Source organism: Saccoglossus kowalevskii, chromosome 5, assembly GCF_978046115.1.
Source record: "Saccoglossus kowalevskii chromosome 5, keSacKowa6.1, whole genome shotgun sequence".
Lineage (NCBI taxonomy): Eukaryota > Metazoa > Hemichordata > Enteropneusta > Harrimaniidae > Saccoglossus > Saccoglossus kowalevskii.
Window position 1 is genome coordinate 22,983,420 of NC_140645.1, and position 72,089 is coordinate 23,055,508.

The window sequence follows — 72,089 nt, forward strand, 5'->3', positions numbered from 1 at the left end:
TTTCTTTGGCTTGAATAACATTCACTGGCTTCGTACATACAGGTATACTGGTTTACCTGTTTCTAGTTGAAATATAGCCAATCTTATTAACCAAGACAGTTGGACATTTGCCACATGTCACAACACTCATTTCCAAGTGCCATAGCTTGAAACAAGTAGTCAAATCTGATATTGGCTGGAGCTTTAGTTTATATGGACATGGTAAATGGCAAACTAGATGGTCAGAAAGTAATAAAAATAATCACAGCTTTACTCCACCCACCCCACTATGAAGTAAAAGGCTGTTTATAAGGCCATGTATGATGGTTTCATTTTTCTTATGGAAAACAATTTTAATTATAAACTTCTATGCTCCTGTACCCTCCTGGGGGTTCATCACACTAAACAACAGAACAACAGGTGTCACTATTACTAAGATAAATGTACTTTTTTTTCATTAAAATTACTGATATATATATATATATATATATATATATATATATATATATATATATATATATATATCATTCATGTTCAAGACCGAGCCACTGTATTCTATTACCGGCTGTGGTATTAGAAAAGTTTACGTAATAATCCCAATGCTGAAAGGTCTACCGTTCCAGGCGTACAATGCAAGGCAGGCGACATAATACAGACACATTATTATATTCTAATATTGAACGCACATGACAATAATGCGTCAGTTTATGTGAAAAAGAATCATAGTGTATATTTCTTTTATTTGCAGATATGGTGAACATATCAGTGAAAGACAAACCAACAAAGATGACAATACGATTATATTTTACTTTCGTAACTGGGGTAATTGTTGGTGTTGTAATATCGTTTACTGTGAGTATTGACATATTCCGATTTATTTTTTAATCCATACTGTTTTTTAATAATACATAAAATATATATACATATACATTGCTCTTATCAGGAATTTAGTGGCAAGAAAATGTCAATGTACAGTGATCACAAATGTAGTGAGAGACATAACAGTGGGACTGTATTGATGAATGACGTTAACGCATCTTCAGTGAGCGGCATTGGACAAAACATATCGACGATCAGTGTATACACATGTAATAACACAAATAGTCGTCAGAGAAATATTAAAACTGATAAACAGGTAACCAAGAAGCAGATAACAGATGAAGCTAAAATATTATTTCCGTACAACGACTACAACCGCTTTGGCATGGAGTGGATCGGTGTGGTTAATGAGCTAGATTGGGAATACAGTAACAGAAAACACAACGTCAATGTATCTCACAGTGAGAAATATCTCGATATTGGGAATGGTTCTCTGGGATTAACATCAGTGAAACAAACACGGTAATTTAAGATTTTGATAGTACGATATTTTCTGGAACACTTATCAACTGGCGTAAAAGTGAAAATAACAAGAATCTATCTACTTCACGATTTGAAACTAAATAAAAAGTTTAGTTGAGAAACATTACAAAGTTAAATAATTGTATTACAGTAAGAATAAGCAAATGTAATTAAAGAAAAAAACTTTTTTTTTAATTATACACAAGAGTTGCTTAAAATAAAATATATCAAATAATATATGTGGAATAGTTATTCACAAATTGGAGGGTTTATCGGATGAAGAAATTAAAGGGACGTTATTTCGAGCTTATTATACATGCAAAAAATAGATAAATACAAGGTAAAAGAAATGGTCAAGTAAAATATAAAGGCTACAATGGTAAGCTCAATTCACGGGAATCAAGGAAACACATTCAAAATTGATAATACACATTTTTGGTTTCATTAGTGAATAAAAAATAGCAAACGCTAGAACAAAATTAAAGGATGAAACATTATTATCTTCTAAATAAGATTAGTTAACGATTGACAGTTTTCTATTAACATAAATATGACACTCTCATTACATGTAAGAGAGATACATACATTTTTATGTCATTCATAAATTAAAATTACTTTTACTACTAACAACAACCATTGCACGAACTATAAATAATACAAAAACTATCGAGATTTTCCACTTCGCTATACTACTTGAACAATCCACCTTCCATTAACAATCACCATTAAACGTTTCATAAAACACACAGTTAACATTATTTGTATCAATAGTAGTCACCATTAAATGCACCATAAATAATGACAACAAACACACATTTACAAATTGTCATTACCGTTAATTGATATAAAATAACTTCAATGGCGCATTCGTGGTATTTTACCACCACAATATCACTTAAAAATCCCTTCACATTCATAATCACTATCAAATTTCAACATTAAAATCACCAAATGGAAAGTTCCAGGTTTCGTTCGAAAAGTACTATGCTATTAATAGTATACATGTAAATGTTGATTTATTTCCTATTTCGGCGACTGACCTGAGTCCATTTTAGTTCTCGAAACAGCATTTGTGTCGTTCGCCATTTATCATGCATGCCTTTTGTCGTTTTGATTAAAACTTGGTGTGGACGCCACATATGATGACTTTGATGCACGTCAGTCAGCTTCATGATTCGATTCAAAATGGCTGACTGGTGGCAATGATGGTTATACCATTTCTACCGATTTTGTTCAAAAAAGTTGTCTTTACACAATGGGCAATACGTTATCATGGCGAATATTGTCTTAACATTTAAATGTAATATACATTTCATTTTTTTTATAATTCACACAGTCTCTAAAAACTAGGTAGTAACAATGACTATTACAATAATGCTTTCGTTTAAAAATGTTTCAGAAACACTTCATGTATTTCTCACGCACACCGTGATATTTTTCAGGGTTATGTTGTACAACAATAACGATAAAATAGAGAAGGGACAAACCATACATATTATTATCGAGACATATGATGAAAATGGTCGTAAACGAGACAGGGGTGGCGACACGTTTACGGCAACAATGATGAATCGGCAGTTTTCGGCAAGTACAGCAGGCCGTGTGGCAGACTATGGAAATGGAACCTACTCTGTATTTTTCTATGCACCGTGGCCTGGAATTGCAGAGGTGATCATCGCACTTGAATTCACGAGAGAAGCAATCAGCTTTTTGAAAAACACCGTAAAAACGAAAGAAATGATCTTTCCCATCACTGCAATATACACAAATGGTTCACAATCCGGTGAAACACAATGTTTTGTGGCAAATGAAGGGGTTTGGAACAACAAATGTGAGTACGTCAATACGAACTCCTTGGGTAAAACCTCGTTAATTTGCAATAAACTCAACCAGTTCAGTTGCGAGGAATTGAAGAACATGATTTCATACGTCAAGGATTTAGATGAATTTGCCGCGAGTGTGACGAGGCACGATGCCCACATGTTTCAAAGGTAATGCCACTATTTCATTTTCTTAAGGCTCACCTTACATTATCACAAAATGTACAAACAATTCTTCATAAATATCGCAGAATAATTATGCCTAATTTTGCAACACTATGGAGTGTAAATGGAAATTCCATTACAAGAGATTAATCGCAAAATAACAGGACTTTATCATTTAAAAGATGTGTTTCGCAGCAGCTGCTCCAGAGTGACATTTGGTGAACATGTGACGTGGGTAGGCCTCGCCTGAATATATTATATCGAATTGATAACGCCAATGTCCAGCCTCAAGTGAATATATTTGTTATTTTATACGGGTTTTATTAAAATAAATATATTTGTGAACGATGCTTTCTTGAATCAATATGTCTGGTGATATTTAAGAATATGAATATATGCTGTATCTTTTTACAGAAACCTACATAGCTTGAACAAATCGGATTCCTTCATCTCAATGCATGTCCGATATCAAAACAATATTCAATTTTTCCTCCTTAGTAATTATATTTTTATTCGTATTTTTAATTAAAAAAAATGGTAAAATGTGTTTCTTATTTGATGATATTATCCGCTAATGCCGGTATTGATGAATATTATTTTCTAGTATTTGTACTCAATACTGTAATAGTTACAGTTTACAGCTCACCTGGATGGATGTACCCTAGGTCTGTTCATCTTGCCATTGTTACCTTGCATTCTTTAACTTATTTGCACCAGAACACATCATTTGAAATTACAGCAACTAGATTAGTTTTAGTCGGAATGGTTTTTAATAATTTGTTTTTAAATTTATGTATGCAGCCCGTATCACAACACACTTCTTGAAGGCATGCCAATGAAAATAAAGATTACAGGTGAGTAGTGGAGGTATTAACGTGAATGAATACGCCGGCGTAAATAGTTCTATATTGCTCGTCATTTATGTTAATATATCCCATGTCACTCTGACGACCACTCATCATGATGCTGCTTCTAAGCCAATCAAAAATGACTTTCAATTTATACAAACAATCAAATCGTATTTTCTAGTGTTTATGTAGTATTATTTAGAAGACTTGTCAGTGCTTCATCTAATACATAGTGTTTAAATTCGATAGTGTTTAATTTTGGTGATACTGAGATAATAGAGAATGCGATTGGCAAATATATTACAATCACAACGAAGCTGTTTTTTTCATTCCGATTTTGTTTAATTGATCGGTTTTATCGAAAAAGGGCAATGCGCATGTTCTAGGTCTTAGTTAAATAAATGACAATATACATAAAGAAACATGTCATGTCACGATAAATTGAAGTACTCTGTAATGACTGTTTAAATTCAAAATGTATTCAAATAATAATAATACTAATAACGGTTTACTACTAGAGGTCTAATTTACAACGTTTGAATGTAAGCATGGTCATTGACTTCTAGAATATTATCCTACAATGATAGTGAGTTTGGGAACATCACAGTTTCCTCTGAATATTCTGAAAATTATGCTTAGTGTTGTTTTGTTATATGAAGAGATAGGAAACTGGAACATGTAAATAGATTTCCGTCATCTATTAAACACCACCTAAATATTGGGAAATAGATTGCATTAATTAATACACGTCTCTCACTGTCAACTTTCTAGATTCTTCAATACAACCTCCAAGGCCTCCTCCATGTGGTCCTGACATGCCGATTCCTATCACTGATGGCTACTGGAAAAACAGAGATACGTTCATTCCACTTGTTTGTAGAAGTCAGCAATGGACAAAACCCGAAGCCTCAAAGTGTCTACAAAATAAGTTATTTATAGTCAGCGGTGACTCTACTATTGGCCAGTTAGTTACTTCATTCAAGGAGTTGTTTAATTACGAAGGATTCGAAAATAATTTCGTGAGTCCACGAATTGGAACAGTAGCAGATAGATTGCGAATACTAGAAAGTGACTTACTTGACAAATTTGGACAACAAGACTGTCGATCCAAAGAACTCGTGGTGGTCTTAAACTTTGCTTACCACTACAACTTGTGGTCAACAAGAACGTACCTAGAGAGGATATACCGTGCTAAATTAGCAGTGTTGAGACTGAGAGAAAGATGTCCTAATACAAAAGTGCTTATAAAATTAGCACATCCAGTGAAAAATCGCGAGCTTGTGCGATCAGTCCACAGCAGTAACTGGCTTTTCTACGATATGAACAGAATGGTCCGTTACGTATTTGGTGGTATTGGAGTACTGTTCCTTGATCTTTGGGATTTAGTAGCTTCGTCAACGCGATTATACAAAGAAGACGTCCACAGTCCTCCTCCAGTTATCTATCAAGAATTGTACCTCTTACTTTCTTATATTTGTCCCGAATTAGTATCTAAGTGGTCTCAGGAATTTTAAAATTTGAATGGGGATAAAATGGTGTTCCGTTCAACTTTATTTTGTGCGTTACGTTCTATTAGTAAGCGTCTGGGAACGTGCATCATCTTGTTTCCTAGTATTTTTATAAAAAAGTTTATGTACGACTGTGGAGTACAGCAGATTCTTGAAAACACAAGGTATGTAATTCAGTCACATTTTACTGGTTCCTGTTCTACCAGTAATCGTGTATTTTGAAGATATGTCCTTGTTTAGAAATTCATCCATAGAAAGACGTAATTAAAATTTCTTCAGTCTGTGTATATCTGTTGTGCATATTGTTAACATGTTGTATATATTCAAACCTTGTCTTACATGCCGAACGTTCGAAATTGCATTTAAATCGTGAAGTGGCATAATGTCGAGGAAAAGGCTGCAGTTGTCTGTCCCTGTATGTTCTAGGTGTCTTTGATTAAATATACTAAATTGTTAGTGAAAATGTATTAAAGCTTTGCATAAAATCAGGAATGATACATTTTGTCTTATTTTCTCATTGACATCTTCTAACGTTAAGAATGTAACCAATCCAAGAAAAGTACATTGACGTTAGTATGACAGAGAGGGCGAAATAGGTGGCAGCTACATGAGACTAATCTATGGCTATTTAGAGATGCAGAATATGCAATATATAAGGAAAATAAGGAAGGATAGAAAACAAATGTTACAACGTCTGATTAGTGTTGTTTATGTTAGTTTCTATTTACCATCAACCTTGTAATGATACTTTGTCAAACCATAACAACAGATTAAACCAAACAGTTAAATTACAATGCATTGAACTGCGTCTGGTTTAAAAGACTGGGATAGCATCAGTGTTACAATGCATTGAACTGCGTCTGGTTTAAAAGACTGGGATAACATCAGTGTTACAATGCATTGAACTGCGTCTGGTTTAAAAGACTGGGATAACATCAGTGTTACAATGCATTGAACTGCGTCTGGTTTAAAAGACTGGGATAGCATCAGTGTTACAATGCATTGAACTGCGTCTGGTTTAAAAGACTGGGATAACATCAGTGTTACAATGCATTGAACTGCGTCTGGTTTAAAAGACTGGGATAACATCAGTGTTACAATGCATTGAACTGCGTCTGGTTTAAAAGACTGGGATAGCATCAGTGTTACAATGCATTGAACTGCGTCTGGTTTAAAAGACTGGGATAGCATCAGTGTTACAATGCATTGAACTGCGTCTGGTTTAAAAGACTGGGATAGCATCAGTGTTACAATGCATTGAACTGCGTCTGGTTTAAATGACTGGGATAGCATCAGTGTCACACAACAACACGTATTGTAATGACGGCTATAACCATAGCTAATATAATGGTGATATACCAACTTAAAAAAAAGGCGTCAGAGCTGTGAAAAACATTACAGTAATTGGTGATGGGTCAACTGCATGACAGTTGCGAGTGATGGAATTAAAGATAAGGGTGGTGGACTACTGTGCTGAGCACATTGCTTCTGTTTCATCCATGGTAGTGTTGTATGCGATCAAATATAACAAAATGGTGAGACTATTTTAATATACACTTGACAAACTAAAATGTGTGTTAGTGTGTTAGTGTAAATCGAAACTGATACACTAGAGCTCCTGCCAGAATTTCAGAGGGATATCAAAAGCAGGAAGAACCTGGAGAATAAGAAGATAACAATCACGAAATAGTAGTGTTTAGTAAACTTATTTTGTAATAATCCTGTGCCACCCTATACATACCATTGTTAATTAATATTAAAGGGCGGTATTGTGTTGATACAATTAAAGTGGATTTAACACTGACGTAAACAACAAAATTAAAAATTGTTAACAGTGTGATGGCAAAACTATCCGAATATAATATACAAGCTCCCAACCATACCCTATGTATACATTATAGAAAGTGAAAAACACATTTCCCGACTTGAGCCTTATCTCTGAGGTTTGATTTCTGGGGTGAATTTTATGTGCATACTAGGTTGAGTTGACTTTTCAGAAGTCAGAAGCCAAAAGTTCAGAGATTCAGTAGTTTCAAAAATTGCTCTCACTAGCGAGATTGACATTGACTATATTGACTATTGACCCTGCTCAAATGGTTGCTGCTGAGAAGTCATGTCATCGCGCTTCCAATGGACTATTCACTTGAATTGATCTTATGACGAACTGGCACGCGGACGACAACGTGGACGTATTTTGTTCCATTGTCACGGTAAGCTCTGGTTTTCATTAGTGCCAGACCATGACCCACCAATGGTCTGTGAATTAATGTGCCCAATACAAGTCGATATTGTATCAATCACGGTCCACACTGTTTCCAGTCTCATGGGTAATGCGAGGGTCGATCAATAGCTGTGCTGTATTATGCATGGTTGAATTTAAATAGTGAATGTTGAATTACATAGAACTTGAGGATTTATGCCGGTGATGTTCTCACTTCGTCAGTAGTAGTCATTGATGCCACTTGTTTTTGGAATGGCTGCTACTAGTAAATACTGACACGCTCCGGGGTTCTGAGATGGGAAGATGATTTGGAAATTATTTTTAAATTGGTCTGGTTGAATTGTTTTGTGTTGGATTGAAGATATAAACTAATTTCAGTGTTAACATTACAAGAAATTTCAAGTAGGCAATAGCGTGTTTACTATATAGAGTTTGTAAAAACGTTCCAAAAACATTTAGCCTAATAATTAAACACATTCTCTATACATAAGTTCAGATGCCCTATGAACAGATGCAGTTCCACCTTCCAAAGTAATAACGCTAAAAATCTGTGCAAATGAAGCAGAAATGACACAGCATGAAAATTTGAGAAGATTCTGTTCATCATTTATAGGAGCCAAGCCAAGCATATGTTGTTGCAATTTCTTCCGATTGTTTTGTCACTACATCGTAAGATTTTTATGGATTACAGTTTGAACATCAGTAATGTGATATAATTTATACGTTTTCAGGATATAGTTTTGTATGTTACAAAAATACATTATATTTGTTGAAATATAAACAGTGTCTTTGTTTTGTCCGAAACATTCTTGCACACAAATACAACTGTGGGTACGCTCTCAATTCTGAAGAAACTCTAAGTAAACGTCCATTTTACGCAACATTTAGAAATTGTGTGGGTATTGAATCTCGACAGTAACAGTATTATATAATTATATTAATGACAAACTAATGATACATATGCATCCAGACACTATGCATAAAGTAATTGTAATATTTCCTTGAAAGTTTGGCTTCTGACTTCCGAGCTCTGAAAAGTCAACTCTGTCGTGCAAATTAGGCATGTGATCAAAATCAAACTGATCAAACCGGCGGTTTCCGGTCCGGTATCCGCGAAGCTCCGTTTTCGCCAGCGGACGAACAAATTGATAACCCATCGTATAGCACCAAAAGAACACCAATTGCTGAATAAAAAACGTTTGTACATTTAAGGACATTGTAGCCAGGTTTCGATTTCACAAAATTGCAGGCGGTAAATATTTGCTGTGTCATGTTGCTTTGCCTTATAGCTGGCACTGACTTTAATATAAACAATTATTTCCAAATAATAAAAAAGAATTATAGTGGATCGCACTGAAATAAAAACTCGTGCCTTGTCGTAAAAACAGAACTATGCGTCCCTGCAAATTATGGGTCTGAAGTTCAAATACGTGTCAGCGACTTTCTCTAATTCACGTAATAATACTGTCTCCATGTTGACTTAGAACATTGGATGACATGCGTTATAATGTCTTGCGCAACAATAATATAACAATGGTTCGGCGATACACTGTTTTAAAATTAAAATATCATTACGTCTACATTCTAAAAATATTCACAGCAATAATTGTAGTAACAATGGGATTATATAACGCCGTAATTTATAACTATGTGACTACACAACTTTGATAAAACAATTGATCGGCGGTACACAGTTTCCTAAGTGAAATACCATTATGTCAAACCATCGAGATCAAACTGCGTGAATATAATTGAGACGCTTTCGTTGACTTGGACACACTGACACTAAATACAAATTGGGAATATCTAACAGAACAAGAATCTCGGAAAAACACCGGGCAGCTACCTTTCCGGTTGACCTTATTAAAAGCCATTTATGAAACCGGCGGAGCTCCTCGGAGGACGTGGTAGCACCCCGGAGCTCCGCGGGTACGGGACCGGAAACCGCTTGTTTGATTATAAACCAACGTATCTGAAGATTACAGATAAACAATGAATGCATTACAACTTAAACGCGTAGACATTTTTCTTACAAAATGTGTCAATTTTTATAACAAAACTCTCATTTTATTACAAAACATAGAAATTAAAGAAAACGTTTAGGTATAACGTGTATTTTACAAATTATTGGAAGTCCATACAATATTCAATGTTGTCACCATATATCACCGATTACTTGACATTTTGAGATATGATATAATATCTTCTCATGTAAATCAATAGTGAGAAGTAAAATTGATCGACAACTTAAAATAGTCGCAATTCACTATCGTTGGCTGGTATCCCCAAATATTATAAGAAAACAACATTAATTATTGGTATAAATTGTAACGTTATTAAAACATTTATAACAAATTGACATTTAATTTAGTGAGTTTCATAATTCCAGTATGATAATAATTTTTCATTATATACAATGGGTTTTTCATGTGTGACTGTATTAACTATATGCGCCGTAACATGCTCCTGTGCTGCCGCTCTGGTTACTGGTCTGCACAACAGAAAAAGTATCACCTCCAGTCGTGATAATTGGCCAGTCTTATCACGTGACATCATCCGGCCTCCTTTGTGGTCGAAGGCGTACAATCTCAGATGAGCATACTAAAAACAAAAGGCTTACCAGAGGGCGCTGTAATGTGGACGGTGGAATTCCCTTTGACCTTCGACCTTAGATAAAATGGCGAATGAAAATAATGTGTGTGTTTCGAAGACTCTTGAGGAAGACCAAACGAAAGGCACCGTGTGCAAGTTGTAAGTAGCTATTGATTAATATTGATCTCATGTGCCTTCCCTCACTCACTGATCATTGGCGCACATCGATTTTACGTGAGGACGACATTTCAGCCACGATGTTCAAGTCACGCCTGTTGATTGGAAAACAGCCTGAGTGTACAATGTCAATGCGTTTTAGTACAGCATGTTGAAGGGTGATAGTCTTCGCGCTGCGCATGTGCGACATTTGTGTTGATAAACATTGATATTCGCACAATCCAATGCGGTCTTCATATGAAATCACGAGTACGAGTTTTGACCTGGGCGCGTCTTGCAGCAATTACCGCCTGGGACTCCGTCGATACGTTCCAATCACCTAAAAAATACTGTGAAAAAATGCTGTAACTGTAAAATACTTTATTTTTGCTTGGAAATAATTTCGCTGAAGGAATGATTTAGTGAAAATAAATATACGTTTTTTCCTATATTTTACATTGAACTCGTCAAAAATCAGTGAAAATAAATTCCATACAAAACACCCAAAAGTCTTTTCAGCGAAAATTAATTCCAGCTAAAATAAGTATTTTACAGTACCTAATTAAAGCTAGGTAACTGTCTCAGTTTGTACTCGCTGGTCTGCGCAACAGTCAAAGTCGCCATCTTTGTTTAAGCTAATACATATGAGGCTTAATTATTTAAATTGTCTAATCATAAATAAGACATATGAAATAAAGAAAATGTGATGAAGCAGGTTTCGCAAATCATCAACAAAGGATATCGATGCTATGCAATTGCAAATTAAAAGTAAAAAAAAGATTGTCAAAAATTGGCCCACATGCTGACAAAAAATATACCTTTTTTTCAGACTATGATGTGATGTCATTCAAGCTTTTATAGTTCTAGAATTCAAAATTTAAAACAGAAATAAATATTTTTGGAAAAATTAATAAATCATAAAATGTGTTATGACTACATATATCATAGTTGCAGTTCAGTCAATTTTGTTTTCACTGTAGGTTTTTTGATTGCTAGTAGGGTTATTCCATTCATTATGGGGGCTCGTGAAACTGGGTAGTTATAGTATAAGTCCATTGAATCACCATATACTGAGCCAAACTGAACCTCGTCTGCTGAAACATTTATATTGGCATTTTGCCAACAAGTATTGCATATTATGATGTCACTTTCGATTTGATAGTCATTACTTACTAATCTGAAGTTTATTTTTGAGTTTCATTGCACGCCATTTTTTTATATATAATGCTCGCAACGAATACTTGCTACATTATGTTTTAGTGTTACCTAAAAAAATAAAGTTTTAGTACACATGATTCGTGGTATAATATCTTACTCTGATTTGAATAAAAAAATTATTTTCAAATGAAAATGAACTTTAGTTTATCGCACTGAAAAAAAACTCATACGCCGTAATTCATAATAAGTTTATCCATCCAGCAGAATTGGCAAATCTGATTTTACAACCTGATTTAAATCCAATGTAGAGGCTCCAGTTGTTTTAAATCCGATCACTTGTGTACTTTTCGGTTCCTGATATATATCACTTTGAGACTGAAGGATTAAGTTCAAATTTTCCTACAGCTCATGTGACACCATTAATGTTTTAACTTACTGTAAAATGACTAATTTTCACTGGGTATAAATTTCACTGATTTAGCATTTCAGGCATATTCACTGGGTTTTAAATTCACGGTTTTATCATTTAGATAATGTGTTCTATGCTAAATTTTACATATTCACTGGGTTTTAATTTAGCACAATTTCCAGTCAGCGAAATAAGCAAAATTAAAATCACGTGAACAATTAAGGTAGCGAGAAGGGTTTTGTGACGTTTTCGAATAAATCATTCTCTGTCTGTTGTCTTGTTCAGAAGAGTAATTTAGCTTATATATTTCAAAAGACTAGGTATAGAGGTACAAGTTCGCACAAACTGGACGGTCATTGTTTACATAATTATCACGTGACATCAAAAATGGCGAATCTTGTAAAAATGACTAAGTCCTCGATTGCGAGAGCACACTGCGGAATTTCCTGGTGAAATTTACGTCATGCATTGTTCGTAATCAAGTCCATTGAAATGCGTCTCCGATAATCAAAAGACCTATTATTCCGATTTCTATGCAGGTTTGTTTTTTTGTCCCCAAATTATTTCATACTTGGCACCTTTAACAGACTATTATATAATTCTGTGACAAAGCATTTTCTTTAAAATCCAGACATATTTCGCACCATCATTATCTTTTGAACGATAACTGCCAGTTTGAATGTCCTAGTCCGAACGCACTTGATTTGGCGGCGGTCCCAATGAGTCGTACTCAATCGAAACTTCAATTCGAGAAAAACGCGAAAAACTTGGTTAATAAAACACTGTAGATTTGCTGCATTATTATAAATATACACTAAAAATGGCCAAACATATTAACCACTGATATCATAGAGCTCATAAAGAGTGTCAGATAATGAATAATTTCAAGCTCGAGCGTGAAAAATGAAGAAAACTGCTGGCATTTGAGTCCCCACTCCAGGAACGTTTCGGGTTTCCATTGTTATGCAAACGAACAACGAGAGATAATCCTCTGGCAAACATTACTGTCCCACTGTACACGCTGACAGTTTACAAACAAGCTAATCCTTCAAGTGTCTCTGATAAGTGATCTAATAAAACGGTTTTCATGGTGAAACAAAATGGCCGATGTTTGAAAAAAAATTTGCTGTGTCAGAGTGCGACACTGAGTGGCAGATTTTTCTTTGCCTCATCTGTTGCGCAAATTTACAGCACTTATTTTGCACTACCTCCCGCCCGCTCCCGCTTTCCAATCACCTTTTTTCTCGCTTTTTTGACCGCTTGTTGTATTTGACCGGACAATTTCCGCTTTATTTTCGACCGCGCAAACCCCGAAATATCATCGCTCGCTCGCACGCATTTAAAATTCGGACTAACAGAAAAATTTCCGAGGTTCACATTGTCTTATAATTGTCTTTATGGTTTTTATAGATGTTGAACAGCTGACAAAAGTTCAAATACTTTTCGTTTTAACTATCTATAATTATATGCACGCAACCTGACCCTTTGGCCTCGATTTGGCTTGGACTGAATATTTTATTTTAAACAATATTCTGACGTGAAATACAAAATGTATTTCAACACAAGTACGACATGGTTGTCTGGGTTTTCTTTCCTGATTATTGAGTCTTCGCGATGTGTTCCGAGGCGAAGACAAGCTGAAGGACCATGAAGCTAAATGGCAGTTCCATGCATGGGCTGACGGAAAGAAAATATTTCTAAGCCTAAAATAAAACCTCGTCTTTTGTTGATAATTTCGATTGTTTGGAATGTCTGTACACCGTGTCCCAATAATTTGTTTGGAATGTTGATCCCCGTTGGTTTCTCCCACAGTCAGCTGGCATCGGTGTCGCTGGGTGTATATGATAGAGCACAGTCCCTCCACTGTGGATAGAGGGAAGTTGTGCAACCAAATTTGCCGAGTTCGCAGTTTTTCGCCGATAAAAAATAACTAAGGGGAAAACTCACGGCATTTTTGTAATAAAGACATTATTTTCTATCAATAATCCGCCCAAAATAGGAACATTTCTACTAATTCTTGTGTTTTTTCGACGTTTTTCGAAAAACCTGCGATTAGGCTGCGAAAGTAGAACATTCTGGAGGGGGTGAAGAGCATCGCCAGGCGATGGACGCGGGGTTCTTTGGCAACGACCGCAAACGTTTTCGTATCCAGCCATTGGTTGGCCACACAGAGGTCAAAATACGCGTTCTATTTTTATGCGTTAAGTTTGGCTCTTCCGTTTCACCGCCACCGGAATGTTCTACTTTCGCAGCCGCGTGAATCTTGAGTTTCGAAATTGTTCATCGTCAGGCCACCAAATATTTATGGCTATAACTAAATTTTTGAGCCCAATAAATTATTCATACATGTCAAGCTCTGTTCGATTTTTTCAGGGCATGTGGCCGTTTCAATTTTACGTATACATATACGGTTTAGACCGAAGTCATTCAATGATCGTGACTTAATTATAAAAATTGAATGTCAAATTTTACCAGACATGGACCGACGTGGATTCGGTATCGTTATTTTTGGAATTAATCATTAACATTTCCTCGTTTCTCTGCTCTGTCAAAATGAGTTACCTATGTTTTTTTCACGTAACTGTCTCATTAAAATAACATATTACATTTAGAACAAGCACCCAAAACACGTAACAAGAGGTCCCAGTTCAGTTGCTTTCATGATACAAGTGTCATACAACTATTAGATTTGAAGTGCCGTTCAGAATTTAATAATAGTTAATACTAGTTAGTTGTATGTTCACACTTTACTATAAAAACCACCATTTCGACCACTTCTGCGCCAGTGATCAGTGTTTGGACGAGCGGTCAGTGTTTTCAATGAGAGAGCGAGCCCCCCCCCCCAAAAAAAACGCGATTAAAATGCGGTCGGTTTCCGGTCGGACAAGACCGCATGGTTGGAAATTAAGCGTTAAGCAGTCGATGTAAAAGCGAAAGGTTGGGCGAAATGGGTACTGTATGACCATGTTTCTCCGACGAAGTCTCGACTGACAATAATGCTGACAATGGACGTTAGATAAACACGCATTGTTTGCGACGGGAAGCTTATCACCCGTTATATCAGAATCGTCAACAACAAAGTATACAGATAAGATGTTATCATTTAAACCCTTTCAAAGATAAACAATGTGCAAATATCCACGAAACGGCAGTTGTAGTCTTTTCTGCTAGCGTTTTAAAACACTGATTTGAGCGACGTTATTTCGCAATTTCGATCTTTTGTAAACCTGGGATGATGTATCAAGGTCTAAAGTGAACGTTTAATAAATTTTTGAAAAATCAAGAAAAAAGTGAAAATTTCCCTTCTTGCTACCTTAAGCCTTTTACAGTAGCTAGAACGTTTATTTCAGAAAAGTAAGCTACATACCCATAGGGAAAAACATATTATGATCCGCGTTCTCATCAGGAAACAAATATGGAGGACGAATCAATTTAGTGGGACAATTGATATCCCATAAATATTGAACTTCAAATAGGGTACTTTGTTCTCCGTATAATTTTTTGTGAGGTTTGCCTTATCGAAAGTAAAAATTATGAAGCAAATGTCTTGCGTCCAGGGGAATCAAATGTTTTTAACTTTCCACAACCTTGTTGCTTCCCTATAATCTGCACGATCTCTTGTAATGATCATGTCGCTGTTAACATCATTAACATCGTCTATTTGTGATATTTCAGATGCTTAAAACAGTTTTCACGTTATACATGTCCTCGATGTAATATACCGTACTGCTCCGTCAGCTGCTATAAAAGTGAGGTAAGTAATAAGTACGTTGCTTTCCGAGGTCTCTATCTCAAATACATAAAATCGTTGTTCGACCAACACAATAACAGTCAGCTAGTAACCGCAAATTTGATTGGTTGATTGATAATGATGTCATCATAATCAGAGGCAATTATCTTAGAATTCATGATTTTTGAATTAAGTGTTTAAAACAACACTATCGTCAAAACCACACTTCTGCTGTCTGGCCAAGAAAAATGTTGTGTGGGTCCTATGACTTGACCTACCCCCTATTTTTTCTTCCCTAAACTTTTTTTTTGGCCATGTTTGAGAAAACTTCACAGGATTAAAAAAAAGATTTTACACAAATTGAAAACTTTGCCAAACTGTTTATTGTAAACAACTTCAAACATTATTTATGACACTGATTTATGAAAAAACAGTCTTTATATGTGAAGAAAAAATGGAACAAAGTTACCCGGTATAATAAAAGAAAAAAATTTTTTGATTTTTTTTCTATATGAAAGCAAAAAAGACTCTCTGGCACATCTAATTGTGACGTCATCTTTACATTTATCTTCAAAAAATATTGTTTGTGGTAGCGATGGAGAGAAGCAAAAAACAAGAATATTGTCATTGGTGCTTGGCTAGCTATGTTATCAATATATCAGATTGAAAATAAATTTCTAAATATTTGTACTTTTGTAATGACGTGAAAGGAAAGTTTTAGCAGTACCAAAATATCTGTCGTTCATTGTTGTTATTGTCATAAACTTTTCTTGCATTATACCCACCCGGACGATATACTACTTGCTCCTTAAAACTTAATCTCTTCACAGGTTCGGGGTACATTTATCTGTTAATCCCCACCATAGGTGTGAAAATGTTGCGTTGGGTTGAGCAGTGAACAAATAATCACTGATATCATAGTTCAGAGACAATTGGTAGACAAATATACCAATATTAGCATATCAATAGGTAACTTACTAGGGGGTGCTATTTTAGGAAAGGTGTTAACATTTTTTGACTGAATTGGATACCATCGGCGAATACGTAATGTGGATTTGATAACTCCAATAATATTTATCCAATCACTAGTGTACTGATGTGTATAGTAAATGTATGTGTAATGAACAATTATGTTTAAACAATTATTTAAAACTCTCAATTAAAACAAAACCCTCAAAGTTTTATGTTGCCATAGTTGCGCCTGGTTCAATATTGGACACATAACGACATATACAACACAAGTGAAATACATTGTTTGTTTTGAAATTTGAACATGTACTGACGATCACCGCTCTTTAATGGTTCATCTCCAAGCTACTATAGATAAACATGGCCGGCACTCTATCAGGGTACTCCCCAGAAAAAATGTATAGCGCTGCAACTAATTTGCACAATAATTTGCATATCATTTACATACCGTTCCTTCATTGATCAACAGTACTCATTTACAATTATGAATATTATTGAGCTCGGTCACAGTGCAAATATTTTTTTTAATGGAATCAACACATTATGTTTCACAATTTAGAAGAGTTTGAAATATTCTCGAAATACAAATGCTGCAGACTAAAAACAAACACAAATAAATTATTGTTGCAATTTAATTGTCTATTGTAAAACGTTAAATGAAACGCATTCCACAGTCCCTCTATCTGCGCTTTCGAAAGGTTAAGCCAGAAATATGTTCAAGAATTTCATGATTTTATTTACTTCAAAAACATTCTCCTTCAAAAAATCGACCACATAATTCATTGGCATATTTTTGTAATTTATTATTCATCCTATCAACTTCTAAAACATTTACATTTACAGTAATGAGCGAACAAATAAAACTTCAAAACGATCATCAAAGTTACGACTTGACATAACTTACTTGGCAATGTTATACACCGGTTATACCAATAATTCCTCAAAAAATGTTACTTCTTTTTTTTTATAAATGAAATGAAAGTAAATTCCGACTTATTTTTATCGGGAGCGATTATTTTTGATCACTAGATCGCTTCGGTAAAAAAACAGACCCGCCATGATGTTTGTGAAACATTAGCATGTGTCATTTGACCCGGTGGGTCAAGAATGCCATTAACCAATCAAAATGCCGCATGGTAATGCCGGTAGAATCCGAAGTTTTCAGAATGGTAGTGATCATAAAAATTACAATGCAGAAGTTAAGCAATGTCGTAGCACAATGTGTTGGCATCAATTTTAATTGAAAACTGCATGATAATTTTTGAAAGAGGTGATAAGCCATTTTATAAATGGTAAAATTGGTCTTGAAAGAAGAGTTTTTACATGATTTGCGATGATAACAGTTCAAATGTATTTTACCAAATCACGCAATAAACATGTTTTTTTTTTCTTGAGTAGCGTAAACTGATCGTGAACTCCGCTTTGACCATGTTATATCGAGGTGGAATTGATTTTAAAAGAATTTTAGCTTTCAATCTAAAGACTGTCTATCGCAGAAAGTATTTACTTACAAACAAAGAGGTGCTAATGTCACAAATTTGACTAGCCGCTACGTATCGTGCGACTCGGTCTGTTGTTTACAAATTATAATCCACGACTGGCAGGATGCGTGTCGGTCGGTACATAATAACAATCGAACAATAGTCCTGGTCGGAAGCATTTCCGTTGTGGTCACTAATTTTGAGTGACGGTCGGGCCGACCAGTGTGGCGTACAAACCTTTTGCATATCTGATATTGGGATGTCAAATATGAAATCAAGCGCCGAGGTCGGAACACATAGCACCGAGGTCCCAAGTAAAGCGCCAAGATTCACAGGTATAGCGCCGCGGACCTCGACGCTAAAAAGCCCTAGGGAGAACCCTGTCTATTCTTTGTTATTGAAGGTCTTTCTGTTTACCCCCCTTAAAAAAGAGCGGTGGTCGTCATGTTTTGCCTGGTTCAATATGGGACACGTGGCAACGTATACAACGCGTGTACAATACATTGTTTACAACCTCCACCCTTTAATGGTTCATGTCCAAGCTACTGTAGATAAACATGACCTGCACTCTATTCTCTTTGTTATTGAAGGTCTTTCTGTTTACTAACTTATACACTGTTTTGAAAGTACATTAACATAATCGGCAGCAGAATAATAGCAATTCCAGGTTTAAATTTAAAGTAAGACAAATATATATGCAGTTTCTCACAACATATACAGGGTGGAAAGAGTTCCTTTTGTACTCACTCCCCTAATTCTAACTCTAACCTCATCCCAAGCCCTCAATTCAATTGTATATGCACCCTCTAGATAACTTAAGTGTCCTTACGAGGGGCATATTGAAAGTGCTGGAGGGTAGGATTAGTGTTACGGGTGGTGGTACTAATGAAACTCTTTTTTACAGGGCAAGACATGTTTAGGTTAACTATGTTATTGGTTTTATTTATACAGGCTCATTCATCATGCTCAGAACACTTTTATAAAGAATGTTTCGTTTCTGCACTCAAAGAGCAAAGAGGAAGGTAATGTTCGTTTATTTTTTATTTTCCAATTTTTCGATAAATGTTGCTGCATGACATTCTCTATGCATTGTCTCTTACAAAGTACATGTATCTACCGTAAAATCTGTATTAGAAGCCGCATCCCTAATAGAAGTCGCACCCATTCTTTTTGAATAATTGAGAACCAAAAATTCATCATTTCTCATATGTGTAGATGCTCTAATAGAAGCCGCATCCCCTCTATTGCATTGTACCATTTTAATAGAAGCCGCGAATTCTAATACAGATTTTACAGTACTAGGACCAATGACTATCATATATTATTAACTTTGCTCAGATAAGTATTTTCTTGAATTTTAGTGAAAACTGCATATCAATGGGAAAAAATAATTGAAAAATTTACATTGATATTGATGAGATATTGAGATGTATGTTGAGATTTGATGTCCTGTTAAAGTGTACTTCATTTTTTACAACAATATATTTATGTCATTTTTTGTTTTCATTATGACAAAAAACATAGTTATGTAAAAATCAAGTAAATGACACTCTTTTTAACCTTAAAACAAGTGAGTCACAGTGATTTTAACTAGGGTCCCAGGAAGTCACAGTGATTTTTTCTAGGTTTCCAGGGAGTCACTGACTTTCACTGGGATTCTAGGGAATCATAGTGACTTTACGGGTTCTTAGCGGGGTTGCAGTGAGTTTCAGTGACATTCACTTAGGTCAGATGGAATCACAGTGTCTCCTACTGAAGTCACAGTGACAATGAGAAAACTGATGATTCAAGCCTTGTGTATGTCAATGAAACATCTGGATTAGTAATAATTTCAGAATTAGAGATCCAAGTCTGAAGGACTAGGCCTCTATTATTGTCCGTTTTGTAGTTGACCTTCCTGCGTTTGTGTGTTCATGCGTTTGTGTGTGTGTCCGAGACCTATATATTAGACATGCTTGGACCAATTACATACATCATACATAATATTATACATATTATGCATATCAATTTCTGATTCAAGATATCAAAAATATCATCAAAAATCAAGCATTTCTGGCATTCCAAAACCATTTCTTGGAGTGCCATAATGAAGACATCAAACAAAAAATTTAACTAACATAAAAGATGGCAATATATGATCATGCAACCTCATTAATATGCATAACCTTGTGGCTCATATTTTTTGAAAAACCATATCTCGCTAACCAAACTAGATAAATACATAGAATCAACTGCATTACAAACTCATGGTACTGAAATTACTCTAATGGCAATCCAGTGACCTCATTAATCATGAAACAGATACCTGATAGCTTGGGCCCTGCGGCTTAAATTTCATGCTTGTTTCTTTTCAGCGATGAAGAAAAACGGAAAATGATGGAAATTTTGAAAAGAGTTGAAAAAGAGGATCTTGACAGTGATGACGAGATGTGTGAGGACATACATGACAGATTAGCTGGATTAGATCTAGGTATTTATGTTCATTTAGACAGATAGGATGGATTAGCGGGATTAGATCTAGGTATTTATGTTCATTTAGACAGATAGGATGGAATAGCAGGATCAGATCTAGGTATTTATGTTCATTTAGACAGATAGGATGGAATAGCAGGATCAGATCTAGGTATTTATGTTCATTTAGACAGATAGGATGGATTAGCATGATCAGATCTAGGTATTTATGTTCATTTAGACATAGGATGGATTAGCAGGATTAGATCTAGGTATTTATGTTCATTTAGACAGATAGGATGGATTAACAGGATCAGATCTAGGTATTTATGTTTATTTAGACAGATAGGATAGATTAGCGGGATTAGATCTAGGTATTTATGTTCATTTAGACAGATCATAGACCCTCTAAAAAGAGGGTCTATGGACAGATAGGATGGATTAGCGGGATTAGATCTAGGTATTTATGTTCATTTAGACAGATAGGATGGATTAGCAGGATCAGATCTAGGTATTTATGTTCATTTAGACAGATAGGATGGATTAGCATGATCATATCTAGGTATTTATGTTCATTTAGACATAGGATGGATTAGCGGGATTAGATCTAGGTATTTATGTTCATTTAGACAGATAGGATGGATTAGCAGGATTAGGTCGAGGTATTTATGTTCATTTAGACAGATAGGATGGATTAGCATGATCAGATCTAGGTATTTATGTTCATTTAGACATAGGATGGATTAGCAGGATTAGATCTAGGTATTTATGTTCATTTAGACAGATAGGATAGATTAGCGGGATTAGATCTAGGTATTTATGTTCATTTAGACAGATAGGATGGATTAGCAGGATCAGATCTAGGTATTTATGTTCATTTAGACAGATAGGATAGATTAGCGGGATTAGATCTAGGTATTTATGTTCATTTAGACAGATAGGATGGATTAACAGGATTAGATCTAGGTATTTATGTTCATTCAGACAGATAGGATGGATTAGCGGGATTAGATCTAGGTATTTATGTTCATTTAGACAGATAGGATGGATTAGCAGGATCAGATCTAGGTATTTATGTTCATTTAGACAGATAGGATGGATTAGCAGGATCAGATCTAGGTATTTATGTTCATTTAGACAGATAGGATGGATTAGCATGATCAGATCTAGGTATTTATGTTCATTTAGACATAGGATGGATTAGCAGGATTAGATCTAGGTATTTATGTTCATTTAGACAGATAGGATGGATTAGCGGGATTAGATCTAGATATTTATGTTCATTTAGACAGATAGGATGGATTAGCAGGATTAGATCTAGGTATTTATGTTCATTTAGACAGATAGGATGGATTAACAGGATCAGATCTAGGTATTTATGTTTATTTAGACAGATAGGATAGATTAGCAGGATTAGATCTAGGTATTTATGTTCATTTAGACAGATAGGATGGATTAGCAGGATCAGATCTAGGTATTTATGTTCATTTAGACAGATAGGATGGATTAGCAGGATTAGATCTAGGTATTTATGTTCATTTAGACAGATAGGATGGATTAGCAGGATTAGGTCTAGGTATTTATGTTCATTTAGACAGATAGGATGGATTAGCGGGATTAGATCTAGATATTTATGTTCATTTAGACAGATAGGATGGATTAGCAGGATTAGATCTAGGTATTTATGTTCATTTAGACAGATAGGATGGATTAACAGGATCAGATCTAGGTATTTATGTTTATTTAGACAGATAGGATAGATTAGCGGGATTAGATCTAGGTATTTATGTTCATTTAGACAGATAGGATGGATTAGCAGGATCAGATCTAGGTATTTATGTTCATTTAGACAGATAGGATGGATTAGCAGGATTAGACCTAGGTATTTATGTTCATTTAGACAGATAGGATGGATTAGCGGGATTAGATCTAGATATTTATGTTCATTTAGACAGATAGGATGGATTAGCAGGATTAGATCTAGGTATTTATGTTCATTTAGACAGATAGGATGGATTAACAGGATCAGATCTAGGTATTTATGTTTATTTAGACAGATAGGATAGATTAGCGGGATTAGATCTAGGTATTTATGTTCATTTAGACAGATAGGATGGATTAGCAGGATCAGATCTAGGTATTTATGTTCATTTAGACAGATAGGATGGATTAGCATGATCAGATCTAGGTATTTATGTTCATTTAGACATAGGATGGATTAGCGGGATTAGATCTAGGTATTTATGTTCATTTAGACAGATAGGATGGATTAGCAGGATCAGATCTAGGTATTTATGTTCATTTAGACAGATAGGATGGATTAGCAGGATTAGATCTAGGTATTTATGTTCATTTAGACAGATAGGATGGATTAGCAGGATCAGATCTAGGTATTTATGTTCATTTAGACATAGGATGGATTAGCAGGATTAGATCTAGGTATTTATGTTCATTTTACAGATAGGATGGATTAACAGGATCAGATCTAGGTATTTATGTTTATTTAGACAGATAGGATAGATTAGCGGGATTAGATCTAGGTATTTATGTTCATTTAGACAGATAGGATGGATTAGCAGCATTAGATCTAGGTATTTATGTTCATTTAGACAGATAGGATGGATTAGCAGGATCAGATCTAGGTATTTATGTTCATTTAGACAGATAGGATGGATTAGCAGGATTGGATCTAGGTATTTATGTTCATTTAGACAGATAAGATGGATTAGCAGGATCAGATCTAGGTATTTATGTTCATTTAGACAGATAGGATGGATTAGCGGGATTAGATCTAGGTATTTATGTTCATTTAGACAGATAGGATGGAATAGCAGGATTAGATCTAGGTATTTATGTTCATTTAGACAGATAGAATGGATTAGCAGGATTGGATCTAGATATTTATGTTCATTTAGACAGATAGGATGGATTAGCAGGATCAGATCTAGGTATTTATGTTCATTTAGACATAGGATGGATTAGCGGGATTAGATCTAGGTATTTATGTTCATTTAGACAGATAGGATGGATTAGCGGGATTAGATCTAGGTATTTATGTTCATTTAGACAGATAGGATGGATTAGCGAGATTAGATCTAGGTATTTATGTTCATTTAGACAGATAGGATGGATTAGCGGGATTAGATCTAGGTATTTATGTTCATTTAGACAGATAGGATGGATTAGCAGGATCAGATCTAGGTATTTATGTTCATTTAGACAGATAGGATGGATTAGCAGGATCAGATCTAGGTATTTATGTTCATTTAGACATAGGATGGATTAGCGGGATTAGATCTAGGTATTTATGTTCATTTAGACAGATAGGATGGATTAGCAGGATCAGATCTAGGTATTTATGTTCATTTAGACAGATAGGATGGATTAGCAGGATCAGATCTAGGTATTTATGTCCATTTAGACGTAGGATGGATTAGCGGGATTAGATCTAGGTATTTATGTTCATTTAGACAGATAGGATGGATTAGCAGGATCAGATCTAGGTATTTATGTTCATTTAGACATAGGATGGATTAGCGGGATTAGATCTAGGTATTTATGTTCATTTAGACAGATAGGATGGAATAGCAGGATCGGATCTAGGTATTTATGTTCATTTAGACAGATAGGATGGATTAGCAGGATTAGATCTAGGTATTTATGTTCATTTAGACAGATAGGATGGATTAGCAGGATTAGGTCTAGGTATTTATGTTCATTTAGACAGATAGGATAGATTAGCGGGATCAGATCTAGGTATTTATGTTCATTTAGACAGATAGGATGGATTAGCGGGATTAGATCTAGGTATTTATGTTCATTTAGACAGATAGGATGGATTAACAGGATCAGATCTAGGTATTTATGTTCATTTAGACAGATAGGATGGATTAGCGGGATTAGATCTAGGTATTTATATCCATTTAGACGTGGACTAAACTCTGCTCACATTACCTTAAAAATTGTTTATTATTTATCTTTTTCAATCCTATTTGACAGACAAGGACACTGATGCATTATGGGAAAGGCTAACTGAAGTAGAAAAGAAGGAATTTGAAACATTGATAAAAGATGGCAGAGTAGAAGGTATCGTTGATGTATGGACACCATGGTGGAATGCTCAGGTGAGCGGAAATGGTAGATTCTTTCAATCTATTTTACTTTTTTATTTTATTATTTCACTGGTCATCTTATCCTCCACCCTACATCAAAATATTCTTCTCGGTATGTTCGTGTGTGTCAGAGACCTGTACTTTACACTTATGGTAGAATGGAAAAATGTTTTTAGTTCCCGTTCAGACCCAGTCCGGAAACATGGACTTATGTTTTAACCCTTGTGCATCTGTGTGTCCGTATGTGCCAGGACCAATCACAATCAAACTTCACACATACATTATACATAATATTATACATATGCACATCAATTTGTTTCACGATCTGATTCAAGATGGCAATGACAATTTGATGGCCATTTTTGTACTGAAAAATCATCAAAATCAAGCATTTCTTGGCTGTTTACAGATGGATTTTGTTCAAACTTGGTATATACATTATACGCTATGGGACCTTGATGCCAATTATTTTGTTTTTCAGATAAGATTCAAAATTCAAAATGGTCGCCAATCAGTGGTTCTCGTGCCATATCTCTGACTTGCTGTGACTGATTATGTTCAAATTTTAAATATTCATTATACATCATGTCATAAATATACAGATATATAGGTTTGACGATCCTATTAAAAATGGCCGAATGGTGGTCATTTTTGTGCTTAAAAAATCATCAAATATGAAGCATTTCTGACATTTATAGATGGATTTCATTCCATCTTATAACATACATTAGACATTATGGGTTCCTGATGCACGTCATTTTATTTTTCAGATCGGATTCTAAATTGCTGACTGGCGGCCATTTTGTTTTAATGAATGGCCTTCTAGAATCACTGACATGCTTTGACTGATTATGTTCAAATTTGATATATTCATCATACATCATGTTATACATGTAGATGTATACATGTATTCAAAATTGCTGATTTTGTTAGTCCCCGTTCTGACAGTTCGAAAACGGGGACTATTAATTTGGGTTTGTTCCGTCCGCCCATCCGTACGTACATACGTCTGGGGCTATATCTTGGACACCCATTGACAGATTTCATTCAAACTTTACATGAAGACAATACATAATGTCTTACATATACGCGTCAAGTTACTTTATGATCGGAGAAAAAAAGGCCGACTGGCGGCCAAATTTGGATGTAAAATTTGCTATTTCTGATACCAAAACATGTCTGCAGCAGTTTCTCGGAGATGACTGGGCCGATTTGAATCAAAGTTGGAATGATGATCATACATATTGGGTTGTAGGCGCACGTCATTTTTTTTTCGTGATTCGAACAAATATGGCTGACTGGCAGCCATCTTGTTTGTTATGGTACCCATGCTACTTTATCTTGAATGCAATGAACGTTTCTGTTTAAATCTTATACAAAGATTATATACCATAAGATACATCTGCACCAACATGATTTTTGTGATTCATTTCAATATGGCCCAATTTTCATGTAAAAGCGCTAAATCGTCATTTTTACATGTCTGGAGCTGTTTCTCAGCAATGACTGGGCCGATTTTCTGTAATTCAAACTAATATGGCTGACTGGTGGCCATTTTGTTTTTCATGATAGCCATGCCTACTTTCCCATGAATGCAATGAACATTTCGGTTTAAATTTTGTACAAAAAGACAGTATACCAATAGATACATCAACATGAACATTATTTTTGTAATTTGATTCAATATGACTACCCAATGTCTAATTCTCGTGTAAAAGCACTAAATCATAATTTTTTACAAATCTATCTCCTAATAATGGTTTCAATCTAATCTCAATGAGTTCATCAGCATCATATTGATATGTCAGATCACAAAATTTTGGACGGGAACTGTGTCATTTACAATGACTTGTTTTAATTGATGCTGTTCCAGAGCCATATCTCTCAATGTGGACAAGTACTTGTTTGACGATCAGATACAAATGTCAATTATTGTAATGTTAAACAATCATCATAATCATATTCCTGACATGGTTATATTCCAGCTATATTACTATAAACAAAACTATATATCTTGAATTTGATAACTAACAGGAACTGTGCCATGCATGGCTTGTTTTTTCTGTTTCAGACCTTCAATGCATCTATTGGAGGGCATTATTTAATGTTGAACTTATACATTATGGATTTGATTAATAATCCCAATACAAGAAAAAATTAAAATTGCATAATTTTTCAGTTTCCTGTCTGACTGTATACCATACTGCTCAACCTTCAAATGCTTCAAGCTAGGATAAACAATTTTCTATACTGAGTGTGAAGCCATCCTTGAGATTCAAATTTGCAATCACTCTGATGCTGGAGTCCATACTGTGAAGCTTGCGTTATCCAGGGCTACGAATTGGGCATCCAGTTGAAATGAACATAAACTGATGTCTTTGTGTGATTTCCTGTTCTTAGCTAATTTAAATATCACTGTATCTTTTTTGCAGTGGGTAGCAGATATTAATTAAGGATGGCTGGAACTTATCAGTAACTGTATCAGCAACAAAATGTGGATGTGCTTCCTCAACACTAACATTTGTAAATTTTCTTTTCTGATCATTTCCAACAGGATAAACATTTAATAGAAGAATTGAAATTAGAAAACAACGCTGACTCACTACAAAATGATGCTTCAACTTCTGAACACGAAATACCAAATATAGTTGATAAAATACCTAAATTAACAGATTTATTGAAAAGTCAAAAACCTGCTGATTCTGTGCAATTCAACCTCTTAGAAGTACTGTATCCTTTATTGAAATGTGCTGCATGTATTATTCATGCATATTAACTAGCTAATTAATATGCACATAACAATTATAACAATTTTCTTTTAAAGGAGAAGAAAATACCCTGATTGTATGGCATAATGTATAAGTTTTGAAGAATTCTTTGAAAGAAATACACAAAATAAATATTTATTTTTCTGGCCACAACCAAACAAACAAAGAAAATCATGACTAGGACCTTGAGGGTTGATGTCACTGCATCTTTCATTCCAGAACCATACTGGACTAGTTTAGTTACTATCGTGGGGCAACTTGGTTGTTATTTCAACACTAAATGCCTCATGAAATTGGACATTAATCACTTACAATGCGATCTTGACAACTATTTACAAATAAGATTTATTTGAAGTACATTTTATGAAATAAATGAAAACAAAACTAAATTTTACAAAATTATGAAGCTCAATTATTTGAACTTGTACGGATTTAGGTCAAATGTCAATGTATTTTTTTGTTGTTACGATAAGATTAGACTGGCTCAGCTGGGGCAGTTTTATAATTCTTTCTCAAATCTTGGTTCATTGCAGACAACAGTCACACGTCATTTTGTGCTTTTTTATCAAATTTGTGGACATCACCATTTCTAATTCTCCCAACCCTATCTAGGCAACACAAGGGATTCGTTTAATGCAAAATACAGGGAAATCTGATCATTTATTTTAATGGCAGCTGACTACCTTGATGTACTGTGGAATACTTTATTTTCGCTTGGAATTAATTTTCACTATTTTCGCTGAAAGAATGATTCCGTGTAAATAAAATCCAGTGAATATACTTTTTTTTCCTATATTTTACATTCAACTCGTCAAAAATCAGTAAAAATATATTCCGTACAAAACACCCCAAAAGTCTATTCAGTGAAAATTAATTCCAACTAAAATAATTTAAGTATTTTACAGTATTCAGTTTGGATGTAGTTTGAGATCAGAGTATGCATGGCCAAACAATTTTACTATTACATGGTGTTTTCTTAACTCTGTTAGTTTTATTTATGCATATGTTATTAGGTTATACAATGGCTCGCATTTTGATCTACCAGTACAAACAATGCAGGTGAGATTTTCAATATAATTTGTCATGTGATTTGATTTTACATACTGTGTCACAAACTGTTTTATTTCAATAAACCATAGCTATCCAGAATTCCTTGTTGAGTGTTCGAGGAGTCGCTGTGATTATATGACATACTGTAAAATACTTTATTTTTGCTGGGAATTAATTTTCGCTGTTTTCGCTGAAGTAATGATTGAGTGAAAATCAAATCCAGCAAATATACCTTTTTTCCTATATTTTACATTCAAACTCACTAAAAATCAGTGAAAATAAATTCCATACAAAACACGCAAAAAGCCTTTTTCGGTGAAAATTAATTCCAGTTAAAATAAAGTATTTCACAGTACTCTGTTTATTATTATGGTGAACATAATTTGACTTTGTGATACTTACTCACTTACCTTTTTCACCATCAGTTCCATCTTTTCATCACAAAATAGTCTCATTTTTAGTCTGCACTTTTTAGGAGACAAAATTAGCCAATTTTTTTGAGTAAAAACTGAAAATTGACTCACATTTTGTTTATTGGTTCCAAAATTTGGGTTTATTTCAAGAAATATTGAAAAATATAAAAAAAGTCCAGAAAAATTTGGGTGAGAAAATCTATTGGTAAAATCTTAAGATTCTGCCCTGTAATTGAAAATACAATTATATATAATGTAAACAACTTTATTTTGTCTGAAGGGATGAATTAATTAAAATGAAAACCAGGGAAAATACCTTTTTTTCTATATTTTACATTCAATTCATCAAAAATCAGAAACAATAAATTTTGTACAAGACAGCCAAAATGTCTTTTTAGCGAAAATTATTTTGGCTATAATAAAATAATTAACAGTTTTCTGTCTTAGCTCAGAAAACAAGTACATGAATTTGGAGTACCTAAATTCATCGGGTGAAGTTTAAAAACAGGGAATTAAAATATCACTTTTTATTAAGAAAATATATACCGGTATACATGCGACTACTATATGGAGGGGTCTCAAGGGGGGATAGCTGGTACAGGTTACAGAAAATAAAAACAGCATTTTACGTTTTTGCAGGAAAAGAAATGAAAGTTTCTTTTACAGTAAAAATAGGTTTTTACACTTCACAGAAAAAGCAAATTCCTAATTACATTCTATATTTATATAATATATTTGATAATTTGTGTTTAAGAATCAAAATTGGAGATTGTGTATGAATTTTATTTGCAAAATGTTTTATACACTTACAAACAAAAATATCGTTGTACAAATTACGGACGAATAAAATAGCTGATTACATTTTACACCTTGCCCATGTCTACGAATTTACGTTTTTTATTTATTTAAATAAAACATTATTACGTAAAATAAACAATTGATTACAGCTTACAAAAATACCCCTTGCTGATCTTCTATGTGAACTTACACTGAAAACAGACAGGGACTGTGTCATGTCATACGTAAAGGCACTGAAATTTTCAATGTAACTCAGAATGGCTTTTTTTTTATTACGCGATTATTCTGTAATTGTACTTCGATAAATTTGAAGTTGTTTTATAACTTTACCGAATTCCTGATTTCTTCCTCTAACGCTTAATTTTTTGAAGGACATTTTACAAGTTTCTGATGTGCTTTCAAAAAACAAGAATTACAGCAGCACTGAAGAAGCTGTCCACAATGCAATGATAAGAATTAATCAGGTAACATGTTGTGATTTTGTATGCAAATTTTAAATCACATGATAAATCCAGCACATCTTATTGGTTTAGCTTTGCAGGTTGTGTATGCAAATGAGATCACATGATAGATCATATATATCTCATTGGCTTGAATTTACACACTAGGTATGCAAATAAGATCATATAATTCATCTTGCACATCTTATTACCAGAGCTATACAGACTGTATGCAAATGAGATCATGTGATACATCTTGCGCATCTCATTGGCTTAGCTATACAAGCTGTGTATGCAAATGAGATCATGTGATACATCTTGCACATCTTATTTGCTAAGCTGTATAGGCTGTGTATGCAAATGAGATCAAGTGATACATCTCATCACACAAGACTTGCAAAATGTCGGAAAATATTCAATTGGAAAAAAAGGGTCCATGGTGCTATGATCCTGGATATAAGCGATTCTCCATTTGAGATCTTGCATAACATGTGAAAGACGTGGACTGAAATCAAACAGCTTGATTTGGAATTTTAGCAGTATAGAACATTGTAAGCGCTAAATATTTTTATATTTGTCAAATCACATGTGATGTTTTGTGTCATTCCAACACAATGACTTGTGTTTGTCCTGTTTTACATTTGATTTCATGCATAACACAGGATCCCACAGTGTGCGGAAAATGGTTCATTTCCTTAACAACTTTAATGAACTCATTGCTCTAATCTTTATACCTGTTCTCATATAGGATAAATCATTACAATGCACTCAGACATTTACAACCTCTGTGCTATTGGATGTCATCAAAATACTCTGTGGTCGAAGTAAAAAAGATCCTCTAGTATACATCCTGTCTGCGTTATCTGATCTATATGCTTTATTATCTATGGCAAAGAGAAAAACAGGAAAAGGTCAGAGGCCAAGTTAATCTAGTGTATTTTTACATGTTTTAGTTAAACTATTAATAAATGTTGATACAGTCTTACCTGTGTACAGTGACCACCCAACAAACTTCCTTAAATTAGTTATAATCGATTATTAGATTATTAGTCCCCATTCAGATGAACTCCGTAAACAGGGACTTATGGATTGACCTTTTTTTGTGTGCGTGTGTGTGTGTGTGTGTGTGTGTGTATGTGTATTTCCAGACATATCTTATACATGATTGGACTGTTCAAGTTCAAACCCCAAACATGTATCATACATTGTACTTGACATGCATATGTTAAATGATCTGATTGAAAATGACCAAATGACAGCCTTTTTAATGCTAAATATCAAACATATTTAAAATCTGGAACCGAAACTTGATTGTGAGGACAGACTTTGCTTTGCACTTGGTACATACATTGAACACAATGAGATCTTGATTCACATTATTTTATATTTCAAATCCAGTTCAAAATGGCCAACTAGTCACTATTTTGTTTTAAAAAATGCAGTTTCGGATATAAATTTAACATGCTTAGACTAATAAATTTAAAAGTTTACACATACATTATGCATCATATTGGATAAATGTATTTGTTTTATGATCTGCTTCAAAATAACAAATTTTAGATCAATTTTGGAATGGCTGTCTGGCGGCCATTTTGTTTTAGTAATGCAGTTATGCCACTTAAACTTCACACATATATCATACATCATATTTGACATATATATCAAAAAGTGTTCAACTGTCCGAAACCAAATGTTAGGCGTGCATGGACACATTTTTTTTCAAACTTGGTATATACAATACATGTACATTGAACATAATTTGACTACTTCATTTTAATTTTTCAACTTTAATTTAAACTGGTGGCTATGTTTTTTTATAAATAATGCATCCTTGGCATGCCTAAACTAATCAAGTTCAAACTAAATGCACACATAAGACATTTTGTCTGCCAAACACACATGCATTTTTGTCACCATCAAAACCAAAATGGCTGATTGGTGGCCATCTTGTTTGAATGATAATGACTATGTCATTGACAACAACTTGTTTTTTATGGATCACCAACTCAAAAAATATTAGATGATTCTGTTGAAACAAAAATACATTTATTTGAGTTGCATAAAAGTGAAATAAGTTTGACTTGACAAAATTAATAACGAAATACAATTTATTATTCAAAAAAAATTGCTGAAAGTGTAGTCACATAAACAGGTAGTCTTTATCCACAGATTGCTTATTTGTTATGCCCAGGGACTGCCAAAAAGTGGTCTTTATGTAAAGGTGATCACTAAATTCTTGACTTGAGTCCTATGAGCAGTTTCAAATAAATCAATTTGTTTTATCTCAGTAGCAACGCTAGCAGATGATTTATTGTAAAACTATTGTTTTGGCAAACATTGCAGTACCTGTTGGTGAACATACTGACATAAGACCCAAACATTCAGGAACCTCAGATTGAAGGGAAAGTCAAGGCTAACAACATAATACTCCCAGATAAAAGAGCTAGGCAAAGAACATGCAATTTCTGACAACAGATTCTGTGATATCATACTTTACCCATAATCCTTTGCTTGAGAATCAAGATGGCTGACTACATACTGTATTTTCGCTTGGAATTTATTTTCGCTATTTTCGCTGAAGGGATGTTTCGGATGTTTATACTTTTTTTCTTATATTTCACATTGAACTCATCAAAAATCAGCGAGTAAATAAAGTATTCCACAGTTATACTAATGAAAAGTTGAATATCTAGAGAATGAAAAGTGATATAAAAAAACTGTAAATTGCATTCTCCTACATTTGTGGAGCTTTTTCTTTAAAGGTCATTATGTTGTTTGGATTGATGTTTCCTTTAAGGTAGAGATGCAGTTTATTTGTGAATTTCAATCAAAAATAGTTTTTTTCGTTTTTTATATAGATTTTTATCTAAAGAACATTCTGTGAAAATTTGACCAATGAATTCTTATTGGAACACCATTAAAATTGCTGTTTATTTTCTGGTTAAAAATAAAAAACACTCGCACGTGGCAATGTTTATGTCCAATTGCCTAATTTGCATGAGTAAGCAAATAACAGGACCTTTGATTGACAATATGCATATCGAGATTGTACGGGTCATAGTTCATTCAATTCACGCGCATGTGCAATTATTCTCGAATCAGTTATCGCTCGCTAGCAAACCAAACATTATATTTCCTCAGCGTTTTTTCCTAATTTTTATCATTACATTATGCGTGGTGTGAAAAGAAAGAGAGGTAGAAAGAAGATTCAGATGATTTCTATGTCGGAAGAGGCAAAAGCTACACTGAAGGCATCAGCCCGCCGAACGAAAAACAAAATCGATGTGAGCGTCCAAACGTGACTTTCCCTGAAGGCGTGAATCCGAGTTTCTGATTGACTGAGAGATATTATTTTGAAATAATTGTTCTCAAAAAATAAACTGAGCATGTGAAGAATAATTTAACATTGTTCACAGTGATAACAGCTCATTGTCGAAACGAAGCTTACCCATTCACGCTAGTCACAATAAACATCATACTCTTGAATAGGCGTCAATGACTACGGTAAAACTTAGACTCTATATTAGGCATCAGGAATGATTGAAATGTCCGAAAATGACGCTAAAATACACCTTAAAAGTCATATTTTTTTTCTAAATCCCATCCCGAATTTACGGCAGAATCTGGTCCCTCAAATAAGGGACACGTGAGCTTTGATTCTAACAGGATATATTGCACTGGGTCGGGGAGATACAAACTTTCGTGTATCTTTTGTCCAATGCTAGGTGCTAGGTGGTGCGAGACAGCTTTGTTTGCAACCGGACGAACTCCGTTTAATTCAATGAAGCAAACAACTGACAATGCTAAAATAAATTGCAGAGGTACGCTAAAATTAATTGAAAACAAGCAAATGAAATGAAAAATAAATCACAGAGAGAGGTAACTTGATACATTAACAACTCTTTTGACGCGCTGACCGCTTCTCCGCGTCTGATGTTTTGTTTTCCTTGTCATAATACTTACTGATTGATGATTTTGTTTTGATTTTTGAGTTCTTTAGCCTGCAACTCGGCCACGACCTTTGCTTTTTCCGTGAAAAATGGGGAAGTTTACGTCAATTTGACGGACATTCCATTTTTTTAAACTAACGAGCACACTGTTTAGCACTCCTATTTTTTCATTTGCTGATTTCTATTCAGAAAAATTCGACCGCTCGAAAATGCACCTAAATTTTGCACTCATGTCATGTCAGATTTCCAACACAAATTATTTAAAACCGGTCGAAATTTTAAAACTTTTACGTTAGGAGCTGGAGCTCTCTCCTTGCAGCGACCGTCGCCGGTAGTTCAACAGCATGTTTTGTACTAGTACGTACATCCGTGCGCTGATTGTCTGAGACTGTCTTAGAAAATCCCTGAATAAGGCGTTACCAAAATCGGAAAAAATAAAAAAATTGCCTCCTTAAAAAACGAACAGAATTCAAATATTTCTTTTAACAAATATGTTGCAGTGGGGAAAATGGGATTGGAAACGCTAAACAAAACTTCTGTGCCTCGCGTTTCGATTCTAGGATTACGCAATTATTCATTATTGTGCGTTCGCTTCCTGGAGTTGGTTCTAAATACTACATAAACATCATCAAGGATAATTAATTTAATATCCCACATTGTACTCTTCACGGTAAACCATAGGCTCTGAAATACTCGTAGATTTTTTATTGAAAATACATCGAAGAGAAGCCATGATGTTTTGATCGTGATAAAAAGTCACCTTCCTAGGACCGCCCCCTGTTTAATTATTCATGAGATGACGTCATGTTTACTGGGCATTGACACGTGTTTTTACCGACCCCATCAAAACACTGGTATGAATGACGTGTTTCTGATTTATATATTCAAGAGCAGTTGTTCTGGTCCAACAATTTTACATAAAATGTCTATGTCTATACGTTAACTTTCAATTTCAATAGTCTAGAAAGTATGACAAAGCAGTAATTCCCGGTTTAACGCGCAAATATGCAAATTAGCTTTTTTCTCGTCTTCTATTTTTGGTGAATTCTTGGGATTTAAATTAAAATAGCTGATAGACGCTTTGGCCATTTGCCTCGAAATTTTCACACATTATTGACAAGGTGTTCCCCCTTCAAAATGCGTCCGGACAGTTTATTACGACGAGTGGAACAAAAATAACAAGTCCGCAATTAACATGGATATATAAATTATGCAAAAATAGAAAAGAGTGAACTTTGAGGTCATGCTGTGCGACTTTGAAAGCCGTTAGAGAGATGAGTGGACGCATTTGAATTAGTAGTATACCAAGGTATCCAGTGATGTAATTTTACCCACAAACGGACTTGAAGTTTTTGAGCTAATTTTTTTTAAACCACTTTTGTCCAAAAAAGCATATTTTTGACCCAAAATCAAAAACGCATTCTGGATATTTAAAATAAAGACAAGTTTTACAAAGTTTGTATAATAAGCTTTCAGAAAATATATAACATGCTGGATATATAATACCATCTTCATTGTCTCATTACTCAATTAAAAAGCAAGCCAAATAAACTGCATCTCTACCTTAATCTGTATACATAACTACAGTACAGTCCAAGTGTAAGCTTTTTCATTAAAACTTAAAATTTTTAATATGAGTATCATTATTATCGATAAATTATATGGGGTATATATGGGGTATTTAGGCAAATTTCTCTGCACAATTAGTTGTGTTGTAGTTTTTGAAAGCAAGCTAAACTGGCACCACCTAAACATTAGTGAATATAACCCCTTGACTGTACTCTAATTTGAAGTGCCCACACGCTAACATTTTACTGCTATGCTTACTGTAAAAATAATTGTAGAATATGATTAATATTATTCAGTCATTCAAATGTTTTCCAACTATTACAGATGGAACTGATAAACCAACACCCGGGACGGGTCATGCTAAAAGTATGGGACCTTCTCTACAGAAAAACTTGCTGTTTCGCTCAAAAAAGAAAGTGATGTTTTTCCTGTCCTGGTGTGTCTCTTACCGTGAAATATTGAAACCATTAGCTTTGGAATTACATATGGAGTACAGTGAGTGCTTTTCTGTTATCACAGGCTTGTTGTTTTGTAATGCAATATCAAATGGCCATTGAGACAACTATCAGAAATTGTCAAAAGTATGTGTCTAATGGCTGAAAGGACATTGCTGTGGAGTGTTGTATGCAGTCAAAAACAGTGAAGTTTGACTCTATGCATACGCAAACAATGGTAAAACACAAAGGATACTGATGAAAAATGAATATTTCTAATTTCTTTCGAAAAGACTATGTATTATAAACTGCAAGCATATTATGAACATGCAACACACAACTCACGAGCAATCAGATATCAATAATATCAGATATGAATAATACATATAATTAATATTAGGTATCGTGCTCAATATTTATATGAGATAAATTATATCATATATAATTATTAATATCAGATTTATCAAAGTGCTGCTGCTGCTGCTGCCAAACAACATGCAATCATATTTCTTGTAAACAAACTATGTTTCTCACATGGGTTGTATTGCATACCTATTTGGAACATGGTTCATTTGCATAAATGATAGCCATTTCACCATCAGTTTATTCTTATGTGATTAAAAAAAATATGTTTATGGGTGGAGTCATTCATACTGTCAATTCAATACTGGAGTCAATTCAATTCAAAACGTTTACATATTCCACGAGTTTGTGATACAAACTACATTGCTTGAACAAATTAATGTAGGACAGATTAGATACATGGTACCACATGTAAAACACATACACTGTTTAAATGATATCTGATTCTTAACAATCTAAAAGGTTTTGCATAAACCCAACTGCATTTTGAAATATTAGCCTAAGGATAATTTGTTTACATATTCCACGAGTTTGTGATACAAACTACATTGCTTGAACAAATTAATGTAGGACAGACTAGATACATGGTACCACATGTAAAACACATACACTGTTTAAATGATATCTGATTCTTAACAATCTAAATGGTTTTGCATAAACCCAACTGCATTTTGAAATATTAGCCTAAGGATAATTTGTTTACATATTCCACAAGTTTGTGATACAAACTACATTGCTTGAACAAATTAATATAGGACAGATTAGATACATGGTACCACATGTAAAACACATACACTGTTTAAATGATATCTGATTCTTAACAATCTAAAAGGTTTTGCATAAACCCAACTGCATTTTGAAATATTAGCCTAAGGATAATTTGTTTACATATTCCACGAGTTTGTGATACAAACTACATTGCTTGAACAAATTAATATAGGACAGATTAGATACATGGTACCACATGTAAAACACATACACTGTTTAAATGATATCTGATTCTTAACAATCTAAAAGGTTTTGCATAAACCCAACTGCATTTTGAAATATTAGCCTAAGGATAATTTGTTTACATATTCCACGAGTTTGTGATACAAACTACATTGCTTGAACAAATTAATGTAGGACAGATTAGATACATGGTACCACATGTAAAACACATACACTGTTTAAATGATATCTGATTCTTAACAATCAAAAAGGTTTTGCATAAACCCAACTGCATTTTGAAATATTAGCCCAAGGATAATTTGTTTACATATTCCACGAGTTTGTGATACAAACTACATTGCTTGAACAAATTAATGTAGGACAGATTAGATACATGGCACCACATGTAAAACACATACACTGTTTAAATGATATCTGATTCTTAACAATCTAAATGGTTTTGCATAAACCCAACTGCATTTTGAAATATTAGCCTAAGGATAATTTGTTTACATATTCCACGAGTTTGTGATACAAACTACATTGCTTGAACAAATTAATGTAGGACAGATTAGATACATGGTACCACATGTAAAACACATACACTGTTTAAATGATATCTGATTCTTAACAATCTAAAAGGTTTTGCATAAACCCAACTGCATTTTGAAATATTAGCCTAAGGATAATTTGTTTACATATTCCACGAGTTTGTGATACAAACTACATTGCTTGAACAAATTAATGTAGGACAGATTAGATACATGGTACCACATGTAAAACACATACACTGTTTAAATGATATCTGATTCTTAACAATCAAAAAGGTTTTGCATAAACCCAACTGCATTTTGAAATATTAGCCTAAGGATAATTTGTTTACATATTCCACGAGTTTGTGATACAAACTACATTGCTTGAACAAATTAATGTAGGACAGATTAGATACATGGCACCACATGTAAAACACATACACTGTTTAAATGATATCTGATTCTTAACAATCTAAAAGGTTTTGCATAAACCCAACTGCATTTTGAAATATTAGCCTAAGGATAATTTGTTTACATATTCCACGAGTTTGTGATACAAACTACATTGCTCGAACAAATTAATGTAGGACAGATTAGATACATGGTACCACATGTAAAACACATACACTGTTTAAATGATATCTGATTCTTAACAATCTAAACGGTTTTGCATAAACCCAACTGCATTTTGAAATATTAGCCTAAGGATAATTTGTTTACATATTCCACGAGTTTGTGATACAAACTACATTGCTTGAACAAATTAATGTAGGACAGATTAGATACATGGTACCACATGTAAAACACATACACTGTTTAAATGATATCTGATTCTTAACAATCAAAAAGGTTTTGCATAAACCCAACTGCATTTTGAAATATTAGCCCAAGGATAATTTGTTTACATATTCCACGAGTTTGTGATACAAACTACATTGCTTGAACAAATTAATGTAGGACAGATTAGATACATGGCACCACATGTAAAACACATACACTGTTTAAATGATATCTGATTCTTAACAATCTAAATGGTTTTGCATAAACCCAACTGCATTTTGAAATATTAGCCTAAGGATAATTTGTTTACATATTCCACGAGTTTGTGATACAAACTACATTGCTTGAACAAATTAATGTAGGACAGATTAGATACATGGTACCACATGTAAAACACATACACTGTTTAAATGATATCTGATTCTTAACAATCTAAAAGGTTTTGCATAAACCCAACTGCATTTTGAAATATTAGCCTAAGGATAATTTGTTTACATATTCCACGAGTTTGTGATACAAACTACATTGCTTGAACAAATTAATGTAGGACAGATTAGATACATGGTACCACATGTAAAACACATACACTGTTTAAATGATATCTGATTCTTAACAATCAAAAAGGTTTTGCATAAACCCAACTGCATTTTGAAATATTAGCCTAAGGATAATTTGTTTACATATTCCACGAGTTTGTGATACAAACTACATTGCTTGAACAAATTAATGTAGGACAGATTAGATACATGGCACCACATGTAAAACACATACACTGTTTAAATGATATCTGATTCTTAACAATCTAAAAGGTTTTGCATAAACCCAACTGCATTTTGAAATATTAGCCTAAGGATAATTTGTTTACATATTCCACGAGTTTGTGATACAAACTACATTGCTTGAACAAATTAATGTAGGACAGATTAGATACATGGTACCACATGTAAAACACATACACTGTTTAAATGATATCTGATTCTTAACAATCTAAACGGTTTTGCATAAACCCAACTGCATTTTGAAATATTAGCCTAAGGATAATTTGTTTACATATTCCACGAGTTTGTGATACAAACTACATTGCTTGAACAAATTAATGTAGGACAGATTAGATACATGGTACCACATGTAAAACACATACACTGTTTAAATGATATCTGATTCTTAACAATCTAAAAGGTTTTGCATAAACCCAACTGCATTTTGAAATATTAGCCTAAGGATAATTTGTTTACATATTCCACGAGTTTGTGATACAAACTACATTGCTTGAACAAATTAATGCAGGACAGATTAGATACATGGTACCACATGTAAAACACATACACTGTTTAAATGATATCTGATTCTTAACAATCTAAAAGGTTTTGCATAAACCCATCTGCATTTTGAAATATTAGCCTAAGGATAATTTGTTTACATATTCCACGAGTTTGTGATACAAACTACATTGCTTGAACAAATTAATGTAGGACAGATTAGATACATAGCACCACATGTAAAACACATACACTGTTTAAATGATATCTGATTCTTAACAATCTAAAATGATTTTGCATAAACCCAACTGCATTTTGAAATATTAGCCTAAGAATAATTTGTTTACATATTCCACGAGTTTGTGATACAAACTACATTGCTTGAACAAATTGATGTAGGATTGATTAGATACATGGCACCACATGTAAAACACATACACTGTTTAAATGATATCTGATTCTTAACAATCTAAAAGGTTTTGCATAAACCCATCAACATTTTGAAATATTAGCCTAAGAATAATTTGTTTACATATTCCACGAGTTTGTGATACAAACTACATTGCTTGAACAAATTGATGTAGGATTGATTAGATACATGGCACCACATGTAAAACACATACACTGTTTAAATGATATCTGATTCTTAACAATCTAAAAGGTTTTGCATAAACCCATCAACATTTTGAAATATTAGCCTAAGAATAATTTGAAATTGTCAGTCAGGATATGAAAAATAGATCTGACTGAAGGATTCAAACGTATCTAATAAATAAATCTTGGTTCTTCATGCACATACCCCCCTCCTAGATTATTGAATAGTTATTTAGCACTAATTTTGACAATTGCTAAAGACTGGACAGGGATCTGTTAATAATTGCCTCGGTACATACTTTAGACATATTAAATATTATTATACATCTGTCACCCTAACGCTCCGCGCCGTAATTTTGCGGTATTTTATGGGGTATTTTCATTCTACATTTTGTACAAAATAAGGAAATGCGAATTCCAAATATGGAATGCTTATGCGTGTAAGCATCCTCTAATAATAAAAACAAACATGGCTGCCAGCAAGGTTTGACCGGACTCCACATAAAGAAGTTAGCTAATTCTGTTCTAAACTTTTGGAATATTGGCATTCCCATGATGTATCCTTGGAAGGAAAAGATGTATAAGGTTATTGCGAGGATACCTTAAAGTATGCACTCAGACAGTACGTCATCGCATTGATACTCCCGCTGTACTGTCTTCGTGGATACTTTAAGGTATCCTCGTAATAACCTCATATTATTAAATTGTATTGATACTTGAGATAAATTTATTTACTAGTATGGAATCATGTTTATGTTTACAGTTTCACTAAAAACAGAGCAAGAAGAACAGTTGCATACACAGCAGAAGATTGAAAGTCATTGGGGAGGCAAACAACCTCCAAAAAAATGCAATAATCTGATTCAAGAAATTATATAGTTTCCACAAATATGTGTACTGATATATACAAATTAAATAAAAACATTTGCTAATGGGTGTTGTTGATTGATTTGATGATTCATTTTAACAAGGTATTTGCACATTGTTTTATTTTTTTTGGTAAGTATATTCAATAAGCCTATAAAACAATTTATTTTTTCCAGTGATCATTGGCAATCAGCTCCCAGCAAGAATTGCCCTAATAATCACTCTGTCTATTAGTCTGTGTTCACACACACATCCTGTTTGTGATTTTATATCGGTAGGCAGGTCACACACGCATTTCTATTAGGTAGGAGAGACTGAAATAAATTTCTTCACAACTTTTGCCATGGCAATAATAGAAAAACTTTTTTATTCTTCCTTTATGCCAAATTTTTCTCCTCCTACAAATCGTGGAGTTAAAATAAATAACTTTCTAAAAACATATTAGATTCTATTTGCTTGAGTGCATTCCTAAATTTGTATTTGTTTTTTTGACATTTTTCTCTTTTCAGAAAGTGTGAAACTGTGTTTTAACTTTTCTGGGTTTCTTTTGCTGTCTAATTTTGTTTAATTTATCTCGGTTGAGAAAACATACGCTTGAGTATGTCCCACAAAACACTTGAAGCTTTCCCAGAATAGATAGGAAGCAGATATATTGTCTATGGATCTTTATTCAGAGGTGAAATATACTCATCGCAATACACTGCTCTCTAAATCGAGACTTAAAGGTGCCACGCACGACCGACACGCGACCAACTAGAAATTAGAAACAATGTAACAACGCTCTGTCGCCAACACGGACGCATGAAACATCAATGTATTCATAGCGAATAATCACGTAACACGCAATAAATGTAAACAATTGAATGGAAATAAATGATCATTCGAACCCGTCCCCGACAAATTATGATAAACCGCATGTTTTTTTATTTTGGCATGGTCACAGTTTACCTTTAAGCCACACATCGTTATCGTCTGATTTGTTATGTGACCTATATTACAGTCACTGTATCATAGAGGGCGATGGGGGGACTGTGTTTTTTTCAAATAATTTGGTAGGTCAGTGAACTAATAAAAATCTATTAAATCCATAATTTTAGTTTTATGTGCGACGCCGCCAAGGTTGTGGTTTGAATTTGAACTGTTTGGTATGTGCGTTTCAAAACACTCTAATACTTACTGTCTCATTTATTGACAGAATGGTTTGAAGTAATCCTGGTCTACATGTCTATGCTTAGTGTTGTTAAAACAAGCAGGTTTTGTAGATTTCGTGTTGAAACACTAAACATGCTAGCAATGAATGTAGTCATGTTTTCATATTATAACAACCTGGGTCATCGCGATAACAAATATGTATTATTTCATTGAACCCTCTGACTATTTTCCCTCAGAAAATCAAACCCTTTGACCAGCGAACTCACGTTTAATCGAACCGTCAGACTAGACCAACAAACTCTCGGACAGGTCGTACCTAAACCAACTCGCCCGAAACCAACTCACTCGAATACCAACTCGCCCTAGCTGATTTCAACATAAAAAAACAAGACCTGTGTTGTGAATACTCACAACGTCCTTTGAAAGCTATGATCTAGCTATTTAAATACTTTCGACTGTGTTCGATCTGTTTATTGAGTGAACTAACATTTCTCCAGAACAGGTATACCTGTAATAAACAAGTCATTGTCAATGACACGTCCCCGTTCCGTTCATATTTGAGTGACATATACATTCAAAGCAGATCATGACCGAAATGCACCTGCATATGTACAACACATTGTGCTAAATCTGAACAAAATCCATCCATGCATGACTGAGATCCGGTTCTGGAATTGTGAAAATATGTGATTTTGATGCATTTTCGGCCTTAAAATGGCCATCATTCCGCTATTGTTAAGCAGATCATGAAACAAATGCACATATCTATTTGTGACATGATGTACCATGTGTGTGTGAAGTTTGAACTTGATCAATCCAGACATGTCTTGGATACGGATCCAGAACTGAATTCTTTAACAAAATGGCCGCCAGTCGGCCATTTCGAACTTGATCCGAAAAAAAAAAGACGTGCATCAAGGTCCTATTATGTTTAATGTATGTACCAAATTTGAACAAAATCCATCCATGCATAACTGAGATACGGGTCCGGAATGGTGAAAATGTGCCATTTCAATGCATTTTCGGCCTTAAAGCGGCCCCCATTTGGCTATCGTTAATGAGATCATGAAACAAATGCACATACATATTTCTGACATGATGTACCTTGTGTGTGTGAAGTTTGAACTTGATCAATCCAGACATGTCTCGGATACGGATCCAGAACTGAATTCTTTAAAACAAAATGGCCGCCAGTCGGCTATTTCGAACTTGATCCGAAAAAAAAATGACGTGCATCAAGGTCCTATTATGTTTAATGTATGTACCAAATTTGAATGAAATCCGTCCATGCATAACTGAGATCCGGGTCCGGAATGGTGAAAATGTGCGATTTCAATGCATTTTCGGCCTTAAAGCGGCCCCCATTTGGCTATCGTTAATGAGATCATGAAACAAATGCACATACATATTTGTGACATGATGTACCTTGTGTGTGTGAAGTTTGAACTTGATCAATCCAGACATGTCTCGGATACGGATCCAGAACTGAATTCTTTAAAACAAAATGGCCGCCAGTCGGCTATTTCGAACTTGATCCGAAAAAAAATGACGTGCATCAAGGTCCTATTATGTTTAATGTATGTACCAAATTTGAATGAAATCCGTCCATGCATAACTGAGATCCGGGTCCGGAATGGTGAAAATGTGCGATTTCAATGCATTTTCGGCCTTAAAGCGGCCGCCATTTGGCTATCGTTAATGAGATCATGAAACAAATGCACATACATATTTGTGACATGATGTACCTTGTGTGTGTGAAGTTTGAACTCGATCAATCCAAGCATGTCTCAGATACGGATCCAGAACTGAATTCTTTAAAACAAAATGGCCGCCAGTCGGCCATTTCGAACCCAATCCCAAAAAAAAATGACGTGCATCAAGGTCCTATTATGTTTAATGTATGTACCAAATTTGAACAAAATCCGTCCATGCATAACTGAGATCCGGGTCCGGAATGGTGAAAATGTGCGATTTTGATGCATTTTCGGCCTTAAAATGGCCGCTATTCGGCTATCGTTAATGAGATCATGAAACAAATGCACATACATATTTGTGACATGATGTACCTTGTGTGTGTGAAGTTTGAACTTGATCAATCCAGACATGTCTCGGATACGGATCCAGAACTGAATTCTTTAAAACAAAATGGCCGCCAGTCGGCTATTTCGAACTTGATCCGAAAAAAAAAATGACGTGCATCAAGGTCCTATTATGTTTAATGTATGTACCAAATTTGAATGAAATCCGTCCATGCATAACTGAGATCCGGGTCCGGAATGGTGAAAATGTGCGATTTCAATGCATTTTCGGCCTTAAAGCGGCCGCCATTTGGCTATCGTTAATGAGATCATGAAACAAATGCACATACATATTTGTGACATGATGTACCTTGTGTGTGTGAAGTTTGAACTCGATCAATCCAAGCATGTCTCAGATACGGATCCAGAACTGAATTCTTTAAAACAAAATGGCCGCCAGTCGGCCATTTCGAACCCGATCCAAAAAAAAAAAATGACGTGCATCAAGGTCCTATTATGTTTAATGTATGTACCAAATTTGAACAAAATCCATCCATGCATAACTGAGATCCGGGTCCGGAATGGTGAAAATGTGCGATTTTGATGCATTTTCGGCCTTAAAATGGCCGCTATTCGGCTATCGTTAATCGGATCATGAAAAAAATGCATGTGCATATGTCCCATATAAGGTGTGATGTATGAGTGAAGTTTGAACTTAATCGGTCCATGCATGTTCGAGATACAGGTGATCACGGACGCACGGACGCACGGACGCACGGACGCACACAGGGCAAAACATAAGTCCCCGTTTTCGGACTGCGTCCGAACGGGGACTAAAAAAGGCAGGGTTTTAAAATGTCTAGTAAAATTACCTCCCATCCTATTCATTATCCGCGATGATTAGAATGGTATGATCCAACAAAAAAATGCGGAATGAATACAATTAAATACATACAATTGTGTACTAGTATTATGATTACGTGACCACTATTATATACAGTTTGTTGCTAGGCGTTGTTGCCTGTTTAGTGCATAGTTTAGCAAATTGATTTGGTATCAGGCGGGTTTGTTTCGGGCGAGTTGAATTTGGTGCGGGCTAATAGTAAACGTACTTGTTAAATGTATAGAAAAAACAGAACGAAAGGAATGGTACACGTCTCATGATTGGCAAGACGCTGTATTTTTCGATACCTTCGATTCCCTCGTGTTCACATTCTTTGTCTTGATTGGCAATAAGATTCCTACATCCATGGTTGTACCCACGGCAGGTCATTTCAAGTGGAATTCGCTAGCTGTTCAAAACACTATGAACACTATTCACAAGGGGTAATGATGTGACAAATATATAATTGGAGCAAGGCGCCGCATTTTGTGGGAACGACAATCGTATGCAAGTTCCATGCAGCCAATCAGAAAAATGAATGTGCAAATCTGTCGTTAGCCAATCAAGGCAAAGAATTGAACGGAATGATTACAGTGTCTGGCCAATCATATGACGTGTATCATTTCTTTCGTTTCGCCCAAACATTTAGGAAGTTCGTTAATATAAAAGTAACACATCTTCTGAAAATGTTAGTCTTGTGGTGCAATGTGAACATGTAGGAGTCATGGATGGTACGTTTTATTAACCAAATCGGGCGAGCTACATGTTGACAATGGTGCACACCAGTAGGTTATTTCCAGTCCAACTGCGAGATCTCTTGTATTGCGGGAAAAGCGCGGGCCGAACGTCTGCCACAAAAATCAGACAATTTAACCCAAATTTCTTTTTCCAAGGCTCAAAATCGAAAGGCCAATCTTTGACAGGGGAATAATGCATTTAGATATCCTTACCTCATCGAAATTGACCATTATCAAATGCGTATAGCACATTATTAAGTGTGAAAAAAAACCTCTCCCAATACTATCGCGTTTGTCGAACCCCACACAATGTTTGTCGCCACTACAACGCTATGATCTTTGTCCTGTTTTTAAGTTTGATTCACGCATAACGCGGGATCTCGCAGTGAAAGAAAATAGTCTATTTGCAGAACATCAATTAATGGTGCATCAGATATCGGAATGTGCTTGGTATCTAGGAAATATGCCTCACTACCACCTTCTGTGGTCATAACACTCAACTAAACTAAGGGGGTCATAACATTCAACTAAACTAAGGGGTCAAAACATTCAACTAAACCAAGGGGTCATAACATTCAACTAAACTAAGGGGGTTATAACATTCAACTAAACTAAGATAGTCATAACATTCAACTAAACTAAGGGGGTCATAACATTCAACTAAACTAAGATGGTCATAACATTCAACTAAACTAAGGGGTCAAAACATTCAACTAAACTGAGGGGGTCATAACATTCAACTAAACTAAGGGGTCATAACATTCAACTAAACTAAGATGGTCATAACATTCAACTAAACTAAGGGGGTCATAACATTCAACTAAACTAAGGGGGTCATAACATTCAACTAAACTAAGGGGGTCATAACATTCAACTAAACTAAGGGGGTCATAACATTCAACTAAACTAAGGGGTCAAAACATTCAACTAAACCAAGGGGTCATAACATTCAACTAAACTAAGATAGTCATAACATTCAACTAAACTAAGGGAGTCATAACATTCAACTAAACTAAGGGGTCATAACATTCAACTAAACTAAGGGGTCATAACATTCAACTAAACTAAGATGGTCATAACATTCAACTAAACTAAGGGGTCAAAACATTCAACTAAACTAAGGGGTCAAAATATTCAACTAAACTAAGGGGTCATAACATTCAACTAAACTGAGGGGGTCATAACATTCAACTAAACTAAAATGGTCATAACATTCAACTAAACTAAGGGGTCATAACATTCAACTAAACTAAGGGGTCATAACATTCAACTAAACTAAGATGGTCATAACATTCAACTAAACTAAGGGGTCAAAACATTCAACTAAACTAAGGGGGTCATAACATTCAACTAAACTAAGATGGTCATAACATTCAACTAAACTAAGGGGTCAAAACATTCAACTAAGCTAAGGGGTCATAACATTCAACTAAACTGAGGAGGTCATAACATTCAACTAAACTAAGGGGTCATAACATTCAACTAAACTAAGATGGTCATAACATTCAACTAAACTAAGGGGGTCATAACATTCAACTAAACTAAGATGGTCATAACATTCAACTAAACTAAGATGGTCATAACATTCAACTAAACTAAGGGGTCAAAACATTCAACTAAACTAAGGGGTCAAAACATTCAACTAAACTAAGATGGTCATAACATTCAACTAAACTAAGATGGTCATAACATTCAACTAAACTAAGGGGTCATAACATTCAACTAAACTAAGATGGTCATAACATTCAACTAAACTAAGGGGGTCATAACATTCAACTAAACTAAGGGGTCATAACATTCAACTAAACTAAGATGGTCATAACATTCAACTAAACTAAGATGGTCATAACATTCAACTAAACTAAGATGGTCATAACATTCAACTAAACTAAGGGGTCAAAACATTCAACTAAACTGAGGGGGTCATAACATTCAATTAAACTAAGATGGTCATAACATTCAACTAAACTAAGATGGTCATAACATTCAACTAAACTAAGGGGTCAAAACATTCAACTAAACTAAGGGGGTCAAAACATTCAACTAAACTAAGATGGTCATAACATTCAACTAAACTAAGATGGTCATAACATTCAACTAAACTAAGATGGTCATAACATTCAACTAAACTAAGATGGTCATAACATTCAACTAAACTAAGGGGTCAAAACATTCAACTAAACTGAGGGGGTCATAACATTCAACTAAACTAAGATAGTCATAACATTCAACTAAACTAAGGGGGTCATAACATTCAACTAAACTAAGATGGTCATAACATTCAACTAAACTAAGGGGGTCATAACATTCAACTAAACTAAGGGGGTCATAACATTCAACTAAACTAAGATGGTCATAACATTCAACTAAACTAAGGGGTCAAAACATTCAACTAAACTAAGGGGTCATAACATTCAACTAAACTGAGGGGGTCATAACATTCAACTAAACTAAGGGGTCATAACATTCAACTAAACTAAGGGGTCATAACATTCAACTAAACTAAGATGGTCATAACATTCAACTAAACTAAGGGGGTCATAACATTCAACTAAACTAAGATGGTCATAACATTCAACTAAACTAAGATGGTCATAACATTCAACTAAACTAAGGGGGTCATAACATTCAACTAAACTAAGATGGTCATAACATTCAACTAAACTAAGGGGTCAAAACATTCAACTAAACTAAGGGGTCATAACATTCAACTAAACTGAGGGGGTCATAACATTCAACTAAACTAAGGGGTCATAACATTCAACTAAACTAAGGGGTCATAACATTCAACTAAACTAAGGGGTCATAACATTCAACTAAACTAAGATGGTCATAACATTCAACTAAACTAAGATGGTCATAACATTCAACTAAACTAAGATGGTCATAACATTCAACTAAACTAAGGGGTCAAAACATTCAACTAAACTGAGGGGATCATAACATTCAATTAATCTAAGATGGTCATAACATTCAACTAAACTAAGATGGTCATAACATTCAACTAAACTAAGGGGTCAAAACATTCAACTAAACTAAGGGGGTCAAAACATTCAACTAAACTAAGATGGTCATAACATTCAACTAAACTAAGATGGTCATAACATTCAACTAAACTAAGATGGTCATAACATTCAACTAAACTAAGATGGTCATAACATTCAACTAAACTAAGGGGTCAAAACATTCAACTAAACTGAGGGGGTCATAACATTCAACTAAACTAAGATAGTCATAACATTCAACTAAACTAAGGGGGTCATAACATTCAACTAAACTAAGATGGTCATAACATTCAACTAAACTAAGGGGGTCATAACATTCAACTAAACTAAGGGGGTCATAACATTCAACTAAACTAAGATGGTCATAACATTCAACTAAACTAAGGGGTCAAAACATTCAACTAAACTAAGGGGTCATAACATTCAACTAAACTGAGGGGGTCATAACATTCAACTAAACTAAGGGGTCATAACATTCAACTAAACTAAGGGGTCATAACATTCAACTAAACTAAGATGGTCATAACATTCAACTAAACTAAGGGGGTCATAACATTCAACTAAACTAAGATGGTCATAACATTCAACTAAACTAAGATGGTCATAACATTCAACTAAACTAAGGGGGTCATAACATTCAACTAAACTAAGATGGTCATAACATTCAACTAAACTAAGGGGTCAAAACATTCAACTAAACTAAGGGGTCATAACATTCAACTAAACTGAGGGGGTCATAACATTCAACTAAACTAAGGGGTCATAACATTCAACTAAACTAAGGGGTCATAACATTCAACTAAACTAAGATGGTCATAACATTCAACTAAACTAAGATGGTCAAAACATTCAACTAAACTAAGGGGGTCATAACATTCAACTAAACTAAGATGGTCATAACATTCAACTAAACTAAGATGGTCATAACATTCAACTAAACTAAGATGGTCATAACATTCAACTAAACTAAGATGGTCATAACATTCAACTAAACTAAGATGGTCATAACATTCAACTAAACTAAGGGGGTCATAACATTCAACTAAACTAAGGGGGTCATAACATTCAACTAAACTAAGGGGTCAAAACATTCAACTAAACTAAGGAGTCATAACATTCAACTAAACTGAGGGGGTCATAACATTCAACTAAACTAAGGGGTCAAAACATTCAACTAAACTAAGGAGTCATAACATTCAACTAAACTAAGGGGGTCATAACATTCAACTAAACTAAGGGGGTCATAACATTCAACTAAACTAAGATGGTCAAAACATTCAACTAAACTAAGGGGGTCATAACATTCAACTAAACTAAGATGGTCATAACATTCAACTAAACTAAGGGGTCAAAACATTCAACTAAACTAAGGAGTCATAACATTCAACTAAACTGAGGGGGTCATAACATTCAACTAAACTAAGGGGTCATAACATTCAACTAAACTAAGGGTAACTAATATGCAAGGCAAGGTAAACAAAATTAATCCAAAGCTAATCTAATCTTGATTACACACTAATCCACCTGCTCTGCACATGTGTATTGAGAATGCAGTAATGGAGTTTTGCTAATTAAACAGCGGAAGACGGATTCTTTGAACATAAATTAATAATTAGTTTGTAATAATTAGTGTGAAAATGGCCGCCGAGATCTTGTTGAGAACGAGAGAACCACGCGACAAGTTTTTAAGCAACAAAAACAAGCCGCATGTTTTAACGCTTAATATAATCTGTATATCGCCAACTTAAAGCACAAAGCAATAAAGTTTGAAGTAAGATTTTATTTGAAGCAATGGTAAAGGTACTGGAATACAATAATGACAGCAAAGAAGGAACAAATATGTCTTTTTCGCGAATTTAGCAAGAGAACTGATTCGCTAATGCAAGATGTCGCTAATGACTTTATTATAAATTCAAAATGGCCAAGGCTTGGGTATTTGTATACAGTAATCCGGAACATAAAAATCTGGGGCGCTTCCTAATTACACTTGACAGTTTATCGAGGTGATAACTGTGCATTTGTTTTGGCACGCAACAGACAAGTACTGTGAAAACAGGAAATCAACAATGACAATGAGAGATGAGCTAAATCAACATTTCGGGAACAGTCGACTTGTTGATCTTAGAGAATGGGTAATAAGAAATCTTGTAGTTCACTTGCTCTCCGCCAAATCATTGATGAATAAAATGCCTATTCTCAAATATCCAACGCTTCTACAATGATAAGATGTGACTTTGCCACTTCGACCAAAACGTCTCGCAAATCATGTATTATTTGGTTAAAAAATAACAAAAAAAGTTGTAGAAAATACATAAAAATGTACCACAATTTTTGTGCAAAACAATATGGCGCTCAAACTATTGAGCTATTGTACGTAACGAACACCTTTGCCTTATCATCAACAACGTAAATGTATATGACACCAAACCTTGGGACCCACATTGGATTATTATTTAGGAGAACAGTCACATTGACCAGGTCGCCTTTAGAGTTGTCACATGTCATCGCGATGTAGACACCAGTCTCTTCTTGACTTTCTTTCTTCTGTGACCAACTTTCATGTTATTGTCACACGTAGTATTAGCATTGACTAGGTAACTGAGTGTACTATTATGCAGTATTTAAGTGATGTACGAAATGCTGCTTTATTGCCGGTTTCTTGGCCGAGTGTGGATCACTTTTGGGTTAGTATTTATGTGGAAACTGGTTGCCATAGTGTTTGCCCGATGCCATGGAATGTGGCTTATTTTAGACTGTTAGAATTCACCGTGTACAGAAGCGAGACACGGGTTGGGGATGTCTTTCCTAAATTTGGAGTTTTTTATGCTAATTGAGAGTGACCGACCTTTGACCTGGAGAGGCGAGTTGTCGGATTGGTTGAAGGAACGCGCTAAAAACGGGACGGGAAAATGGCCGGAAAATCTGAACTTGGTTACAGTGAGCGGAGTGAAGATTCATCTAAATCAGGTGAGTAACTGCATTGATTGGCAGAGCTCCAGAAGGAGTACCTACACTTTATGCAATTTTTTTTAAAAATTATGCTAATTTATTCTTGACGTAGCAGTTTCTGTGCTCATGAATATTCATTAATTTGTGGGTCATTACATTTTAAAAGGGGCGATATATTATTTTTGGGGGAAGAGTTAGAAAGGGGGATTAGCAATCCTTAGGGGGTCAATACAAAAGAAGGGACCCATTTGGAGAGCAGCCATGCTCCGCGTGTCTGTTGTTGCACGTGACCTACAGCTGTCAACTGTGTTCGTTCTTCGACTGTGTTCGTTCTTTGACGACTTCGACTGGCTTCCATGTGAGGTAGTATTCTTGTGTTCTGTTTTCCTGACTTGAGTTTTTGAATCCGCTGTTTATGATTTTAACGTGTCCAATCCGTGATTCGAACTTGCGATCTTTGAGTTCCCAGCGCACTGTCTTGTCCACTGTACCACGAGTGTCTTCACACAGGAGTTAGGATTTAAGTCCTATTCATAGGACACTGTCTTCACTAGCATTCAAAAATCTAACTAAACATACTGGATTCGAACCAGCGATCGCTCACATTGCTGACATAGTACAAATCAACTGAGCTATGTGGGTAGTCATGCAAATTAAATAATTTGTTGTCATATTTAGCTTTATTGCCAAATGGTGTTTGCGAAAAAAAGATGGGCAGGCAAGGGAATTGAACCCAGGTCCTCCTGGTCACTATGTAGAGAACTGACCCACAAGACCACAATGGATGTCAACATGGTTGCTGGTTTCCACTGATTTAGTTTGATGTGTATAAGCTTTCACATTTATTGACTTTTTGTTAAACTTGTAATATGCTATTTTTTCTGTTTCGTTGCGTGTTATTGCGATTAGTAAATATTGTGACATCATTAAGACTATTGCCATATAAGGAGTTGCACGCACTTGGTAGCTGATCGAGACTGTACTGGTGCAGAGCATAGTGCTGGTTGTACAGTGACATTTGTAAAATGACATTTGATTGCTTGTTGTCACTGAACTGTAGAGATACTTTTTATGCATTGAGTGCTGTTTCAGCCACAACTGTGTAGTAGTAGCTGTGATTTATGATTAATGTTACTGCTGATGTATTGCAGTTTACTGATCTTGTATCGCATGACTGCTAGTTGTTTGATAATATACCGTTTATTGTTTGGAATTATTAAGGTCTCAATATTTGTGCTAGCGTGTTTGTGGGTATGGTTACAGCTGGTTCGACACAATACTTTCCCATTGCCCTTGATTTGGATTGAGAGGACCGTTCTCTGGGGACTGTGTGTGCTGGCCCCCTTTTATACAGTGAGGAAAAATGTATGCTCCCCCTTCGTCCACTTCAGATCCAAAATATTGGTCCGATAGCCTGTTTGTGTTTGGTTGCCTGGCGACAAGTGGATGAGGGCGGGACATTATGTTACAATGATATCCTTAAACATTTTTGTGCATTTTTGAAGTATATTACATTACTTAAAATACTATTTCATCCATCTAGGTGCTGTCCATTGATCCAATTCTGTACACCTGATTCAATCCCTATCACATAATATCACATCACATCACAAATCCATCTGATCTAAACCCGATCCAACCTCATCGCAATCCCATTCTCATTCTGTCACAATCCTAACTAATCTAACCCAATACCATTCCATCACAAACCTATCCAATCGAACCCAGCCCCAATCCCATTCCATCACAAACCTATCTAATCAAATCCAATCCAACCCCAATCGCATTCAATCACAAACCCATCCAATCCAACTCCAATACCATCCCATTACAAACCAGCTATTTTAATCCAATCTAACCCCAATTCCATCTTATTGCAAACCCATCCCATCCAATCTAACCCATCCCATCTCATCGCAATCCCATTCAATCCATCAAACCCCAATCCCATTCGTCACAAACCCATCCCATCCTATCCAACCCAAATTCCATCCCATCGCAACCGCAACCAATGCAATTCCAACTCCATCCCATTGCAACCCATCCAATTAATCCCAAGCCCATCCCATTGCAAATATATTAACCCACCCTTTGTAAAAGCATCCAATCTAACCCCAACCCATCCCAACACAAACTCAGCCAGTCTAACTCTATTCCTATCCTGTCACAATCTTCCCAATCAAACTGAACCACATTGCTAACCCACTCAAACCAATCCCTCCCAATCCAACAGAACCCATACTCCATCCCATCGCAAACCCATCCAATCCTATCTCAAAACAATTGAATCCAATTGCATTCATCACAAACCCATCCAGTCCAATCCAAATCCCATCCCATCACAACTCCAGCCAATTCAACACCAACCCACCGGACCGCAAACTCATCTAATCCAACTCAAATCCCATTTCATCCCAAACATATCCAATCGAGACTAAAGCCCATCACAAACCCAACCAAAATCTCAACCTACTACAATCCCAACCCCATCCTATTGTAAACCCAAACAATCCAACCTCAATTTCATCTTTCACAAACCTATCCAATAGCATCTCAATCCCAAATCTCAATCACTACAAACCCACCCAACCACAATCACATTCCATCGCAAACCCATCCTCAATTTCATCAATTTGCAACCCCATACAATCCCAATCTAACCCATTGCAAACTCATCCAATCCCATTCCATCTCAAACCCTTCTAATCCAACCCCAATCCCATCGCAAATTCAACCCCAACCCCAATCTAATCCTTACCCACAAACCCATCAAATTAAACCCGAACCCCATCGCATTGCAAACCATTCAATCCATTCCCATCCCTTCGAAAACCCATCCAATCCAACCTCAATCCAATCCCATCAGTAACCTATCCAATCGAATCACATCGTATCAATCCCATTCAAACCCATTCTGTATATTCCATCTAATGCCAAACCTATTCAATCAGGACCATCATCCCATCCCATCCCAACCACCCATCGCATCCCTTCCACAACCTCGTCCACCCCTCCCATCCACCTATCCCATACAATTCACCTAACGTACCCTAACTTATTCTTACAATCCCAATTAAACTCAGATGTGAACAAACTTAACTAGTTCTATGAATGTCAGGTGTTTTAGAAATTTGCGATGTTTGTACCTGATAATTGGCTGCCACTCCAGCAATGTGGAATGGATGCACAAGACAGATGGTACACAATTATGCACGCGCATACCAGCAAAAACCAAACCCCATAAATGAGAATTGAACCAAATTACAGATATGTGTTTGGTAAATTAATCTGAGTAATATTGTTTCCTTTAGGTCATTCGCTTGCTTAAAAACAGTGTGCACAAAATTACTGCTTGTCCAGTGCCTTTTTTTCAGAACAGATTACATGGCGCTTTTTTTTTCTTTAACGAGCATCCGATAAAGTTAAATGAAATCCTCCCCCACATTATTATTTTTTTTCACAAAAATTTCTTGCAAACAAGTAAATTTTATACTGAATGATTCATGGTTTGATAGTGACCAACACTTCGCAAAACAAAGCAAAACTATTACAACCGTGTCTACTGAGTAATATATAAATAAAATCGAATCTGTCCAGAATCCCAGACTTATAGTTAATATAAGATCAGATAGCAACAACTTACGTGGACAGACATATTCCCTCATATAAAATGTTTGAAATCTGCGATAATACGAACAAATTATTGAAATCGGCAAATATGCCAATCAAATAGATAAAAGAAATGAGAAATATGATTACGATAATCAACTTATCATCAGACTCAAAGGAATCAAATGATACACACCCCCACATATCAACTGGCATTAAAGAAGTCACAAACCTACATGTCGCTATCCGAGCGTACACATTGTATTATTCTTCGTGATTTTGTTTTTTTACCTTTGATTTGTGTGCATCCGACGCAAGATTTAACGCGATTAACCACGGTTTAATCATTGGGATATTTGTCATTTTTAGTCCCCGTTCGGACGCAGTCCGAAAACGGGGACTTATGTTTTGCCCTGTGTGCGTCCGTCCGTCCGTGCGTTCGTGCGTCCGTGATCACCTGTATCTCGAACATGCATGGACCGATTAAGTTCAAACTTCACTCATACATCACACATTATATGGGACATATGCACATGCATTTTTTTCATGATCCGATTAACGATAGCCGAATAGCGGCCATTTTAAGGCCGAAAATGCATCAAAATCGCACATTTTCACCATTCCGGACCCGGATCTCAGTTATGCATGGACGGATTTTGTTCAAATTTGGTACATACATTAAACATAATATGACCTTGATGCACGTCATTTTTTTTTTGGATCGGGTTCGAAATGGCCGACTGGCGGCCATTTTGTTTTAAAGAATTCAGTTCTGGATCCGTATCTGAGACATGCTTGAATTGATCGAGTTCAAACTTTACACACACAAGGTACATCATGTCACAAATATGTATGTGCATTTGTTTCATGATCTCATTAACGATAGCCAAATGGCGGCCGCTTTAAGGCCGAAAATGCATTGAAATCGCACATTTTCACCATTCCGGACCCGGATCTCAGTTATGCATGGACGGATTTCATTCAAATTTGGTACATACATTAAACATAATAGGACCTTGATGCACGTCATTTTTTTCTCGGATCAAGTTCGAAATAGCCGACTGGCGGCCATTTTGTTTTAAAGAATTCAGTTCTGGATCCGTATCCGAGACATGTCTGGATTGATCAAGTTCAAACTTCACACACACAAGGTACATCATGTCACAAATATGTATGTGCATTTGTTTCATGATCTCATTAACGATAGCCAAATGGGGGCCGCTTTAAGGCCGAAAATGCATTGAAATCGCACATTTTCACCATTCCGGACCCGTATCTCAGTTATGCAAGGATGGATTTTGTTCAAATTTAGTACATACATTAAACATAATAGGACCTTGATGCACGTCTTTTTTTTTTCTGGATCAAGTTCGAAATGGCCGACTGGCGGCCATTTTGTTAAAGAATTCAGTTCTGGATCCGTATCCAAGACATGTCTGGATTGATCAAGTTCAAACTTCACACACACATGGTACATCATGTCACAAATAGATATGTGCATTTGTTTCATGATCTGCTTAACAATAGCGGAATGATGGCCATTTTAAGGCCGAAAATGCATCAAAATTACGTATTTTCACAATTCCAGAACCGGATCTCAGTCATGCATGGATGGATTTTGTTCAGATTTAGCACAATGTGTTGTACATATGCAGGTGCATTTCGGTCATGATCTGCTTTGAATGTATATGTCACTCAAATATGAACGGAACGGGGACGTGTCATTGACAATGACTTGTTTTGGTTTTATCTTTTTTCATACAGTCCCACTATTTTCAGACAACGTTTCTGCTGCCTTGTGGATTGATTTGTTCTTATCGTATCTTGCACAACATCGGAAATATTGGTCTTACCCTGAGCTATGCAGTTACTAATTAATCATAAAAGGTTGCGTGTCGGTGGCGGCACAGGGGGCAAAGGGGCGGTCGCCCCTCGAAAATCAAGCTGAAACCTTTTGTGTCTGCAAAATTTGCCCCTCAAAATGTAGGAAATAGTGTTTCAGATGGTCTATATTTCACAATTTCTAAGTAGGAGCATGCTCCCGGATCCCCTAGTAAGGTCAAAGACTATTTTGGGATGTTCAGAGGACTGTATCGCAATCGAAACTTCCGTAATTGTAGACATCAAAATGTATATAGCGAACATTGCCAAAGAAAATTGACTATCTTCAACCGTACTACAGTAGAAAATAAAAGAATGTCTACGACTATAAGTATTTACTCTACAACCACTAAATAATAACAATTCGATACATTCGTGTTCCAGGGTTATAGTGGCACACAATTTTGTGAAAATATACCGTATTTGGTCAGCACAATAGCCGCTGTAGCAATGGTCCAATCCCTGCCCCAATACACGTGCATTTATACAGTGCGTACAATATAGAAGTCACAGGAGATGAAACTAACGCGTCCTAGTAATACATGCGTTAATTCGTATACACCCTGAAAGAGGTTTGGGTTTTGTTACAATTAGATTATATCGTTAATGTTCACAGCTCATCTCTGTTGATTGACACTGCGAGGCACAGTGAAAACGCAAGGCACATTTTCATGACGATCCACTGTACAGTCTGGGGTGCAGTAAGCGAAATGAGCAAAGTTCCGGTTAGGGTGTGTCTCATTACTACGAATTCTCGCGACAATGTTCATGTGATCTCAACTGTGAGTTTTGGCTACATGTGACTCATGTTCTCAATAGTTCTTCTAAGTGGTGATGGTGATGGCGCATTTGATGGGCGGTCTACAAATCAGAAAACTATTTTAACGCCCCTCACAGCGTTGGTGTTGTTTTGACTACTATAGAACAGATTAGCAACGCGGCTTTTCCATTGGTCAGATGCGTGTCATGTTTGGCCTGGGGCTTAAGGTAGAGATGCAGTTTATTTGGCTTGCTTTTTAATTGAGTAATTAGACAATGAAGATGGTATTATATATCCAACATGTTATATATTTTCTGAAAGCTTATTATACAAAGTTTGTAAAACTTGTCTTTATTTTAAATATCCAGAATGCGTTTTTGATTTTGGGTCAAAAATATGCTTTTTTGGACAAAAGTGGTTTAAAAAAATTAGCTTAAAAACTTCAAGTCCGTTTGTGGGTAAAATTACATCACTGGATACCTTGGTATACTACTAATTCAAATGCGTCCACTCATCTCTCTAACGACTTTCAAAGTCGCACAGCATGACCTCAAAGTTCACTCTTTTCTATTTTTGCATAATTTATATATCCATGTTAATTGCGGTCTTGTTATTTTTGTTCCACTCGCCGTAATAAACTGTCCGGACGCATTTTGAAGGGGGAACACCTTGTCAATAATATGTGAAAATTTCGAGGCAAATGGCCAAGGCGTCTATCAGCTATTTTAATTTAAAACCCAAGAATTCACCAAAAATAGAAGACGAGAAAAAGGCTAATTTGCATATTTGCGCGTTAAACCGGGAATTACTGCTTTGTCATACTTTGTCATACTTTCTAGACTATTGAAATTGAAAGATGACGTATAGACATAGACATTTTATGTAAAATCGTCGGACCAGAACAACTGCTCTTGAATATATAAATCAGAAACACGTCATTCATACCAGTGTTTTGATGGGGTCGGTAAAAACACGTGGCAATGCCCAGTAAATATGACGTCATTACATGAATTATTAAACAGGGGGCGGTCCTAGGAAGGTGACCTTTTATCACGATCAAAACATCATGGCTTCTCTTCGATGTATTTTCAATAAAAAATCTACGAGTATTTCAGAGCCTATGGTTTACCGTGAAGAGTACAAAGTGGGATATTAAATTATTTATCCTTGATGATTTTATGTAGTATTGAGAACCAACTCCAGGAAGCGAACGCACAATAATGAATAATCGCGTAATCCTAGAATCGAAACGCGAGGCACGTAAGTTTTGTTCATCGTTTCCAATCCCATTTTTCCCACTGCAACATATTTGTTAAAAGAAATATTTGAATTATGTTCGTTTTTTAAGGAGGCATTTTTTTATTTTTCCGATTTTGGCAACGCCTTATTCAGGGATTTTCTAAGACAGTCGCAGACAATCAGCGCACGGATGTACGTACAAAACATGCTGTTGTACTACCGGCGACGGTCGCCTGCAAGAAGAGAGCTCCAGCTCCTAACGTAAAAGTTTTAAAATTTCGACCGGTTTTAAATAATTTGTGTTGGAAATCTGACATGTTTTAAGAGTGCAAAATTAAGGTGCATTCAAGTTTTCGAGCGGTCGAATTTTTCTGAATAGAAATCGGCAAATGAAAAAAATAGGAGTGCTAAACAGTGTGCTTCGATAGTTTAAAAAAATGGAATGTTCGTCAAATTGACGTAAACTTCCCCATTTTTCACGGAAAAAGCAAAGGTCGTGGCCGAGTTGCCGGCTAAAAAACTCAAAACAAAATCATCAATCAGTAAGTAATATGACAAGGAAAACAAAACATCAGACGCGGAGAAGCGGTCAGCGCGTCAAAAGAGTTGTTACCGTAATGTATCAAATTACCTCTCTCTGTGATTTTTTTTTCATTGAAATTATTTGGTTGTTTTCAATTAATTTCAGCGTACCTCTGCAATTTATTTTAGCATTGTCAAAACTTGCGAATGATCGTAGTAGAGGTATCCATTGGCCAAAAGATACACAAAAGTTTGTATCTCCCCAACCCAGTGCAATATATCCGGTTAGAATCAAAGCTCACGTGTCCCTTATTTGAGGGACCAGATTCTGCCGTAAATTCGGGATGGGATTTAGAAAATAAAATAAAATGGGACTTTTAAGGTGTATTTTGGCGTCATTTTCGGATATTTCAATCATTCCTGATGCCTAAAATAGTCTAAGTTTTACCGTAGTCATTGACGCCGATTCAAGAGTATGATGTTTATTGTGACTAGCGTGAATGGGTAAGCTTCGTTTCATGCCTTCAGGGAAAGTCATGTTTGGACGCTCACATCAATTTTGTTTTTCGTTCGGTGAGCTGATTGATGCCTTCAGTGTAGCTTTTGCCTCTTCCGACATAGAAATCATCTGAATCTTCTTTCTACCTCTTTCTTTTCTCACCACGCATAATGTAATGATAAAAATTAGGAAAAAACACTGAGGAAATATAATGTTTGGTTTGCTAGCGAGCGAGAACTGATTTGAGAATAATTGCACATGCGCGTGAATTGAATGAACTATGACCCGTACAATCTCGATTTGCATATTGTCAATCAAAGGTCCTGTTATTTGGTTACTCGTGCAAATTAGGCAATTGGACATAAACATTGCCACGTGTGAGTGTTTTTTATTTTTAACCAGAAAATAAACAGCAATTTTAACGGTGTTCCAATAAGAATTCATTGGTCAAATTTTCACAGAATGTTCTTTAGATAAAAATCTATATAAAAAACGAAAAAACTATTTTTGATTGAAATTCACAAATAAACTGCATCTCTACCTTAAACAACAAATAATAAACAACCGATCAAACCATAGCGGGATGTCCTTTATATTATTTCATCAAAAAACGCGAAATAGTGCGAAGAGGTACACAGGGTGTAGTATTAGCTGAGTCGTAGTTCTTTTTATTTTGTCTTGGTTAATCTCCACAAATGCGACAAAGCATATGCAAATTATTTCTATGTGTATTCTCCTTGTTTCTGAAATAAAAAAAAAAACGAGAATAGAGATAATTTATGCTCCTTAAAATATCAGCTTTCTATTGAATATGCCTTCAATCGCTTGCGTGATCATATCAAGTTCTCAAACGCCTTGTCCACAAAAATTGGCCGATTTGAACAGAAACAACGACGATCGAAAGGTCAAAAAGTACAGATTTTATATATTAATTATTTCCTGTTAGATCTGGAAGTATGCGCCTGTATGTTTGGCACTATAATGACATTACGAAAACACACGAAGCAGGTAAATGCGATTTCGTTCGGAAATTTTCAATAGTCTATATAGTCGTTCATCACTGAGGAATGTTTTTCTTTTGAGATTTGCTATATTCTATATAACCGCACAACCAGTCTTAACTGTTATTTTCAACTGCACTGCCTAATACCTTATAGCCGTGGTTTCGCGGCGTTTTGGGTCCGGGAAGGTATTTTGCTTCGTCTGTCAATTATACACACATCGTCGGTATACAGCCACACCCTAACGCCACGGTGTAGCCTTATGAGCAAAATGGTAAAAGTGGAGAGAGTGAACACCGGCCTGTGAAAATGGGCAGAAAACAAAATAAATACTCTGATTTCGGCCAAACAAAATACCTCCAGACGAAGATTACATACTATTGATAAATCGACTGCGTCTTGGTCTTGTTATGTATCCGTTTTTTAAAAGATTTTGACCGTTTCTTATTAAAAAACACAATCTGCAGCCATATTGTATTTTTCCCAGAATTCCCCGCGATTTGTCAGCTCCATTATAAAAACGACAAGGGAAAAGTCGTCACACTTTCACGATATAATCATTGACGGCCTTACTGTCTGATGGCGATTTCGGTTTCAAATATCGCAAGGAAAAGTTTTTTTTTCCTTTTTTTTTATTACTTATAAACAAAAAAATACAGAACTTAAGGAAATAAATAAATACAGAAATAAAACAGTTAAGGGAAAGTTTTGTCTGTTCGTCGTTTAATTTAGGTGTTTGGATGCAAGGGATTTTCCACGCAAAAACGACGGTGGAATGTTAATATCGTGTGGCTTAATGTTACCCCAACAGATTACCTCTGACTTGTATGAAACTGAAAAAAATCCAATTTCTCAACTTGTATCTTTATCTAGTGTCAAGCCGTGATCCAGGTGGCTGGCACCATGTAGTAAATATCGGTGAATTATATTATACCAGTATATTGATGGTGTTAATCCATTGATTTGATTGGTCCAAACACAAAATTTGCATATGCAATCCATGGTATATTGGCTGATAATGCACGGCTAAACCAAGTGGCCCTGGAACATGAATTGACTACAGGTTTAATACGGAAATACATAAAACCGGTATTATTTGATTTTTAGGGAAATATAGTGGTTGAATTTTGGAAGAATATTGAAAAAAATACTGAATTAAAAACATCTGAAAAGTTATATAACTATAATATTGCTTTTTGTTAATGGTGGGATTCAAGTTGTGAGCGTCGGTCGTTGGGTGATTGTCGTTCGCCACACAAACCTAAACCACCGTCCCTCAACACCGTGAAGTGCCTACACGAACGCCAGAACGCTATGTTCTCAGTGTTGTTACTTTGAGATGGATTGCGAACTTCCAACAAAGAAAACATGATCTTTAAGTACAAGATATAATTGAGGGATTTAATGACATAAAAATGCAAAAAACTATGAGTCACAGGCAAAAATGTATGCCACCAATAACAACCGGTGTCCGGTAGCGGCAGCTGACAAAATTGCAGTGCACCCGGGTAATTGCCATCTGTTTCAAAAAACACGGGACAACGCAGGATTCGACGACGATATATGGTATTGTAATTCTCCACTATGGGTAAATAAATTACAGGAGATGATGAAGGTAATTTCGAAAGCTACAGATTTGTGCCGAGTGTACACCAACCACTGTATTAGAGCGACGGCGTGCAAAGTCTTTCGGCCGGAGTTGAGACAAGGCATATCATGTACGTGTCACAAAAACGATGCGAAAATCCGATCTTACACCATCAAACTTATCCCAGAACAACGACAAAACTTGTCAGTCATACTGTCACAAAACTTTGGTTATACCAAAGATATCCAGGTCAGATGTTGGAACTGAGGTCGCTGTGCCGGTCGCCGTACATGATACACCGCGTCCCGCCGCGTCTCAAATTTCGGTCGAACCAAGTACCACTGAACGTCAAATATCCACAGTTACAAGTAGTATGATGAGTCACAAAACCGGTTTATTTCACAACTGTACTTTCAATGGGCAAATTACAATCCAAATTGTACAAAAACCGGAATTTAAACGTGGAAAATCCGTTGTTTAAATGATCCAAACTGTACACGACCCTGTATTTCAAATCGCGTTGTGCGTCAGTAAAAGGTCAGAAAGGTCATCCTTTGTTATGCTAATTTGTGTGTTTACGCTGCTCTATTCAACGTGGATAATGTTTCTTTTTCATGTGGAATAAAAATTAGTTTATATTCAATTTGAACTGTGTTGCGCATGTAATTTTTGTATGCATTCAGCGTACAACTACATACTATTCTTATAAATATTCATGTTCAAGGGCCATAATCATGATCTTTTAGTAGATGAAAGTAAACTCTTTTTTTACTAGTTTTATCGAATTGTCAATATACTGGTATAATATAATAGCAATAACCCCCGCCGAAGTTGGGTATACCACTTGATATTGCACAATTCACCATATATATGCACTCGCCTGCGGCTCGTGCATATATGTCGTGAATTGTGCAATATCTCGTGGTATACCCGCCTTCGGCGGGGGTTATTGCTTAATTATTCGATTTATCATGTTATCACTTTACCCTACCTGAATTTGGTTCTGATCGGGCAAAGGTGTGGGAAATGTCGCGATTATACTCCATTATTTGATACACTCGAATTTCAAAAACAAAAAAGTGTTGAGCACATTTTTTTCGTAATTTACTGGCTTCCAATTGGGTAATTGTAAATTACTTATAACATTTTCACATCTCGCGTAATATACCACATCATCTTTGAAATGGGTGAATCCCATGGCATGGGCTAGGCTACGTAAAAGCATTCTATGCCCCCTACTGTAATATAGACTTGCCCAGGGTGCACGCGGTCAGCGAGATTCAAACTCCAACTGTTCAGTCAAAAAACAAGCAGCGAGCTTGCGAATTGCATGTCTCAATACTACTAGTTCTGAGATGTGGTTTAATAGTATAAATCACCATCGGCATATATTACACGATAAAACAAACAACAAGACATTGATATTTGATAGTTGCAATGTTTGTTAATTTCCCATATCGTCCAGTACACGTTTCAGTGTTTTGTGATTGCTTTGCGTAATGTCAAAGATGCAAATATATGATATTATTACTACCCATAATGATAAGTACAAGATGCGGACACCAACTTTCGTTGCGATTTTATCTTCACAGAAGTGATTCCGCATTCAACTTCCTTACCAAGGCTTGCTTTGGTTATTCCGTAACCCTAACCTAAAATATAGCTTATAGCAATAAATTCGTGAATTAGTAGTATCTTCATTGTTTCCGGGTTCACCTTGTTAGTCATGCCGATGGCCCTCGTTACACATATAATTGCCAGCGTAATTACCTATGTAGCAATGGAGGAATAAAACGTTACTATCTGTAGCAAACACTCTATATCATTAACATTCGTTTCAGAGTTGTCAAAACGTTTTACGAAGGCATGCGTCTTGGTAGGCGAAGTTAAGGAACATACTATTAAGTCCGCCACAGCCAATACTGTCAGTTGAAAATTCGGAGCCGTCCGTAGATTCCTGTTTTTATACACAATATAACACACCAGACCATTACCAAATGTCCCACCTACATTCACATCATTTATTTGGCCCAGTTGAAAATTTGGAGCAGTCCGTTGATTCCTGTTTTTATACACAATATAGCACACCAGACCATTACCAAATGTACCACCTACAATCACATCAATATAGATTACACAGGAACATATGTCATATCCGGAGAGAGACATGGTGTCTTAAGCGTTAATACTGACCAGTGTGAAAATAAATATGCTTTTATAGGGTTCGTGTAATTAGCGTTACAGCAATTTGTAATTGAGATGCAAATATCGTCGAAGATAATTTTTTTGGATTGAGAAATTAAGAGAGCCTGAAGCAGCTCATCATTTTGTTTGTGGGTTATTGACACCAACATATAATATGAAGATAATTAAAGATATTTTTCACCCCTAGAGGTAATATGTGCAAAGTTACACAGTAGTAGTACAAATATATAAGATAATCGTGTCTGTGTAAGTGTCAATTAATGTGGATGAGCACTGGTAGATTGAATGACATATGTGAATTATATTTGTACACCTCATTTTTATATATTACTACAATCTTATCAGTAACCTTTAGCATAGTATATTTGGTGTCTATTTTATATGTTTTAAACTCTCAATCGTGGATTACGTTGTTTAGAAGTGTACAATCGCTATGTGGGTACCTGCAACTGTAAGGAGAGATTTGTAAATGTAATATGAAGACTATTAGTGATTGGTTTTTTATGGATATAATTGAAAACAGTAACTACAAAATACTAGCATGTCAATGAAAAACAAATAATAAATACGGATGACGAATTTGAATTTATATATAAATGTAGATTTAATTGCATGGTCATTTGATTTATACATTTGAAGTTTTTATTTTGGTTAATGCATAACAACATCCTATTGAGTTGCCATTTTTGTTGATAACTGGGATAACTAATTAAATTACTTGTACGCTGAAAAACAAAAAAACAATATATTTGGTCAGAAATAGTGATATACTGAATTGTTTTATCAAATAATAAGTATTGTATAACATTTCTTAAAAAAAGAAGCTAAATTTACTTTTTCTTTGGCTGCGGTTGCAAACATGAACATGGTGGGGTGGCACTTATAATCCTTCCTTTTTTTTATATATTAACAGGATGTTTGAATACATTTATCAAATGGTTTTTATTTCCAAGTTAGGCATATCTTCAAGCGATATCTTGTTTGCTGTCTCAATTATTCAAATTAGCACTGGTCAATTTCAATGCGGGGTTACTTCCCTTGAAGCGATTTCGCTCATGGCATTTGTCGCCCCTATTAAACACACTCTTTCTATTAGAACCTGCAATACCTAGGTGAATTTATTTACGGTCTCATATTTCCAGGTTAGCAACATTTATGGTTTGGTACATCTGTCAGAACCAACCAAAGTTGTTTATTTATATATTATTCGTTAATAGTTTTAACAACACAATACTTGTTCTGATGCAATATTCGTACCAAAGTCACGTAGTATTATTTAGGATATTCATATTGACAATGTAATTTCTCCTAAATACGAATGCGGTGAGCCTGCTGGGAAATGGGCTGAATATACTCATTTTTCACTGTTGATATCCAGCCCCTTGTGCCATACACCAGGTTTTTCAAATCACAATATTGGAAATGAAACTTCAAATGATTAAAAACACTTATTACTATGTGCCCTAGGGTTCAGAAAATATCGCAATTGCAATCCATATACAAGTACGTTGATTACGAAATAACTTCCATAGATAAAGAAATATGTTGATTAGAACAAATCGTGAAAAATAACGTAACGTAATGATTACGCATATGAATATGACGATTTGCACGCTTGAAGGTGTGATTGTAAATATGGAAAATGTACTTACAGCTGTGACAAACTGTATTAATATTCAGATATTAAAGTAAGACTAATGCAAGTGGTTAATATGTTATCGACGTCATAATACATTTCGATTGACAACACGTAAACAGAGCAAACGAAACTAATATAGGTTAGTAATACAATGATTGTTAGGCAAAGAAAAATGTGTTTATAAATCGCATATACAAGTATACCATGCTACATCAATTGCGATTGCTGAAGTCATAACAAACACTGCTTGTAACTTTGATAGGAATGTTGCAATGTTCCGAAGGACATTGAGATAGTGGTTTTTCATTGTCACGTTATTTTGTTGGCCGCCATAAACCATTTTTAATTGCATAACAATTTCATGTTTGCAGTGATTCATAGAATGATCGCTACGTCAAGCGTTATCAAACGAAATACATATATTAGGTTTAACCAAAATAGCTAGTTTTTCTCACCATGGTATACTGATTAACAAAAACAAAACCGTGCACGCCAATGATAGTTTTTACTATGTAATTCTGCATGATAATCGAGCACAGTCTTGTCATCAACTGGCAACTCATCCGTGTACAGACTGACTTGGTAAGAGTGTGTCCGCCTTATATTATGCGTCTATTTTTGCCCGTTTTTTTCTTTCACAGTATTAACTGGCAAATCACAATAAAATAATGAGAAATATCAAGAGTTTGGAAGCTTTCACACAGGAAAAGAGGGCCAACAAAATAGTTACCCATCCGTTCGTTGATGGCGTTGTTTAAAACGTTTATATCGAGGTATTTTGGGAAATGAGTATAAATTGACGTCTGTGCTATGACACGGACATGCAAGAAAATGTACCAACAACGCATTGCAAGGAATTAACCATAAAAGCAAATAACGTCAAAATAATAGACTTCCCTGAGTTAAATTCATAGACAGGCATAAACTTACTTCAACGACCGACGTAATCTCACCGGCAATCAAAATACGACATATCGTCGCAGTACTGCAGCTATTGGTGTGAGTTTAAGAGGCGGTGGTTTTTTTGCGCCTCGCATGTGCGACATTTGAGCGTACGGCACGTGTAGTGGCGTGAAACTAGGCGATATATACCGCACGCAAGCGCCAGTTGGAGTCACGTATGCAGTACGTGTTTAGTTTTTAGTTTTTCCCCGGGTAATCCTGATTTTCAAAAAATATCTAGCACTTGGAGAAAAAGCTCATTCGAAGACATTTTCAGTCCATGGAAAATGAGAATGAGAATTTGGTTATTGTTTGTTCGACCGTCCGATAAAAATATCATAAATATATGTCCGCGTAAGAGAAGTATGACATGCAGTGTGTCCAAAAATGGAATGCGCTGTGCTGTACCCCGTCTATTTTATAGTCCGTTAGCGGAATTTCTTCTTTATACAGAACAGAAACGCGAACGCAATCGTGAAGGGTGGGGGGCGCAATCGTACTTCGTCGGTGGCGACATGTTAATATACCTTCGACTCTCATGTACGCCGTTATTGATAACTATTTATCCAATATGTATCAAAACTGTGAAGATATTGAGTGAAATGTACGTTACCATACACTTGATAAACGGGCTGTTAATAAAATACTATCAATATGACTAATTTAGTTATTCAACGTTTTATTGCATATGATAATATGTGTGTTGGGAAAACTACTCTAGGTTTATTTAAAGTGATTGGATTGGACACTTTTGTGGTGAAATAGTACTCCACGATCATTATGTGTACACTCAGTAAATAGCGAAAAGAACATGATAACTGTTCTGCGTTTCAACAAATTGCATTTTCTCTCTCTTTTTTTCTGTATTAAACAATCACTGTTTACAGATAATCAGTAAATTTTCAGTAATTATTCAAACAACTATATATGTAGATGAACTACCAACCCCGTAGTTTCTAGAACACTTAACTTGTAACGACTTCGGACTTATGTTTTACATATATCATTTTTCAAAACACTGGTAAAATTATGATAATTTACCATACTAATATTTTCGGATTTTCTCATCGCTTATTGAATGTTTTCATTGTGTGTGTGTCAACTGTTAAAAAATAAATGCGCTTTCAAGGACATCATTCAATATGTATTACAAAATACAGACTGAATAAGATGACAATAGAAGAACAATGTACCATATCAAGTTACGAGTATATAGTGCATCGAAGAAAATAATTTTCAAGCGGAAGCACAAAACAGCTCTATAATGGGGCAATCGTCTTGGTCTGCAATATGTATGTGCGGAGCAGATCCAACTGCCAGGAAAGTGTCAAAATCCAATAGAATATAAACCTAGACAATTTACTAATATTAACACATTACTTAAATATGGCACATTTTTATTTAATATAAGCTGAATCATATATTGTTCGATTATGACAGGTTAAAGAAAACAGACTTTGATGGCGCATCCACAACCATTGAGACTATATTTCATTATGCACCATGAATAAAAAATGACCGATATTGAGGGCGGCATACATACATCATCATCTTCCGTGGAATAGAACTGTTACGTCACATTTTGACAAGCGATCACGTAAATATAAAAGAAACAAGGGATTGCGATATAAAACAGAGATAGGTCAAGTGTACACACATACAATACAGAATTATTTGTTTAGTTAACACCAGAGCGACCGGCCGCAAGTACTTTTAATTTTACTTTTAAGTTATTTAATTAATTAAATCCTGACAGTTCTGAGATGAAATGTCATTGTCCACTGTGCATTCTACCTGTTCACTAATATGCCAATATTAATACTATGACAAACTAGGCATCGGGATCTGTATTTGAAGGAGGGAGTAATTGATGGATGGATTGAGAAAGAGGGAAGGAAGATATCCACAGTGAGTGTGTCCCTCTCCAACCATTCTTGTGCAGCGCCATCAACGTCATAAGTCGGATTAGCAAGTTGTTCTACAAATACAAATAAATATTTTACCAATACGAATTGTAATATATATTCCTCTATATATTCGATATTCCTCTCAACTGAAAGGCGAACTGAAATGTTGAGAACGTTTTTAAAAATTTGCAATGCAAAGAAATTTGATATTTTTAAACTTCGCATAAAGTGTCACTGTATATTGATGTAAGGTTCTACGTAATTTTCAACTGTTGCGTACGTCCCGTTGTTAGTGGTTGCATTGATAATGTCGACTTATGCCCCTTTAATTGGTTTCCATTGGCGCTTATAACTAATTACGTTTTTGAAAAGTATTCATGCATAAACGTTAGTGTAACGCTCTAAATCGTCAAGTCACATGTCTCCCCTCCTAACTTAAAAACTTGAATCGAGAACATCGACAATTGAAGCACATATCCGTCACTGACAAACGCCACCTACGGCAGGGTAGATGCACAAGAGGTGTACAGTACACTGAAGTTGTATATATGCGACCGCAAGAGAAGCTAGATCACTGAGACTAGTTTCTGCCAAGTACTTGGATGGCAATTAACGATATATATAACTATATATATTTGAATAATGTGCGGTGCCTATGCCCAGCAAATCGTTTAACTGTAAATAATCCTGGAAGATCTGATTGTGATTAACAACCATTTCGAGACTGAGGTTTGTGTTTTGGAGCCAGATTAGTCACAAACAAAACAGGGGCAAGGAAATACCATAGTAAAGGAAGGCAAAAAGACAACTCAAGTTGAGCGAGGAAAGTTTAACCACTCTGTCAATTGGACTATAACCCGCAACCCTACTATTTTTTTATTATTCAGTAAAGCACTTGAAACGTATTTGTCGTTGTGGTACAGAGTTAGTTCAATCTCCGTGGTTTGTTTTACTCCTTAGAATATACTGTTCAAAAACGTAATTCTTACGATATAACGGAAGTGAGTGTATAGATTGTGTATATCAAGATTTCTGAGGATGCATAAATCGTAATTAAAAAGTATGTTGTAATGTAATTTAATTTAATTTAGAAGCTTTAGTTCTGTTATTAATTAGATCGCACATGTATATATATATATATATACGTATTATGTGTAAGAATATCATACAACATCTAACACCTTTTTATGCGGGGCATTCCCTTTCCACATGGGGTTTGGGGAGTGAGGTACGCGATAGGGTTTTCTCTTACAAATATACAAATTGGATTACCTTACAGACCAATATACTGACAGAGCTCCACGATCTGTATGCCTATATCTAGTATCAACATATCCATAAGTCGTCTTTTTTTATTTTTGTGCTAGCAAATATAGTAGTGTATAAATCCGAAAAGGTTTCATCGGGTATGTGTACCTATATTCTAAATATATTCCTGTTTTTCTGCCTTAGACCTCATCAATAAGACAACGCAAATCTGAATATATACGCAGATATATTAAACCTTTTTCTAATCGTATATTCCCAACGGTAGCGTGGCGGTCTCAATAAACATTCGGTAACTCTGTCTGTGGTGAGTACAGATATAAGGGCAGGTGCTGCACGTGAGCCTCGTGCGTGCTCAAGAATACCAGCTGAATATTGGATGGAACTCGTAGATTTATAGATGTACACTCAATATATGAACACACTTGACCATTACCAACAAATCTATCCACATAAAATTTGCAGAAATGCGATTTTATTATAACATTCTCCAATACACGACACAGAGGTAAATAAACCGATAAATTACACCTACATTATATGCCACTCGTTAAAACATAAAACTGGGCTAATTAAATAAAAGATATACAACATTGCAA

At 35.3% G+C, this 72,089-nt stretch overlaps 2 protein-coding genes and 1 long non-coding RNA gene across 3 annotated transcripts; all 3 read left to right on the plus strand.

The window, feature by feature from the left end:
• Positions 1-2,999: 2,999 nt before the first annotated feature.
• On the plus strand, positions 3,000-4,151 carry LOC146745896 (uncharacterized). The gene is made up of 2 exons (XR_014929548.1): positions 3,000-3,311; positions 4,107-4,151. It is a non-coding gene; the product is annotated as an uncharacterized LOC146745896 (long non-coding RNA).
• An 817-nt stretch (positions 4,152-4,968) lies between these two features.
• LOC146745897 (NXPE family member 3-like) lies at positions 4,969-5,667 on the plus strand. The gene has a single exon (XM_085498800.1). It carries the CDS (start codon positions 4,969-4,971, stop codon positions 5,665-5,667), a length of 699 nt encoding a protein of 232 aa, XP_085354926.1.
• Positions 5,668-10,502: 4,835 nt separating this feature from the next.
• LOC102803950 (zinc finger HIT domain-containing protein 2-like) lies at positions 10,503-41,757 on the plus strand. Its single transcript, XM_085499237.1, has 11 exons — positions 10,503-10,633; positions 15,873-15,951; positions 19,329-19,399; positions 20,732-20,847; positions 24,828-24,952; positions 27,495-27,670; positions 28,698-28,767; positions 30,341-30,433; positions 31,158-31,320; positions 36,253-36,423; positions 41,585-41,757. Exons 1-11 carry the CDS (start codon positions 10,560-10,562, stop codon positions 41,698-41,700), a joined length of 1,254 nt encoding a protein of 417 aa, XP_085355363.1. The 5' UTR covers positions 10,503-10,559; the 3' UTR covers positions 41,701-41,757.
• Positions 41,758-72,089: the final 30,332 nt, after the last annotated feature.

Coding starts and splice junctions, on each gene's coding strand:
- LOC146745897 (XM_085498800.1), top strand. CDS start 4,969: ATGCCGATTCCTATCACTGATGGCTACTGGAAAAACAGAGATACGTTC.
- LOC102803950 (XM_085499237.1), top strand. CDS start 10,560: ATGGCGAATGAAAATAATGTGTGTGTTTCGAAGACTCTTGAGGAAGAC. Junction 24,953..27,494: donor CACCATGGTGGAATGCTCAG/GTGAGCGGAAAT, acceptor CATTTCCAACAG/GATAAACATTTAATAGAAGA. Junction 27,671..28,697: donor TTCAACCTCTTAGAAGTACT/GTATCCTTTATT, acceptor TAACTCTGTTAG/TTTTATTTATGCATATGTTA.